This window comes from Cheilinus undulatus, linkage group 19 (genome assembly GCF_018320785.1).
Source record: "Cheilinus undulatus linkage group 19, ASM1832078v1, whole genome shotgun sequence".
Lineage (NCBI taxonomy): Eukaryota > Metazoa > Chordata > Actinopteri > Labriformes > Labridae > Cheilinus > Cheilinus undulatus.
This window is the reverse complement of record NC_054883.1, coordinates 35,279,458-35,351,546: the sequence shown is the minus strand read 5'-3', so window position 1 is coordinate 35,351,546 and position 72,089 is coordinate 35,279,458.

Here is a 72,089-nt window from a genome sequence, read left to right as displayed (position 1 = left end):
GTGGCAAAATAGGCTACTAACGTCAATAATGGGTTGAAATTGATTCAAACAGCCAAAAGAATAGTTCAAATGGGTAAAAGCAACAAACATTGGTTAAGAGTTGCAAAATGGGGTAAAAACAGCAACAATTGTTTAAAATTGGCAAAATGAAGAGGCAAAATACACCACAATTGAGAAAAATGTGGCAAAAGTGAGTTAAATGTGGCCAACAAGTTCCAAAAAGTGGCAAACATTGGTTGAAAGTAACCAAAGGAAGTAGCTGAAATGGGCCAAAAGCAGAAAAAATGTTTAAAAGTGGGTAAAAAATGGAAAACATGGGCAAAAAACAGCAAACATGGGTTAAAAGTGGCAAAATGAAGTAGCTAAAATGGACCATAACTGGTCAAAAAAAGTAGCAAAAATTGGTCAAATATGGCAGAGTTTCAAAAAGTCGCAAAATCAGTTAAACGTAGCAAAAATTGGTTAAAAGTAGATAATAGAAAGTGGCAAAAATGAGTCATAAAGGTTGAAAGGGAGATGAATGAGTAATTTCAACATCAGAACCCAATAATAGGTTGACACACTTTTCAGCTCAAAAATGAGGGAACTGTTAGCCAGGATGCTAGCACCATTGCTGCTGATCCAACACATATGTATTGATATCATCAATAAACCACACCTGGGGAGGGTCCATTCTTTGGGTTTTTCAGGGGTCCAGCCAATTCTGTGGGTGGACCTGCTAATTGATAGTGTTATTTGCTTTATATTTAAAGTGTAATCAGACAGGGACACATACTTCAGGCTATACCTGCATAAGTTACTGTGACATTTGGCCACCCCAGTCAAAACGTCTGTCATCCATTTAGTCTGTTTGTTAAGCAACAATAAAAATGGAACATGGCTCTCTTCTAGAAGCCTGTTGTACATGACTGCCACAATAGTAAACTCTGCAGAAAGGCAGTGATATTTGGGAAAAATAAACGTCTGTCTTTTCTTAAGAAAAGTTATGTTACAAAATTTAGAATCTTTGAGTGTTTCGGGGCAATGCTGACTCCTGGATTATTGGGAAAAAAGTGGCGATCCATAATTGCTGTCAACGTTCTCAGATGCGATGCCGGAGGACACTGGAGGGTGTGGAAAAGTGGCTGTGCAGCATATCAGAGAAGGAGATAAGGCCAGATTGTGGTGTATTGATTATAGATAGACATCTACTCTCCAACACAAGCTGCTGCTCTGCTCTCCAGCGCTGGAGAAGGCCTGATAGGTTTAGATGTGCATGTTCCCCGTTGATCAGATCTGTTATTAGAATGCCTGACTGGGCCACTTATAGTATTTTCTACACGGAGACTCAGATTCATTTACGGGCCAGGCAGGGTGTGCTTCGTGTGTCACCAAATAGAACAAATTAGAATGCCATGCTGTTTACTCACTGTGTGCTACCATTTCAGAGTGAACAGAGTAGTTTTGTCTAAAAATAACACCTACTGTCATCTGACAAAGTCTGAAGCATATAAATCCTATTGCTTGACTCACAGCTTGGGAACAAAATGAGATATTAACACAGTAATCTAGATAATGTGTTCCAATTCACCACTTCCTGTGATATCTTTAAAAGACATGCTGATTTGAGTTTGTGTAATCCCACAAATGTCCAACTGATCTTAAAGCATGTCCTCAAATGCAAAGACTTAGTCTCAGCTTTTCTCTGATATCTCTGCACATACATAGGGTTAGTGTCTGTCTTTAGGTACCCTTGGCTGCACATTGGGTTATATATTATTCAACAAATTGATGTCCTTTATGTCGGTGATTATTACATAAATGTCCAAAAGAGTAACATCCCAATGTCTTTTCAATACTGACACTTTGCAACAACCTTAATTTGGTGTCTTACATGGACAAACAAAAAAGCAAGTGTCCGCTTCCAGGTGCCCTTAGTGTCTGTTTCACCTCCTTAACCTGAAATCATTAATGATATTTCTTATCCTAAATGTCTGGGACTGGGTTTTTTGCTGTATATCATAGTGTCTGTTTCAATGTACCCTTTGTGTTGTTTCACTTTTCCTAGAATAATATGAACATATCTTTTTAGAAGTCCCCCTAATATCAAAAATGTTCTTCCACCTGTTTTTGAGTCACTGCAGCTTCTATTCTACAGTATATCATAGTGTCTGTTTCAAGGTACCCTTTGTGTCTATTTCTCCTACGTAACATGAAATCATGAACATTCATTCTTTAGCAGTTCTTTATCTATCAAAAAGCTTTTATATCCTGTTTTTAGGCATTGTGGCTTATATTGTATTTGAAAGTGTCTGTTTCAAGGTACCCTTAGTGTCTGATTCACTTATCTTACACAATGTAATGAACATTTTTTTCTTCAGCAATGCTGCTAATATCAAAAATGTTCCTATATGGTTGTTAGGCACTAGAGCTTATATTGTATATTACAGTGTCTGTTTCAAGGTACCCTTTGTGTCTGTTTGCCCCTCCAACATGGACTCATATCAACAGTATTTCTATCACACAGACCTGCTTACACAAAAATGTTCTAATATCCTGGGTTGTTTGGTACTGAGGCTTTCATTATATAATACAGTTTCTGTTTCATGGTATCCGTTGGCATAACTTTTTCTTTTTTCAGCACACAAAATACATTTTTTTCAATCCTACAAATATTCATGGCACTCTATTACCCCCTCATCTAATAAAATGGTATATCACAGTCACTCTTTGTTGTTTTAAATATTTATTCATCTATTTTGAAGAACCCTTAAACTTTAAAGTTTGTTGCTTACAGAAAAGCCATGCATCACTACAAATCACATAATATTTTGTTCTCATTGCCAGGTTCCAAACTCTGATGCTTTGTCCCAACCTCACTTTGGAATTGTCTAAGAACATTTCAGAAAACCTACATACAAGTGTCTGTTTCAGGGTACCCTTATTGTCTGTTTTACCTGACAAACAAATGTCATAAACATTTTTCTTGGGGAATCACACCAATATAGAATACACCTTTGCCTCCTTGTTGTTAGGTACTGTAGCCTATACTGTATATTATAGCATCTGTTTCTATGAAACCTTAAGCATATGTTTATTTTTTATGGAATGAATTACTTTCCACAACCCTGCATATCTGCATTGTATTCTGTTCAGTTGTAAACAATGCAAATGTCATCAGTCTCCTTTGGTGTTTTACATAGACAGAGAAACGTTTCAAAGTACCCTTAAACTGGACAGCACATTGCTGATGTCTAAATATTGCTAAAGCCATGCACATTTTTTTAACAACAAATCATGAAGATATCAGGAAGTTTCCAAATACATATGCTTTTTCACAACCTCATGTAAGCATCTTCTAGGGACACACAATAAAGCTAATATACAAGTGTCTGTTTCAAGTTACCCTTAGTGTCTATTTTGCCTCTAATACAAAAAGATAATCATTATTTTTATTGGGATGCCAACTAAACTCCAACCCAGTCTTATTTCTAATCATATTTGAAGAAGCTTTATCACAGCTGTGCTAATATACATAAGTATCTTTTTCAAGAAACCCTTTAGCTTTTGTTTTACTCTGTTTAGAATACACAACAATTTCAGGTGGAATCCCACATACCTGCATTAAACTCCATTTCCCTGTAATTAAATACCAGTGGTTTTGCAGAGATCCCCTTTGATGCCTCCTTTAGATGTTAACTATTTGAGGTATCCTAAACATGCATTGTGCATTGCTTGGTGAAATTTCACACAAATTCCCATTAGGAGCTCAGTGAACTCTAGCGTAGTACTGTGATTGGATGCCACCTATGCAACAAGTCCAGTGGTGAAATTTCCTCACTCCTAAATATTCCACAGTCAACTGTCAGTGGTATTAAAACAAAGTGGAAGTGTTTGGGAATGACAGCAACTCAGCCACAAAGTGGTAAGCCACGAAAAATGACGGAGCGGGTTCAGCGGATGCTGAGGCACAGTGTGTGCAGAGGTCGCTACCTTTCTGCAGAGTCAGTCGCTACTGACCTCCAAACTTCATGTGGCCTTCAGATTAGCTCAAGAACAGTGTGTAGCTAGCTTCATGGAATGGGTTTCCATGGCCGAGCAGCTGCACCCAAGCCATACATCACCAAGTGCAATGCAAAGCGTTGGATGCAGTGGTGTAAAGCACGCCACCACTGGACTCTAGAGCAGTGGAGATGCATTCTCTGGAGTGACAAATCACGCATCTGGCAATCTGATGGATGAGTCTCGGTTTGGTGGTTGCCAGGAGAACGGTACTTGTCTGACTGCATTGTGCCAAGTGTAAAGTTTAGTGGAGGGGGGGATTATGGTGTGGGGTTGTTTTTCCAGGAGTTGGGCTTGGCCCCTTTTTGGACAATTCCATGCTCCCAACTTTGTGGGAACAGTTTGTGGATGGCCCCTTCCTGTTCCAACATAACTGTGCACCAGTGATCAAAGCAAGACCCATAAAGACACGGATGAGAGAGTTTGGTGCGGATGAACTTGACTGGCCTACACAGAGTCCTGACCTCAACCTGATAGAACACCTTTGGGACAAACTAGAGCAGAGACTGATAGCCAGGCCTTCTTGTCCAATATCAGTGTGTGACTTCACAAATGCGCTTCTGGAAGAATGGTCAAAATTCCCATAAACACACTCCTAAACCTTGTGGAAAGCTTTCCCAGAAGAAATAAAGCTGTTAAAGCTGCAAAGGGTAGACCATCGTCATATTAAACCCTATGGATTAAGAATGGGATGTCACTTAGGTTCATATGCAAGTCAAGGCATGTGAGCAAATACTTTTGGCAATATAGTGTATCAAATAATGTGTTGGCTGCATGAGTTGTTTGTATAGGCAGTGAAAGATAACAGTCTAATCTAGTAGATTAAACTCTTCATTTATCTTGACTCTTTTTAAATCAAATGTCGTCAATGTGTCATGATGCTGGCATCATTGTTTAGCTCACAGTTCACAATAATTAAGTGTTCCAGAACAAAGTGTCAACCTCTGAGACTTGTCTTTATATAAATAAAGTTATAAATAAAGAGTGATAGAAACAGAAGTGGAGTTGGTGGATGTGACGTGAATCACTTGAACAGAAGAAAACATCTTTGTACCAATAACAGAGTTTGTAAAGGAGTCTTGGACAACAGAACTTATTTGAATTAAACCTCTGCCTGCACTCATCTTTCATAACTTCCTCTGTTTCATGATTTGTGTATTTTTTGTTCTTTCTCAGATGTCGTCTATGCTGAATGAAATGTACAAAACAGTTTTTGCTTCCATCCTGCTTTTCCATTAACAGCCATCACTCTTGGTCTGTGGTAAAGTGCACGACAGTAACCATCATATTAAAAGACACCCTGGTTTTCAGCTGCTGTCCTTGGTATGACCTTGTCCTTTACTGTGTTCATTCCAAAAAAATACTGCTGTCTTTGAGGGTACTCCAGTGCCAGGGTTCAGGAAACATTTTCAGTTCGGCATTAAAAACACATTTTATGTTTTCATGCTTTGGTGAAAAAGGTACGTGTTCAAATTTTTGCAGGGAAAAATACAAGCAATAATTTGTTAACCAAGGTCGCCTGTGACGACACAAACTGACCAGTTTGTCAGCTTGTTTTTGTGGAAAAACCTCAGAGATTAACATGAACATGCAAGCAGAAATAAGCAAGCAACCACTTTTGTTAGCAGCCATGGTTGAGTTTGAAGACAAACCCAGTTTAGTTAAGTTGCACCCCGTCACACAAGCAATAGGTCTGAATGGAGAAAAATGGTCAGCACACAAGGCCTACCAATGTTATGGCCAAATCCAGGCTGTGTTTTTAGATAGATAAATTATAGTTCATTGTCATTGCATAGTAAAAACACAATGCAATTTTGTTTGCCAGTCTCCTGTAGCAGCAAACAGTCGTCCAAGTGGTGGTTAGAAATCTGTAGCCTCATGTCGTCCATCCTGCTGGCGAGGGAGCAGGCACCCACGAGAAAGATGCTCGGTATGGAAGGTTTGTGTGGGTGATGCTGAACAGACATAAGAACATAAGAATCCTGGAGGCGTGCTTGTTGAGACGACTCTTACAGATGTCTTTAAGGGTAGGAAGGGGAGAGCCAACAACCCCCTCTAGACTTACCAGAGTCAGGTGTCTAGTCCGCTCTGTATATGGTGGAGCCTACTAGCTTCACGGCTAGGTTGGGGATGTTTTCGTGCAGCCAGGTCTCTGTAATCAAGACACAGTCATCCATCTGCAGCCTTATGTTGTCCATCTTGTTGGAGAGGGAGAGGTTTGCCCTGCTTCTGCCTACTCGCTTAACTCCGTCTCTGCCTCCTCCCCACCTGGCTGTAGATGTCGTGCTCCCTCCGCAATCTACTCCTTTCAGTCTCTGAGCGCCCCATTCTCTGGATAATCTCCGTCGAGAGAGATGCCAACTCCAGGCATGCTTCCTTTGCAGTGGTTAGACAGCGCAGTGAGGTTTTACCTCAATATAATCGAAACAATTTTGATAAAAAAAAAAAATTCACCCCCCGTACAGTGAGAGCACATGAAGATATTAGCTAATGAGACACGTTTGTTTTTTTTTTTAACCAGACTGTAAACAAGCTTATTTCTAGGGTAAAAATGGCTTTTTAACACGTGTTGTGTATGGGACATCCGGTGTTCCTGCAGCCAGCCTCAAGTAGGACACTCGCGGTATTGCCATTTTTTGCACTTCTGCATTGGCTTCATTTTTGATGACTGAAGGTTGCTGCTTGGTCATATATATATATATATATATATATATATATATATATATATATATATATATATATATATACACGTAAGTTCTACATATTACATTTTTTGGTACACAGTAAATACAACAAATGTCCTTAAAACCTTAGGCACAGATAAATTTCAAATTTGCTGTAGTAACTTAATGGAAAAATACTGTGAAAGGAGGAAAATCCAGTTAGAATAAGGCTGCTATATGCTGCTTGTTTATGTGATGGTGGTTCTCTTTATTCTTAGTAAAACCATTTAAAGGGCCTTTAAACACTGAGTTGTTTATCTCACTGCACTGTGAATAACATCAACTCTACAACACAGAGAAAATGGAGCTCATTCGTTAGGAGCTCCCTTTACTTCCCTTTGTGTGTTCGCGCTCCAACTGTACAGAAGCACACAGTCAATACTGCGCATTGAAACAGAGAACAGAGAGGACATTTTTCTCTCTATTGGTGAGAAATGGAGAGGACACTGTGGTTTTGTTGTTCTGTTGCCCTGTTTCTTTCTCCTCATTTATTCAAAGCTGTAAGGCAGCAGTCTGGTGCCATCAATCTCAATCCGTCTGCACTTCCTGCGCGGCTCTGATTGGATGTAATGATCTCCGGATGTCACTCCGCACACGGATATGTTTCTCTCTGTGACCCATCTGCTTCCCTGCTCTGCCATGAGCGGCCGGGTGTTTACCGTCCGTGGACACACAGGCAGGATCCTCCCACGCTCCATTCACTCCACACTACAGCACAATCCTGTGTTATCATCATCCCATTATGTATGGGTATCACTTACATATGTGGAGAGGGGAACATCAGAGTGAGTTATTTAGGAGGTTTGTTTGTGAAGAGGTTTGTCTCCTTTTTTGCAGACGGCTGATGAAAGCGGCGACCTTTACAGAAAAAAGATCTACAAATGTGCAGCAATGCACAATGCTGTCCATATTTTGTGGTAACAATAAACCAATTAGACGCACTGGATGAGTCAAACTTGTGTTTATTGGAGAGTTCTTGGAGTTTTCAGTATCTTTTTTCAATTAACCCTTTGGACCTTAGATAAAATGAGTCATCCAGGACTTGCATTGATATTTCTTTTCTCAATTTGATGGTGTTTATAGTAGCTCCTTCAAATGTTTTATAATCCAAGAAACTGTACAACCAAAGCTAGATAGTACATTATGTACCGTGCTGTTTTTATATTTCTCACACTTAAATGTGATATTCCATTTTTTAAGGGGAAAAAAGCCATCTACACCTACCTGACCCTATGTGGAAACAGAATTTACCCCCAAAATCTAATAACTGGTTGTGTCACCCTTGGCGGCCACAGTTGAAAGCAGCATGGTCGGCCTGTTTAAGGTCATGCAACAGTGTCTAAGTCCAGACTTTGACCAGGCCACTCCAAAAACTTCATTTTTTCCTTTTTAGCCATTCCGAGGTGAACTTGCTATTGTGGTTCAGGTCACTGCTTAACCCAGGTGGGCTTGAGGTTGAAGTCACAAACTGATAGCTGGATGTTCTACTTCAGGATTTTGTGGTAGAGAGCAGAATCCATGGTTCCATCAGGTCTTTAGATGATGTTCTGGGTTTTTGTGACCTCCTGGATGAGTTGTTGATGCAATCATGGAGTCATTTAATAGGTGCCTGGGAGCGCTACCATTCTCAGTTTTCTTAATTTGTGACAAATGGCTCTCACCATGGTTGACTTCAGTCCCAAAGCCTTAGAAATGGCTATTCAACTCTTTCCAAATTGTCAATGGCTTTGTTTCTCATTTGTTCTTGAAATTCTTCAGATTTTTGATGTCAGATGTAACAGGACGCATGCCTTCCAGATCTTTTTTCTCGTCATTTTACAGAATATCTTTCCAAAAGTCTTGGGGATAATCAAGATGTTATTTGGCATTAGGAGACAAGCCTATGGGTTTTTTGGCCAGCAATGGTTTTGGTCTAGGAACTCTCCCATGAATGCCATTTTAGCCCAGTGTCTTTCTTATTGTTGAATCATGAACACTGACCTTCATTGGATCAAATGAGGCTTGCAGATCTTTAGATATTTTTCTGGGTTATTTTGGGACCTCCTAGATGGGTCGTCGATGGAGCTGTTTTGGTAGGATGGCCACTCCAAGGAAGATTCACCACTGATCCAAGTTTTCTCCATTTGTGGATAATGGCTCTCACTGTGCTAATCTTAACCCTAAATGTCAGTGATGTTGTTTCTTTTCTGCTCTTGAATTTCTTTAGATGACTCCATGATGTGTTGCTTTTTAAGATCTTTGAGCCTACTTCACTTTGTCACACGTTATATTTAAGAGATTTCTTGATTCATCAAGTCTGGCAGTAACCAAGCCTAGGTGTGGCTAGTGAAACTGCACTCAGGTTTCAAAAAATGTGGTTAATCACAGTTGATTCATGATTTACAAGGTGGTACTTTTTCACATAGGGCATGGTAGATTTGGATGGCTTTGTTTTCTTAATAAAATAAATTATTTCAGACATCCCTCTACCCCGCAACATTTTCCAGCTCTTCCTGAGGGATTCCGAGGCATCCAGATATAATCCCTCCAGCAAGTCCTGAGTCTACCCCAGCGTCCTCCCAGTTAGTTGCACCAGGAAGAACTCCACAGGGAGGCAACCAGGAGGCATCCTGATCTTAGATCCCTCTGGATGTATGAGCTCCTCACCTTATCTCTAAGGCTGAGCCAAGACACCCCCCTGAGGAATCTATTTTTGAATTTTTTAACCCACAATCTTATTTTTTCTGTCATAATCCAGAGTTCATAACCATAGATGAGGGCTGGAATGAAAATCGACCGGTTAATTGAGAGCTGAAAGCTCAGCTCCTTCTTTACCAGCACAGTCCCATGCAATGTCTGCAACAATGCTGATGCTGCATCAGTCCGCCTTTCTACTCTCACTCATGAACAAGACCCCAAGGTACTTAAACTACTTCATTTGGGGCAAAGACTCTCCCCACCCAGAGGGAGCAATCCACTGTTTTCTGGCTGAGAACCATGACTTGGAGGTGCTGACACTCATCTTGACCTCTTTGCTCTCACCTGTAAATGGCCCCAGCGCACGCTTCATTGAACAGGTTTCTACAAACAATAGCTCCAGTTGCAGATCAGATCCACCCCTTGTTAACTGGTGTTTTCAGTAGGTGTCATACTCTTATGCGGTAATTTGTGAACTTCCAACATTATTACACCATAGATGGACATCTTTCACTTCAGCTGCAAAGAGAACAGAGACTCAAGCTGTTATAGTTCTCATTTAAAACCCTTTAAATGGGATCATGTTCAAATAGGAGGAAAGATCCATTTTCAAAGGGTTAAAAAAATCCCCGTTTCTGTTACATTGTATTGTAAAGATGTAATATGAGCAAACCTGGCGTTTCTTATTCATGTAGCCATTATTGCCGATACTGTATAGCTGGGTAATTATGGCCAATTTTCTTTGACCACTTCAGTGTTGCCCTCGAATTACTCAAATCTCATTCTCCCTCAAAATGACGGAGAAAAATGCTCAGCCGTTCGTTGTCTGCCAGCCAAAGCAGCTCCTGTGTAAGTCCGTCTAAGTGGCTTTTTGTGAGGATCAGATAGCAGTCATGTTTCAGAGATTAGGAGGGGAGAAACAGCACAGTTAGGAGGCTAAATCTGTGTAAACCAAACCCTCCAAGAGCACACATTAGCACCGAGAAAGCAGCGCCGGCGAGACCCAGCACGGAGAACGCATCAGCGAGGCATTAGAGGAACAACAGCATGAGGATCATGATAAGGACGCCGCTAAGTCAGATGATACCAATCTGTTTTGTCTGACTTTGTACTTGACATGGACCCTCAGCTTAGACACCCGAGGCAGTGATCTGATACCATGCTTTTATTGTCCGGCTCAAACATAAAATGCAGCTGTGAGCATCACCGGTAACATGTGAGGGAAAAATACATCAAGCAGCTCAGATTCCCCTTTTAGAAAAAGGTGCAGCTTGAAGGAGTTTCCTGGTCCTACTTTTAGAGAGGAGTCTCCCGAGAGAGCGTGATGTCACGGCTCTACAACACACAAAGAAAAACATGTAAATGTGGAGAGAAAATAACCCAGATAACTCAGGGAAAATATGACTCCAGGGTGAGTAAACAGGTAAATCATCCTGTGATTTTTATATAAATGTTCATTTAGATGGTGTTGGGAGGATTTAGCAGGACAAGACACACCTGATCCCCCTACTGGTTCAATCAGCAACATCATTCAGTCTGTGCTGCTTTTTCAGATTTGATTAGTAGCCATACTGTCATATCCATGTAAGGTAGAGTTAGCACAAGCTACCATGGTGTTAAATGATAGTTTGTGCTAATGTAGAAAACACAGAAAAATCCAGTCACAGCTTTAACACGACTGCCAGGGATCTCTATACAGCCTGCAAGTCAAATTGACCCAAAATCATTCACACCGGAGCTGTTTAGTCCGGTTTAAACAAACTGTGGTCCGCTTTCCTGGATAGTCTGGTTTGTTTGGAGTGGTGTGAAAGCTCACACAAACTCTGGTGCGGACGAAACAAGCGGACTGGTCCGCTTGAAAACAGGGGGTCTCGGTCTGCTTCCAAACAAACCCTGGTGCGGTTTGTTTGAGGTGTGAAAGCAGAGCAGACCAAGTTGTGAACCAAAGGCAGGAAGTGGCATGAACCATAATGACAGCGTAGATTTGGTGTTTTTTCATTGTTTATGTGGGGAAAAAAAAAACTGGCGGAATGAGACGGATTTCCGATTTTGTCTTCTTCTTCGCCTGCTTTTCTTAATGGGCAGAGATTGTAGGTGTGCAGAGAGTTTGGTCTGTTTGACCAAGAGCAGTGTGAAAACCACAGGAAAGTGCAATAATGTTGCAATTTCAGTTCCAAACCGGACCGAGTCCCCCAGAATTTCAGGTGTGAAAACGACCTCAGGAATGATCACACTTTCCTGAAACTTACCCGTCACTCAAGGCACTGAGCAAATCCATTGACTTCACTGTAATGAACATCTTTAATTCTCTCTTGTATCCATGTGGAAGGTTCTGATTGGGCAGTGTAGTAATGAAAAGAAGGTTTTTCATGGCAACACCTATACGGAGACGAATTCAAGCTTATACGCAAAAGTTTTTTGTCATATCGGCGTTTCATCCACACGGAAATGGTGTTTTGGGTGACTGTAAACGCTACTTTTTGAAAACAGGTCCCAGAGTGCATAAATCTGTAAACAACCACCGTTTCGTCTCTGTGTGGACGGCTAACCGCATCTTTCTTGAAACGATTACCTCACACACAGCGTAGCTCCCTTAAGGCACCTGCGCAGGTCCGGCCAAAGCAATAATAGCTGACTACACGGTTGTGTTCGTGTTGCAGAAGCAACATTTTCAGTCGTTTCCAGTGGTTTCATACTTACACGGATATTTCCTGAAACGATCCTGTCTTTACAGAAAACTTTTTCAAAATGAAACGGCAATATATTGTTTTCGTCTCCATGTGGACAGGGCCTTAGTCTCTTAGCTTTAAAGATCTTTTTGAATCTAAAGTCAAAAAGCCATTACACCTCCTTGCCGTGTGTAATAGTTGGCAGTTTCTTGTTTTCTGGCGACAGTGCTGGTTGCGGTACTTTTGAAACCCCAGACATAAAGCAATTAAAATATTTCTTAAGGGTAAACATTTGACACCAAAATTCATGCTCTTGTTTCTAAAATCAAAATCTTGTCTTGACTCCTTGACAACCACTGCATGTTTTATCCAAGTTTTGCCAAAGGTCACCAAATGTGCTTGAAGTTTCTGTGCCCTCCATGAAAAAAGACCACATTTTTATATTGATTTCTTTTTCCACAGTGGTGACCTATTACTTTAGGACCATACAGCATGTAACTTGGTAGTTAAGTGTTGAAAATCCGTGGTGATTTCACATACTTATCTCCATCCACTCAGTGGTTAGGAAAGACAACAAAACAATCAAAATGCCCCAACAGAAATCAGTGTTTTATTTGCTAACAATCTTCTCCCTGACGGACTGGAAACAACGCTGTCGTAAAGCTGAATTTCACCTGTTGCCAAGAGCAGCAGGCAAGAACAGACGTGGGTTTCTGCAGAAACACTGTGTGTTCTCATTATTGACAGAGCAACTGCATCCCACACAAGGTCAGCTCCAAAAATGATTCAATTATTTGTCAAGATGGCATTTTTTAATAAGCTGATTTTCATCGAGTGTTCCCAAAACATCTCCTCTCCCGTGGAATGTGCCCACATTTCTACACCTGACAGCAGTCTCATGGCAACTCTGCACAGGTGAGGACACCTCTGGAGATTATGGCAGAGGAATGACTCATTTCTCCCCTGTGAGGAAAGTTTATGAGAGGATTTTTCCCATGAGTCCAAGAATGATACCAAATGCTCGAGGTTTGAAGCTGTGAGTCCAGTTACGAACAATTTATTATCTGACATTTGTGATGACAACATAAGCCTCAAAGCGCAGAAGCTTTTTCTTTAAACTGCTACATTAATGCTTGACCTTCTCCTTGACTCTTCTCCTTATAATTCTAGATCTATAAAAACTCTGTATTATATACAAGTTAAGAGTCTGGACACTCATAAAATACTTAAAGGGAAAAAGTGTTATAACTATCGGAGAACCCAGCACAATATAATCTCAATCTACTATTGAAGCTGCTTCTCAAGATTGTTGTGCCTTACATACAAAAAAAGTTGGGACTCTGTGTAAAATGTGAATAGATAAACAAAAGTAGAATATAGTAATTTGCTAATACTTTTGTACTTTTAATTCATGGGTACATTGCAAAGGCAAGATATTTAGTGTTCAAATCTTAGTAGTTAAAACTAAGTTAACTGTTACAGGTGGCAGGGCCATAGTTGTACTCTTGAAAGGTTCAATCACTCCTAGTCATCAAAGATCCACTTTGTGAAAGACAATGTGGGCAAATAATCCAGCAATTTATGAATAATTTTCCTCAACATGTTCTTGTAAGAAATTTAGACATTTCACCATCTACAGTCCACAATATCATACAAAAATTCTGAGAATCGAGATGTACAGTGCAAGGCCGACAACCAACCCTGGCGGCACTGCATTTAAAACTGGCATCATTCTGATTGATTAATTGACGAACAATTAACAAAACCATCGTCAGTTAACACAGTATCTCACTGCATCTACAAATATCACTTCAGACTCTAGCATGCAAAGTGAAAGACATGTCAACAACATCCAGTGGCACTGCAAGCTCATCTGAGATAGACTTAGGCCGGCCACCAACTACAGGATTTTAAGCCTGATTCGGGGCAAGATTTGCCTCCCGCAACGGTCGAGGGGGCGTATCCCCGAGAGGAGCCTCGTAGCAAATGACTGTTTGTCTGAGTAGTCTGCATGTGTGTGGTGTCAACACGATTGTTTTACTGCTCCAAATCACGTCGTAGCCTCCAAAATCCTGAATCGTAAATATCAAACAGTGCCACTGACAGAGTACCCACAACAACCAATGAGAGCAAGCAGACGGGGTAGTGTCACAGCCAGATCATACGTACTTTCACCACTCACAACTATGAGCACAACTTAAACTTAATTTTAGCCATGATTTCATCCCGAGTCTTTGCCTTGTATTATGATTTCTGCTTCACCAGTAACACATGCCAGGACAGCTTGTTGTGGAGAGACAGCAAGATGGTATCGACAGACATCCGTGTTTTTTTTTTTTTGTTTGTTTTTTTTCCCTGAAGTCACGTGATCACACGAGGTTGTAGGCAGGTCGGCAGGTGTGTAGCCTCCAGTGATCTGACAATCTGGCTGAGTTGTCTAGTGTGTGTGTTCAAAGAATTAAAGATGAAAAATCTTTGGAAATTGTCCTGTAGTCTGTGGTCTCTCACAGTTTAAAAATCATCCCAGATTAAAAGAAATCATCTAGTGTGTGGCTGGCCTTACCTAAAGTGGGAAAGTGTGCAGTGGTCTGTTGAGTCCACAGTTCTGTTAATGGAAATAAAGACTGGTGAGTCCTCCAGACTAAAGATGAAAAGGACCGTCCTGATTGTTATTCATGCCATGTTGAAAAGCATTTGTTTAATAGAATTCAAATCTGGACTTTGACTTGGCCAGTCCATCAGTTCCAGTACTCCAGATTCCCTTTTCTTGGTCAGATAGTCTCTGCTGTCACAGCTTTAAAGCATGCTTGGGCTCATTGTGTTGTTATATGAACCCACGACCAATCACATTCAGTCCAGAAGGAATTTAACAAAGTTGTAGTAGATGTTCTTATTCATGGTACCGCTGATTTTCACTAATTTGCCCATGCTGTTTTCACAAATGGAACCCCATACCATAATGGAATCTGCACTGTGTATCCCTGTGGTTGCAATGCATCTGGCATCACAATGCTCTCCAGCATTTCTGCGAACATAAACACAACGATGCTGACACAAGAGTTCAAACTTGGACTCGTTCGTCCAAAGTAGCGTCCAGTCATCAGTGATCCAGTGTTTGTGCACCCTGGCAAATCTGAGGTGTTTCTGGATGTTTGCAGGCCTTGATAATGGCTCCTTACCAGCTATTCTTCACTTTTAGCCTTGTTCTGTTAGTTGTCTGCATACGGTCACTCTGGAGACTTTCTCAGACTCTGATCTAGAAGCATTCATCTCTGCCTGAAGATCAGCAGTGGTCTCCAATCTTGAATGTCTGACATCTGCTTCAGTTAACTTTCCTGCCTCTTCCTTGGCTCATTTTCTCAGAACCAATCCCAGCATCATTTCGGCTGAAGAGCTTCTACATACTGATATATCTACCGTTACAGAAACATACAAAATGATTTTGGTAATTACCAATGCTGTTAATTTAGGGCAGGGATGACTGTACTCCTTTATGACAACTTCTCTTCTGCACATCTTGGGGTATCGTTGACAACGCCATGTGTCTAATGCTAACGTGCAGGAGAGCGAGGATGGGAAGGGTCAGCGGCCTGATACAGGAACTTTGTGTACTTCTCTGAGCCTGATCCAGTTCACCACATACTGGGTGCCCAGGACCCGGTGGGCTTGTGCAGATGCTGGGGCTGTGGAGGGGGCAGTTAGGAGGATACCTGGAAAGATGTGGCATGAGGTTTGAGGATGAGCATCAGGAGGCCAGAGCAGAACCAAGGTTGACGCAGTGAAGTGCCAAACCGGGATATGCTCCCAAACCTGACCTGACCTGAAGCCACCTGTAGGGTTTAAGTGCAGCTAATACTACGTTAAAGGGCTAATATTTCACAGTTCATGCATTTGGTTTGTGATATCTACTCTGCACTTTCTTCTAACAATAATCAAACTTTGAACTTGCATTTTTCAATACCAGAAAGGATAACAAAAGCAAAATTGGATCTAAATTAACATTTTTGTTCAGTCGCTGCCGTCTGTTATGAACAAAGAACTCTGATTCTAACAGACGGCCTTCATTTTTTCTTTTTTTTTTTTTGTTTTCAATCTCTTTAACTAAAAAAAAAATACACTTGAAAATATAACAAGCAAAAGCAAGTACAGCTTATCACAGGGAGCATTGCAAACAGCATCAGAAGAAACACAAAGTAAGCTTTGCTTCTTTTGCAGGAAAGCTGAGAAGCTCCATGACGTCCTTCATGGGAGAAGAGATCGGTAAAAGAAGTCTCATTTGTTGGTTTATTTGACATTGCCTTAAGAGTATGAGACTTAATCTAAGAGTGAATTAATTATAAGAGATAATTGAGCAATTTCTGTGGTTAGAGGAGGCATGATGTCCAGAACATCAAGGATGCATGTGAAAAAGGTGCTGCTGTGTTAAAAGAAAAGCATCCCACGTGTTCCTGGTTGTATGCCGAGTTGCTGAAGGTGTAATAATTGCAAAACAAAAGCGTTTGGGGTATTTTCAAGCTGCACAACAGCCTGTAGAGTCTGTGTGTGGTAAGAAGCTTGTGCTTTATTTGTGCGCATGTTTGAGGGGGGTTTCCGATGATCAAAGCATTGAGAAGTCTGTGCTCAGCAGGTAGGGAATATGTTTGGTGAGCTTGAAGGAAGCACGTTCCCCTTAGTATACAAACACTGAAAATTTAGAATATCATCCCACCATATGGACACAAGACTGCAAGGGAATCTCTGACTAAAAGAGAGAAGAAATGCAAGAAATAAAAACACACAAGCCAAAGCAAACAACCTAGAGGCATGTTTCTGAACCCCATTCCTTTTTATGGTTTTATTAATATGAACAAACATTGTCCTGCGTGTATGAATAAAAAATACTCTTCGAGGGGATCTATTCAAAGACTCTGCTCCCTGGACGTCCCTCTCTTGTGATGTCGTGGCTTGACAGTGGACACGGGCCGGCACAAAGAGAGAATACGTTAGAGGCAACAAAGGACAGGCGCTGACACGACCGTCGTGTGTCACGCGCGGGGCAACGGGAGCTGACATGCAACTACGAGCGTTTCATAATTCATCACATCTCAGCCGAGAAATAAAACAGCAGCCCCCGTCAAGAGCGTTTAATCCAGGCACGCTGTGAGTGAAGACGTCAACAATCTGTCAGCTCCATTTGACGCTCAACTTGTCACGGCCTCTGCCAAACACCTACACAGTTAAGTGACACAGAACAAAGGGAGGTGGGGAAGCGAGGCGGGGCGAAGAGAAAAAAAAAAGGAGCCAGAGGTGAAGAGGCAGATGTGACAGTGGGTGTGAACATGTCACAAAACGATGGTCTATTTCAAACTCCTGTGCTCACAACTTCACTCGGCTTTCATTGTTACCCTTTGGATTCACCCCCATTTTCTCCAAATGAAATTCAGGTATCAGGTTTGGTCACTTCTCCACTCACGAGTGAAACATGAACTGTCTCCTAAAGAGCCCGGAGCACTCTGTCCACACAAAGATGGACTCAGCAGTGTTGGGTAATTTGCCTCTGGTCAATTTGCCTCTCTCGTCCCTTTGCTATCCTTTGGCATAAAGGGATCACAGACCGGCTGGGTGGGTAAACATTAGCCTGCTGTCTGCAGTTTACTCACATCATGTCACATGATCAGGAGGCCAGCATAAAGACTGGAAATTTGGCCAGAAATAGTAAAACTGCATCAAGGTTGAGAGTCATTAAACTAAAATAAAGAGAAAATGAACCCTCAAATCATTCAGAATTTCTATTAAAAGGGGGTGTGGCAGATCATGTTTTGATTGACATCTCCTTCTGTATAATCAGTGTAACTGAGTCAGATTCAAAGTAGGAGGTAGATGCCTGCCTGAAAATATGAATTCAGCTACTCGATAAAAGGTGAGAAGGTAGATGCTTTTCTATCCATTCTAGCTGCAATCTCCTCATTTGAATAATGAAGCCAGTGCAAAAAATGTTTCTTTAATGTACACTTCAGGCCAGTAACAAAGACCCCAATATCAATCATGGAAACCCTTGGAATTGTCCATTCTTATAAATGTTTGTATGCACAGTGTTAGGCAGCTTTATTATTGCATCAGTGCCTATAGAAAGTTTTAAAATTGTGCTTTTTTTTTTTTTTTTTTTTTTTTAACCATCACACAATATGCTATGTACAGCACATCACAGCAAACACACCACCCCCACTGTGAAGCACGGTGGTGGCAGCATCACGCTGTGGGGATGCTTCTTGGCAGCAGGCCCTGGAAGGCTTGTAAAGGTAGAGGGTAAAAGAAATGAAGCAAAGACAGAAAATTCCTGGAGAATAAGGAGAAGGTTTAGGGTTTGGGAGAAGATTCATTTTCCAGCAAGACAATGACCCAAGCATACAGCAAAAGCTAACAGAAATGGTTTAAAGACAGTAAGGGGAATGTTCTGGAGTGGCCAAGACATTAAACATCACATATTTTTATTCTTTTGACATTATCCTGGATAAATCAATAAAAAACATCAAGGGGGTGAGTACATTCTATAAGCACTGTAAATACACACTTGTAACCAGTGTTCTCTATTTCTGCATTTCCAAGCATTGCAAAAGAATTTGCATCATCTTCAAATTTCTGTTTTCTCATTCTGAGACTTTTTACAATCAGAGCAAAGAAGTTGTGGAAACAGAAAAGAAGCTGGTGTGGCTCATAGCTCAGCTGCTTTTCCTATTGAAGATAACTTCTTTTTCTTCTTTAGTTGTAGCACAAAAAATGCAAGCATTGCTGCCATCTAGATTTGTGTGAAAAAGGCTACCTTGTCATTGCAGTTATTATTCAATCACACGTATTTGTCGTTTGACTGCATGTGCTGAAACTTGGCATTTCAGGACAAATACCATTAAACCACTAATACTTTTAAGCATTTGTTTTTTCTTTGCTTAGTTTGATTTATTGATTTCATAATCAGTCCTGCAGTGCCGTTGACCTTAAGATGATTGTATGGACTGAGAAAGCTAATGTTCCTTTCAACTAGACAAATGAACAACAAACCGGTAAACCCATACCCTGACCCTTCACATATACATTGAATTTGTGATTAATTAAAAGTAAAGGTAACTAAAAGCATCAGGTGGAGACGAGAAACATGACAGCACATCATGGATCTATGTAAACACAGGGCTCTAATGAGGTAATTAATCAATTCTACATACATTTTTAAGGACTCTTCATCTTTAAATGGTGAATCTTCTCGACAACTGAAAGCACAGGTCGCTCACCTCTCAGTACATTTATTCTGTGTAGATGGAAGATGTGTGCTCTACACACATAACTGTCTTAAGAGCTTTGGAATGATTTTTTCAAAGCAGAGATTGAGTGGTATTACCCTTTAACCTTAACTGTCCATGTACTGTTTCTATGCCAACAGCAGAAGAGTCTTTTAGCTTTGGCTGGCCTCCAACTGAGCCTGTTTGTGTGGCCGTGTGCATATGTGTGTGTTTGTGTTGCTCTACTCTGCCCAACAATTTTCTATTAACAGAAAAAATATTTCCTATACATATCATGGCCAAAAGTAAGTGGACAGAAAACCTTACATCTGTATTTGATCATTTAAGATCAAATCATGTGCAATAATCTGATGATAGAATTGCCTAAGTTGCAACTTCCCTCAGATTTTGACTGTTGAGATGTTCTTATCCCTGGTTTAAACACTGGTTGGTACTCAGCATCCCCTAGAATAAGGACAGAATCAAGTGGCACTCTCAGGTGTTGAAAAGAGAAGGAAATGCTGAAGTGCAGTTTCTCACTAGTCTATTCAGGCCTGGTGCAGAAGACTTGGCCATGCTATACACGCCCAAAGCTACAGTTCATTTCTAGCAGATAGAAACATGTTAACGGAAAGATTTTTGTCTCATTTGTTTATGGCTCTGTTCGCACGCTGTACAGAAAGGTTAATATTTTTACAACTCTTCAGTCTGGCTTTGAAGAAGAGGAAGAGTAAAGTCCCAAACTCACCAACGCCAAACCATTGCATCCTGTCTTATGACATGCACCCCTAGCATGCGCCAACAGCAGTGCATCACCACTGCTGGGACAGCTGCTTGATACAAGGGCTTAGAGCCCGCCTAGGACTCGCCTCCCTGTCTCACCTGATAGTAACATAGGATAAGAGCAGTGGCGTTTCACCTGCAGCTGAAGCCTCCCACTTACTCTGCTCCTCAAACAGAAGATGGCGCTAAATCTTTTTTTTTGTGGTCCCAAACAGAGCTGCTACTACAGCAGCCGAGATTTACAGAACAGCTGTTCTCTCATGAAAAAACTCATCCACAGTCTGGCAGCTCCAGTAATAGAGCTGTGGTCGAAAGTGCTAAGGTGCATCCACACACATCTGGATACATGTGTTTTGGGCTTGATGCATAAAAAAGAGCGTGGCTGGATTGCAAGCAAGCAGGTTGTAGCTTGCACTGATATGGGTAAGGAACAAGGAAAGAGGTAGATGACTAGGTATCAGAAGTATCAGATATAGTGCTATCCTTGGTTTTCTTCTACTTTTCTTACTCAAACTAGATTCTTAGCACACTGAATTTAGCAGAGCTATTTGGTCATTGATGATCATCATATCAATGAAGTATGCTCTGGCTTGTGTCAACACAGAGACAAACTATTCAGCTAAAAGCTGCCAAAGGCTCATCAATACCAAACACCACATAAACTTTTGCCTGCCATCAAAATAAAAGTGCTCTATGTCATGCTATTTATGAAGAGGGCAAGCAATTCACAGGGCACTAAATTAAATCTTTCATAGACGGAGTGTGCTTAGAATGAAATGCTGTTCAATGTAATACAATGTCTGATGCTCATATACTGTAAGGACATGGTGTTGGTTATCTCATTTCAAAACCTTGTGTGAAATCTTCATGATGAGTCTGCAGATGTTTTTGTACTTCCATGCAAGCTAAAGCCAGGAGCTGGAGGAGCAGTGCTTTAGGGTTGTCAGTTCATATGCCTCTCCTGGGTCAGAGCTTAAAGGGATATTCCTCAAACTTTGCACAGATGTCCATTCTGACTCAAGGTCAAACTGATTAAGTTGGGGGTTGGGGTAGAGGTCACTGGACCTCATGCGCATCCACTGCTTGTGAATATGATGTATTCAAGAATGCTTTTAGGGATTTGCTTAAAACTTTCACAAATGCCCATTAGACTCTGGAGGTCAAAGGTTAAGGTTAATAAAGGTGAATAAAATCAGGCATTTTAAAATGAATAGATAGATGACAGACTATCAACTTTTACACTTTGCTTTCTACCAGTTAAATAATTTGCAATCCATTTGCATACTGTTGGGGAAAACCTTATAATCCAACATCTTAGTAGGGCAAAGTGGTACAGTATGGAAGACCTTTTATAAATCTAGAAAAAGTGCAAGACAAAAGGCCTGATGCTTTGCCCTTTGTTGATGTCTATCTGCATTTGTCAGGTATTTACTGTATATGGCTTGCATAAGTTGAAATTAGAAATTTTTGACAAGTATTCAGACCTCTGTGGTTTGTTTTTATCATGTAGTGCATCTGACATGCTATTGAGACAAGGCTGTTAAAGTTTCTGCATAGAAATGCAGGCATGTTTGCAGTGTGGGTAGTTTCTATCACCTAACTGTGACATGTAGATTCAAAAATGTGTGCTGTAATGTTTCTATTCCAACAGCCGTGCAGCCACCCCATTGAGCTGTACCGTATTACGCACAGCCTGTATGCAATACTGTATGTTAGCATAATAAAGAGGTGTAAAGGTTTTCTTTGATTCTGTTATTGAGTCATTACTGAACACTGCCTCCTGATCTATCAGTGCTGTATTTGCTACATGCACATTGTGTGACCTTTTTTCTAACTGTAAAAAAAATCAATAACACTGCAGAAAAATATAAATTTTTAATGTTTTCCAGAGGTGGATGCCCTACTGCAATGTGACTGGCTCAGGGCAGGACTTAACAAAGGGCTAATTGGAAGGAAAACAGGTCATTTAGAGTGAAGTAGAAAATTAGCAGTCTTCTGTAATCAAATCCTAGAACACGTCCTTAGTCATGTTAGGAAGAAAGAGCTTTAAATAATGTCCTCGAACAGGAATCTGGAGTCAAGAGCAGCTAATAATCTGCTCTTAGCCATTGTTTTTTCACCTCTGACTCCATTCTCACTTCTCTCTCTGCCACTTGGACTGTAAATAATGACAATAAATGGAAATGAAGTCTGGGCTGGAAGTCCTTTATCACTAACTGCTCTCTACACTGGAAGCCCCCAAAAATTTGGCCTCCCAGAGGCGATAGTGCTGCTGGGGTCCAAGACTGAATGTTACTTAAAGGTTAAGTTAGCTGAAGTTTGATTTGCCAGCTGCCCTGCTCTTAACCTTTACTGTGGTAAGCTGTCATATCTGCTACTGTTTTCACACTTTTTTAGGTCAGACACTTGACCAATGCCTCTGTCTCCTTTCATGCTCTTGTTCTGTCTCTCTGTTCTCTGGTGTTTCTTTTTCAGACTGTGATTTTTGGCAGGGCTTTTGGGCTTTGCTAGTCAGTTCACCAAACACTGGTTTAGCATGTGTGTTCTGCACATCCGACAGGCCAAGAGTTTGGACTGAACCCTTTTCACAGTCAAAGGGAACATTGGATTGTCAGGAGAAAAGTTGGAAAGGGATTTAAAGATGATGAATTGTTTCTGATGTAGTTAAAGAATATGACAACTACTTACAACTTCATGGGCAAAACAAGGCCAGAATCGAAGCCAGTTCTAACAACATGGCAGACCACAGACATAAGGAAAGTTTCAATGACTTTTCTCCATTATAATCCTCAAAATGCACAATGCCACACATGCAACATTCGTAATGATAAACTAAAAGTGGAGATTCCATAGACAAGTGATCTCACAGAAATGTACTTTGGATTAAAATCAAACATGAAACAGCTGGCTGTCCTGGCATTCACTGTATCTTGCAATGCTTTCACTGGCATTTCATAGCTTTCGAATGATATCACACACTCACAGAACCGCCCCCTCGCAGGCAAGAATGGCTTCCTGCTTCTATACCGTGAAAGGAAGTTCAGGGGCCGATGTTATAATATATTAATACGATTTATACCAAGTGATGCAACTAGCCCACTGCCAGTTGGCCCAAAAGGTGTAAAATGCTCCTCCTGCTGTTTTTATTAGAACTTCTTCCTTTCCAGTCTTTTGTTGTCCCTACTTTTTTGAGATGTGTTACTGCCATCAAATTCAAAATGAGCACATATTTTTCCATGAAATGGTAAAATGTCTCAGTTTCAATGTCTGATGTAGTGTTCATGTTCTATTGAGAGTAGAACATCGGTTAATGAGATGTACACATCCTTGCAGTGTTTTTATTTACATTTTACAGCGTTCCAACTTTTTTAGAATTAGGGTTGTAGTTAAGGTTCCCATTAACCCTTTGAGACCAGTGTTGTGGTATATGACAGACAGGGACACAAGTTATCAAAAATTAAATAACTTTTGACCAATAAGTCATTGTCACTTCTTTTTGTCTTGCAGCCCTGCATTGTGCCATTCTAATGACGCTATCCATGCTTTTGTAGCCCTTGCAGAAGCGTTTCTGGTGAGCCTGGAACTTTGGTGACTTTCTGGGACGTTTAAAGATTAAATCCATACCAGTAACTCTGATACTAAATGTCTTCTTTTAAATAATTTTGAAGCAGTTTTCAGTCCTGCTGCTAGCTTAGCATGCTAGTCACTATATTGTTTTCCATCAATGGTTGTCACATGGAGTGTGACAACCAATGGAAGGCTTTCCGTCATTGCATCATGCCTTGCCAAACTGCATGTCTTTACTCTCAAATCATGCAGAAGGCAGCCTGAATAGCTCATGATGGAGAGAAAGAAACTCAGGGAGGCTGTGATGTGGCCCTCTGTGTCACTGCAGACAGGAACTGATTTGAATAATGGCTTAAATAGAGCCAATACAAAAAAGTGCAAGGACCTTTGTAAATATGTAGATATTTTGAAGACTTGATTTGTCACAATGATTATTTTTAAACTTATTGGTCCTCAAGAGTTGGGAAAACAAGTCCGTGCAAAAAAAACCTGTTATTTTGGTTTACAGTGTAGCACATACAAATATTTGAGTTTTTTCTTTTGTTTTCATAGTTCCATAACTTTTTGAGAAATTCAAATGACATTACTGCAGCAGACATTTTCTTAAAGCCCAGGTTGCCTTGAAAAAAATGGATGCTTACAGCTTGACTGTGCACCACAGGGTTGATGTTTTACAAGATTTTTAAGGCAAAAAGCCCAGGTGAGATAACTGGTTAAAAAATAACTTATGACTCAGAGGGTTAAGATTAAGATGATCGCAGTATCGTTAATTGCTTTATAGTTGTAGTACTATCATGTGGTTGTACGAGTTTCATTGGCACAGCCAAGGCTGCCCATGGGGATAAGTGGGAGAGCTTTCTAGGGCCCAGCCAAATTGGGGGCCCATGGAGGTCAGCAGGATCAAGGTCCACTGTAAAATTAAGCTGTGATGACCATTTTTTTACTTTTAACCTGAATAATAACCACTCTTATCAAAGCAACAAAATAGGAATTCTCTTTATTTATGCTGTAGTACATTATAGGCTCTTTCGAAATATAAACCTCTTTTCTTAAAACAGAATCATCTTTTTATCAGTATAGTTAACAACGTGGACAAGATAAAACGAATAAACAAACAAACAAACAAACAAAAACTGACACAAAATTCATGGTAGACAATTACAGAATTGGAAAAGATGCAAAAATAAGGCCAAAATGGCAAAAAAGCAGCAAAGGTAGGTTAGACCTGGTAACAAAGTGGCCAACATGGGCTAAAAGTAAAGAAGCTGCAAAAATGGATCAAAAGTGGAAAAATTAGACAAACATGGCAAAAAAAATGACAAAGTGCAGCAACAAATGGGTTTAAAATGGCAAAAAATGGTAAAAATCAGTAAAAGCAATTAGAATGGGAAGCAACTGCCAAAAGAGTTGGCAAAACAGTGGCAAAAATATGCTAAAAAGTTGCAAAAATGGGCAATGAGTGTTAAAAGTGGCCAAAAAAGTGGTAAAAATGTACTAAGAGCCACAATAATTGGTTTCAGATTGTAAACTTGGGCCAAAAGTGGCAGAAATGGCTTAACCCTTTACCTACAGAGGCGATTTGGATATATTTTGTGATTATGGTTGTAAAATAATCAGGAAATGCCCTAAGTCTGAGAGCTTTGGTCCCTGTTCCCAGGAGTACTTGAACTAGACTTTTCAACATTTGGTTGATGATTATTGCACATTATATGGAATTGTCAGCAGTTTAGAAGAAGAAAAACAACAAAAACGGGTTTGTTTTTCATAGCTTTTATTAGAAGAAATTTTGTTATTGCTCAGGAAGTTTTGATTGGACATTTGAAATGTGCACCTAGACATGTTTAGAACAATCACCAGTCATTTTTTGAGTCTAGGACTCCGGGTGTGCAAAAGAGAACTATATATATGCTCTTCATATACTGTACCTCAGTTCAGAAGATGCATCCTCCAAATTGCTGTCCTCCTCTATGAACCGTAGCGACTGTTTTACCATTCTTGATGGGCTTCCAGACATTATAACTGTGTGTAATAAAACACAGACATGCACAAATGCCACTAATGCTATTTAAAAAAAAAAAAAAAAACACTCTCTCTCGTTATCCTATACTCTCTTCCTTCACTCTCCTTTCTCACTCGTTTTCTGCCAAAGCTGCCGTTTTCGCTGTGCTGTTCGACATTAGTGTAATATATATAACCACACATCATATATTGCTGGAAAGCACAGATTCTTAGCTCTCTGTCAGTGTTGGATTTTTTTAAACTGAGCAAACTTTTGAGGAGTTATGGTGTTGAGAATCCATGTAGCGGTCTCTCCAAACTTCTGGTGTATTGTTATGAATGCCCACGTTATATGGTTACAAGTACCATAATGAACCATATATGTGCGCATGCCCACAATTCTCAGCTTTCCAACACAATTGGAATTTTTCAAATCGGACAAACTTTGACAGAGTTATGGTAATAATACTCCAGACATATAAAACACAGCATCGCCGCTGGCTCCGTAGGTAAAGGGTTAAAAGCCAGAAACATGGGTTGGGAGTGGGAAAAAGTGTCAGAAATGGATGGAAAGTGTCAAAAAATTGTTAAAATTTGCAAAAAAAAAGTAGCAACAATAAGCAGTGTTGAAAGGGGGTAAAAAGTAGCACCAATAAATAATTCCAATATCAGAACCCAGTAATAGTTTGACACTTTTTAGGTCCAAAAGGAAACAGCTGTTAGCCCATATGCTAGCACTAATGCTACTGATCCAACACACATGCATTGACATCATCAATAAATCACAATTGGAGGCCCATTCTCTGTGTTTATTCTGTGGGAAGACCTGGGCACAGCTGGACTTGCCTCAAGCCGCCGCAGTGCAGCCTGAGACCCCCTTGCTGGGTGGGATTACTGGCTTTGTAGTGTACATGGCCATAAAACTGGGAAAAATGACAACCCAAGGCTGTTTTAGACATCATAGACTTAAATCTGATTACAAGCTAAAACATAAGGTTTTCATTAATTGAAATTGAGGGTCTAAACTTCTAAAAAAAAACACTGATTAAACGCTTTGCAAGAACTGTTATAACCCTCTACCCATGCCAAACTGGTCAAAATCTGCAGTAGACTGGCCAGCATTCCAGTGAAATCAGCTAATTTAGCAGCAGTTCTGCTTTTCTGTGAGACCCTTTGGGCTGACAGTTTAGTTTTATTTGAATTGATACAGAAAATTTTTCACTTTGTAATGACCACATGAGGCAAAGCTACAACCGAGGCCATACTTCTTTAGAGACTGAGTTAACAGCTCAGTGTTATGTTTCTGCATGGCTATAAAGCTCTGTGTAACTTAATGGTCACCCAGAACAAGTGTGTCACTTAACAAATGGGCTGCTTTGCTCAATATGCAATTAACCTATATCGTGGGATGGAAGTTTTCAGTCCAGAGAGGAGAGTTTTCACACAGTGAATATCTAAAAATGGCAGTATACTGTGCAGAAATCAATGCCCTTTCTCTCCATTGATTCCATTAAAAGCCTTTTTGGAGATTGATTACACTGAAAGCCTCCCTCCGCTTTGGATTACAGTTGCACAGTTCCAATCTCATTTTTTACAGTCCAAAGATATGGGCATTTATTCTATTACACTGCAAGGTGCAAAGCCTGGAGCCTGAACATCAGAGACCACCCTTTTTCTAAGAATAATACTTTGTATAGATAGTAGAACATCCGCTGGAGTATTGGGTATTGCCCTGCTTTCTCAGATAAGCGTTATCACTCTTGTCGTTTCCCTTTCAAGATCAGTTTTCTCCCATCAAGATGAAAATGAATGTTTCATGCAATCTGAAAACAACTCTGCAAAGTGAAGTGATTCAACCTGTTTTCAGCTCCCTGTTGTGCCGCCGCTCTACAAGAACTGACGATAATGCACGTAATTATTGCAGTGCAGTGGGCGATTTGTGAGGTTGCATTGTTTTATGGGAAACCTGAGAGTAAGTGCAGGAGCTCAAAGGTCTAAAAACACAAGGAAAAACAAAATAAATTGCATATAGATTTCTTTGTATTCTGTAGCTTTCAATTCAGCGGTCTTATCTCTGTAATGGAATATTTATCAGTAAAGAGTACAGCAGAAAGAATGTCGCCCCTGGCAACTGAATGTATAAAACATTGATATTTTTTTCTATTCCTACTGTTTGCCTATGGAGCAGATAAATGATCAAGAATATTGCGGTTTGTGCGGGAAATCCTTACTCAGCGGCTTATGGAATCCACCAAACACACGGTACACTGCAAAACAGGAAATCCATGTTAGATGAAAGATCTCAAATCAAGTCATTGTATGCATGTGTTACATCAGGCAAGGTCATTTATCTCTGCAAGCAGCTTTCAGTAGGGATCTGTACTGGTTAAAGGATGTATTGTCCTTCTTTCAGAATATGTTGTTACCAAAGAAGGACTGTGAAAAAGTTAACTGTTAAAATTTTGATTAAACAATGTTAATTAAAATGAAAGATGTTTAGTTGCATGTTTGAAAGTCACTTCTTTTGCATTTCAAAACCTTTTTCAAAGTCCAAATAAGGAATGTAAAGCATTTTTTGTAGGATACAGTTTCAGCGTTTATTTCAGTCAAATATGCTGTTTAACACTGTCATTGACTGAGGGAGTGTTTTGGTCTTTCTGAAGTTTGGTTATATGAGGCACCTGGCGGTAGCCATTAGCCATTAGCCTCCAGAGATTTCAGTGAATGTTGCCCCTTTAAACAGGATACACTTGGAGAGCCAGGCTATACAGAGTAGCAGATGACAGGCCTGCCCAGTGCCCACAGAATTGTCTGGACCCCTGATAAACCCAGAATGAGCCCCTACCCAGGAAATATTTCTTGATGAGATCAATGCATGTGTGTTGGATCAGTAGCGCTGGTGCTAGCGTCCTGGCTAACAGTTAGCTCATTTAGGACTGGAAAAATGTTTTAAACTGGGTTCTAATGTTGAAATTATTTATTCATGTTACTTTTTAACCCCTTTTCTGCCCATTTGTGCCACTTCTTTTTGCCTCTTTAACCAAATTTTGTGGTCTAACATTCTTTTTTCCTGTTTTTTGCTTGTTCTAACCCATTTTGCCACTTTTTCCACTGTTTTGCTACTTTATGCCTTTTTTCCACATCTATTTTCCACTTTCCGCCCATTTTACCACTTTGATCTGCTGTCCACCCATTTTTGCCACTTTTCCCACTGTTTTGCCACTTTACCCCCTTATTTGCCACTTCTGTTTGTCTCTTTAACCAGTTTTTGTGTTTGTCAACCTTTTTATTGCCACTTTGTCGTTACTTCCAACCCTCTTTTCCACTTTTTCCACTGTATTTCATGTGAAATCTTACCACTTTTTCCCCTTTTCACCTATTTTTGCCCATGCTTGCCTCTTCGTCTTGCCAGTTGAACCCCATTTTGCCACTTATTCTATTGATTTACCACTTTCCAACTTTTTTAACCACTTGTTCCCCTCTTTTCATCCATGTCTCTTCTTTTTTGTGGTTTTAACAATTTTTGTTGTTTGTTGTCCTTTTTTGGCCACTTTATTGGTACTTCTAACCCATTTTTTTCCCACTTTGTCTACTGTTTTGCTACTTTAAGCACTTTATTGCTTTTCTTGTTGCCTCTTTAGCCAATCCTTGTGGTTTGTTGTTGTTTTGCCACTTTATTGCTACTGTTTGGCCACTTTATTCTCTGTTTTGCCACTTCTTTTACCACTTTCTGCCCATTTTAACACTTTTTTTCCCCATTTTGACCCATGTTTGCATTTGCTGTTTGCCTCTTAAATCAACATTTGTGGGTCTACATCCTTTTTTGCCACTTTATTGCTACTTCTAACCCATTTTTGTCACTTTTTCCACTGTTTTACCACTTTCCACACATTTTTTACCACTTTTTTCCCCCTTTCACCCATTCTTGTCACTTATTCTTGCTAGGTTAAACTTATTTTGCCACCTTATTTACTAGTCTTCACCAATTTTGCCTATATTTTGCTTTTAATCACAATTATATAGTTATTTTCCATCATAGTTATCTCAGTTTTGTCTGACATTTGTAGACACCATGGCTTTAATATAAGGTCTGACATTTCTTTAGAAATGTTTTAGTTCACTGACTCTATCCACATTGATAACATCACCATTTAAAAGGTAATTTTGTTTTGAGAAAAGCGGTTTACAATTTAAAAAAAAAGAAGGCTATATGGTACGACAGCATAAATATTTTTTGGGGTAGCTTTGATAAGAGAGGTTATTATTCAGTTTAGAAATAAAATATGGTTAATACAGCTTAACTTTACAGTGGAGCAGGATTTCTTCGACCGCCATGGGCCCCCAGTTTGACTGGGCCCCAGAAAGCTATACCCTTTAACCCCCCCTATGGGCGGCCCTGGCATAGGATAGTTCGAAATTTGGTGAGTTTAAGGTAAAAATGGGGAAGCATTGTATTTTTCAGCCACACAGCTTCTGTGTTTGGCACTTTTTTGCAACAGTGTGTGCTGTAAATATCAGTAAATATTGTAAATAAGTTTGATACCTCCAGGCTAAGCAGATAATATCTGGATGATGGATGTTAGATCAGCACTGAGAACTAAAACTGCTTCATCAGAGTAAGAATTTCTTAGTTTAAGGCATCGTTTGTGTTCCTGATGATTCACAGAACAAAAGCAGTAGAGTTTTCATAGGGGAAAAACACAACATGAGTCATTTCAACTGTTGTGAAATCCTGTTTTAACCCAAAGATGGTATCAAACGTGTGAACATTTGGAGAAAAAAATGTACTTTAATGCCTTTTTCTTTCAAGCCTATTTGGTCAGAATTACTTTATTCAAGGCACCAAATGTTATTTTTCCTCTGTATTCAAGTTATCAAACACTTCAGGAGCAAGATTTAAGCATGTCAGAACCATAATAATAAAATAAATACATCCTGTGGCCCTTTAAATATGATGAATGCATGCTATAATGTTAGAATCATTTTAAAAATAGTAAAAATGCGAAGATGGAAAAGTCTGTGCTGACAAAGGTAAGAGGTCACAAGACCTGGAGCTTCTCAAACAAAATAAAATAATAATGAATAAAGTGAATTTATAAAGAAAAGCCCTGACACTGAATAACCAAATCTCCATCCTTACATAAAATAAATAACAGACCTGAACAAAGAGCTCCTTCATCTTTGTCAGAGAGCTTTTTTTCTCCTCCAGCCTTCCTTTGATATGTGGGTAGGGCCACCCACAACACCTGACCAAGAGCACCTGAGAGAGAAAGACAGAGAGGAGGAGGAGAGAGGAAAATAATGTAAAAACACACCTACGTGCCATGTGCCAACACAGTGTGTCACGGCCACATGGAAGCAACAACATTTACCTGCAGATTGAGAGAAAATCTTGTATATTTGTCTTGTTTCTAGGCAGATTTAGCTGCTTTTAGGTGCTTTTGTTTACATGAACCCTCGCGGTATTCATCAGGACAGTCGATCACACTTTGATGGTATTGTGTTGGTCGTTTACCACCCCTTTTATAAAAGATCTTTGCAGCATTGTCTGCTCCTGGCAGATGATTTTGTTTATTCACAGGGATATTTCCCCCATTAGAATGCTTTGTTTTCTTGTTTCTGAGCGCTGGCTTTTTGCAGAGTAAACTCAGGGACATTGTCCTTGCCGGCCCCGCTCTATGATTCATTTATCTGTCACGTATTTCTGCTGAGCATACCACTATCTGCTGCTGCGATGTTTATGAATACATCCACAAAATGATATGAAAGCAATAACACTTCACAAGATCTGGCTTATTTCACTGAAAAATCGATCCGACGTGTCTCTTGAAATTGCATTTCTCTCACTCGCGGGTTGTTTAATATCGTGTGCATTTCACTGGGGTGCAGCGGCGTGTGCTATAGGGAGAAGGACAGCTTGGTGTTTGCATATGGCTGTGCGTGACCTTTCCCTGGTCCGCTGCGCTGCTTAGCGCCGTATTTTGGCAGACTTAGGTGTCGTTGCTGAATAGATAAGCGCTCATCCTGAAACCTGTCCCTGTGAGGTCTGGCTTCTCACTACCACGCTCGCATTTTAAAAGGTTACTCCAGGATGCCAACTTGAGCCTCCACATCGCCCAAGGCTTCCACAACACCCCTTCCCCCCATCACCCCCACCACGGCCCTCCTCCTTCTCCTCTGGCATCCACCAATGGGATGCAGATTAGAAGAATGATGGGGAATGAGGACAGGATGTGGGCGCAGAGTTTATGAGTCTTGAATGGACTGCCAAGCTGATCCAGAGGACAGGAAAATAAAAAAAGAGGGCCAACAGTCAGTGGATGTCTGCCCAAACTAATTTATGACTCTAGTATGGCCTTAAAACATCATTCCCTTTTATTGCAAGTGTCCAAACAAAGTCTTATGTTTATTTTATTTGTGTTTGTGCCTCTTTCTCATTCATTTCACAAACAGTGCTCAAAGATAAATAAAGTCACATACTCCACAGCAAGGACACTGTATTTGTAAACCTTACAACAGAGTAGACTTCTCTGACTTTAAAGGTGCAGTGTGTCAAATTTAGCCTGGTAGCATTTAGCAGAATAGACTTGGCAAAAATTAGATATATTTATAAGAAAGCCTTCTAAATTAGTGCTTAATCACCCCAAATAAAAATTGTTTTATTTTTAAGCCTTAGAATAAAACTTTTATTCAAACATTCAACCCTCCATGAACTCTGCCATCTTGGATTTTTGCAACTTGAATGTTTCTACAGATCTACAGAAGGGACCAAATAACAGACACATGTTTTTTATTTTCAGACCTGACCCAAAACCAAGACAGAAGAAACCAAGCGGACAGTAAACCTGAGTAATTATTAACCCTGTTATTACAGACTGGTAGACATGTACACATGATTAGACCCTTTAAATGACTGCACAAAGACTTTGTCTTATTTTTCTTTGTGTAAGTGGTTTAAAGTATCAAAATGAAAGCTGCAGACTTTTCCTTACACACGCAGTCAGTTACACAATATACGCCCACGTTAAACTCATAAACAACAACGGTTAGCTTCACATTAGTCATAAATAACACCAGTATGGTGATTAAAATATACGGTTCTATCAGATTTTTTTTATAAAATTGTAGAAAGGATAAAATCATTATAAAGTGAAATTTAGTACACTGTTTTATTTTAAAAAGGACTTCATTCAGTCTTTTACTAATAAATCAAAAATACATAAATCATTAAGTACTCAGTCTTAAGTCTCAGTCGCAACTAAAATTATTATTATTTTTTTTTTTTAGATTTATTTTTGGGCATTTTTGTGCCTTTATTAGATAGGGGAGGACAGTGGATAGAGTCGGAAACAGGGTCAAGAGTGGGGGAGAGACATGCGGTGAAGGGCCTCAGGCCAGATTTGAACCCGGGCCGCCCGCGTACATGGGGAGCGCCTTTAACCACCAGGCCACCTACTCCCCCCTGCGACAAAAATTTAAATAAATAATTAAAGTAATGCCACGTCATAAAAAATCAACTACATATAAGGACCACGGCGCCATAAAACAACCATACTTAACCAATGACTCCCACATAAGTCAGCTTTGGCCAATAAAAACTCAGATATGATTGTGATTTATCACATAAATCTATCACTCGTCAGACATCAGTCACTTTGGTCATTAAAGTAATTTTTCCCAAAGTACCTTCTAACACAAAGACAGGAGACTAAATGTAGTTTACTGTCTTGGTGCTGTATAGTTTCCAGTTTTTGGAGCACTTTATTTCTCTCTTTTTGTACATTTTGATGAATTAGCTGGCAGTAAGAGCTCCATTTTTACATCCCCTCTCAGTGCGTTTAAGCCTCTACCTCAGTATTTAACCGTAAAGCTCTGGCTGTGCTTTTTCATTGTAATGTGCTTGTACTCAGAGCTCTGTGTTTCCTTTGTTACCTACAAGGCAAGGCTCTCTCTCTTATTTTCCTCTCAGTCCTTGTGTTGTCACTTGTTTGGTTGCTGTTCACTTCCTTAATTGGAATTTCTGCCACACAGCAGACTGAGGACTTGACAGTGTGTCCACATTTTTTAGCTTTGCCTGAGTCCATCTTGTCACTAACTACATCTGCACACAGTGCTGTTGGATGCTGGGATCGCTCCAAAGTCTTCAAAGGATGCAAGAAGAAGGGAAAAAAAGGCACTTTTGTTGCTTCGAGAGCAGCTGAAATCACAAAAATTCGCATTTGAAAGGCTTGTTATATTTAGTACTCAATTTTCAGATCAAGTTTCCTGTGGATTTTGAATGATTTTGTAACACAAAATGAAAAGATTCCAAGGATTGGTGCCCGTCTTGTCCATCTGTGTGCAGTGTGTCCAAGATATGCTGAAGATAACGGTGCACATGATGTCTCCAAACAGCAATTATTTCAATCAGATTTTCTTGCATCATGCCCAAGTTTTACTACGAGCTGATATGTATGTTAAAGGAGTTTGGGGTAAAAGACATTGTTTTCCTTCCCTGTATGCCAATGAGAAATCCTTCCCTGATGCAATTCCACTGTAAGTGACTCTGGGACAAAATCCACAGTCTTTAGTCCGTGCAAAAATGCTTTTTTAAAGCTCAGCCGGAGCCGATCTAAGGCTTCAGCAGTCTGTGTTAGAGAAAATCAAGTGGGTATTTTCCAAACTTCGAGTCTTTTTAGTGCAACATTTGGTCTTTGTGCTTCCGTGGACAGTGTTTACTCGCTGAGCCGTGGCAGAAGGACAAGCTTGAGCTGAACTGTATGATGCTTTTTACAGAGAACACTGGCTGTGGAATTTGTCCTTCGTCTCTTGCATTGAAATCACTTCTGGACAGATCCTCTTACAGCCACGATGTCAGGGAGAAAAACACTACGAACCAGTAAGCCATAACCAATTTAATGCACACACAATTTGAACATGTAAGTGTAAAATTGCCTTGAAAGTTTTAAACAATCCTTTGATACTATTCATATCTAAAAAGATGGTGGTAAATTTTATTTCCACATGTCTTTTTTGTGGGGTGCCAGAGAGTCACGATTCCAAGTGATGCTACGACACATCTACAGAGGCATAGCTGGAGATATACTGTTTCAGCTTGTATGCTTGTGTTTGAGTATTTGCCAAGCCTCATCATGAATGTGTTTGTATTTTACGGGACTTATGTTACTGGAGGACACCGCTAGAGGGCACATCAGTGAGCTCAATCCATATACAGCTATCTGATGTGTAAGATGTAAACTACAAATGTGGCAACCATGATCACAGTGATTTATTTTAAGCTGAAAGCTAATAAGATTAACGTTAACAACCAATAGAAACAACAGGTGAGCTCAAACGGATGACCGGTGGCCAGAGCACACTGCCTACACTCTGTTTCCCCAGACGGTTTCCCTGGTGCACAGGCACAATGGTCTGGTGCAGTGATGCTCCACCCGTGGCTCTGGAGCCACATGTGGCTCTTTAGTGCAGCTGCGGCTCTTTTAAGGCTTACTTTTAAAAAATCCTCCGGAAATCCTTTATAAAGGTGAAAACTGTCAGCCGTAAAGACTCATTGCAATAAGTCATATCAATTAATCTAATTCCCCACAAAGAAGACAGACTTAAACTTCCAAATTCAAATGAAAACTTGTATATTATTACTGTCAGATACACGCTTTACGGAGGAACGAACAAAAGAAAACAGCATTTAACTATTAACTTTCAAGAAAGGCAGTGACATCAGCTAATAACAAACTGTACTGAGATGAACTGCTCTGGGTTTTAATATTGTAGTGTTAGAGGGGCAGGGTCATTCCCCACTGTGGGCTTGTGACTTCATGAGCCCTCATATTTGCCCTGCCCACATGAAACCAAGCCAGAGAAGAGGTAAAAAAAAGTTCTAACAATCTAAATCCAAAATTCAGTCACATGTAGATCTCAGTGTTTTCACATGTTTACAGCAGTCATATTCCAACATATGTGTTAAGACAAAAACTTTGGATTTCACTTTACAGGGTCTTTAATCAGCACACTGTTCAAAAACCTTCATCTCTGATGTTATGGGGTTGCATTCGTGCCAAGGCACAGTCAGCTGAAAGAACTGGAAAGGCCCTTTCAATGCTGAAAAGTTTAGAGTGGTTTTAGTGCAATTTATCCTCCAATCCAGACAATGTCTCTTTCAGGGAAGGCCTTGACTGTTTCAGCAAAACAATGCCAAACCACATACCACATCTATCACAACAACATGGCTTCACAGTAGAAGAGTCCAGGTGGCCTGTCTGCAGTCCAGCATGGGACAACATTCCTCCAATACCACAGCAATTTGATTTGGGATTTTAATACAGAAGCAAATCCAGCCAAAGACAAAGCTGACTGAATGTCACCAGTAAACGTGGTCACTCAATGTACCAGTACACTGATCATACAGTATCTCTATCAGCTACAGGTTTAAAGTTTGACTTAAAAGGATTTATCCATCCCAGGTAGTTGGTATGTCAGCACTGTCACTACCTGGAGCATGCATACACAGAGCCTGGGTCTGTTGAGGGTGGGGATGCTATTTGGGCTGTGATGGTCATGTGGGAGTATAGGATTAAAATGTCTCTGTGTTGGCATGATGGGTGGTGTGATCTAGCCTTTCAGCTCCATTTGACAGCCCTCTTTTACTGGAACTCAAAAGCTTGATTGCTGGTAAAACCCTACAAGATTCACATAATTAAGAGTTTGTGGTAAGAATTCTAAATATGTGAAGGATTAGACATGAGGTGAGGGGATGCGTGGCCTATAATCTGAGGCCACAGGAAGAAGGAACACACACAATGTCCCACTCACACATGTGGACTCCTCCCCACCACAGCCATGACTAAGCCAGCTAGATTACTCCGTCCCTGTTGGCATGGCTCTGCTGTGGGGAACATCGGGCCCTGTCCTGTGTGGTTGGCTGGCCAGAGTGCTGCGTGTCCTGGGGGGGGGGGGGGGGGGGCTCAAGTCACAGGGCTTAGCTGCTGCTGCCACTGACCACAGCCATCTGAACCTGATTCCCATTCTGACCCCAGGCAGCACACAGTCTGCTGCTTCATTAGGTCACTCCACCACCTCTAGCTCAGGGGGAATTTTAAGGCAGGTCCAGTCTGGATTACCATATGGCTCCTCTTGGTTATACTGTCATGAAATATGAATCCAACACAAAGACTGCTGCTCCTAACGCTCTCAGAAGTGTCACATGCCCGGTCGGGGACTACGCAAGAGCTCTAGGGGCAGCGATGTTGCAAAGATTTCATCATGTTTGAAAGTCGCGGGTGCATATTGTTTACTATAGCTCAGTGTCAATCCTTATTGTTTTCACCTCCTTAAATGCACAAAAGATTTTGCTCGAGAAAAAAAAAAAAGAAGTTGTTGGAGAGATCTGCTCTGCTGGAAAAATGGATGTAATTCTTGTAGAGAAACTAACATCCAGGAGAGAAAACGATTCTTCAACACCCTAATTGTCTTGTCTCTTTCTACACCCACACCCTCAATTAGTGCAAATAAAATCCTCCCTTTGTGAAAAAGAGCTCTGCAAAAGTGCAATAGCTCTTCAACATGGCATAAAGGAAAAAAAATAGGCTTTAAAACCACAGAGGCACAGCCGGGGTGTCAGGTAAGGAAGCTGTAAGGGTTGGTTTTTTATTCCTTAAGGCCCAGAGGTGGCTGAAGTGACAGAGGCCAGATGGTGGAGTGTGCATGCCTGGGAGGTGAACACAGACTGACAAGACAGCCCAGGGTCTCCCATAATGAAGTGTGTACAGTGGCTTGAAAAAAATCCTACAGCAATCATCTCTCCTTCAAACTAGGTTGTTTTCTCTATTTCTCATATATTAAAAATTAGAACATTTGCCCGAGAGGTTGCTTTTGCACGCTGTCTTAATGCATTCTCTTGTCCGGTCCTTGTGTTAAAGTGCTGTCATGAGGGGGCTTCTTTTGTCATGCAAGGAAAATCCATGCCACGGCAAGAACTGGGAGGTAAACGAGGACAGTGCATTTGTCTGTGCACTTAAATAGAGTTTCCTTGTAATGGCATGTTACCCAACTCTTTTTCAGATTCATCTCCATTTTTACCTCATAGTGCAGGGGTGTCAAACTCGATCCAAGCAGGGGCCGTATTCTGGATTTATGTTTAACCTGAGAGCCTAACAGGGTCAGCATGTAACCATAACTGTCAACCTCATTTCACCAGTGATAAATATAAAAAAACAGCACTTGTGATAAATCATTTGGAAATTCAAAAAGTTAAAATAATAAGTTTAAAAGCTCAAATCTGAGATAAAAAAAAAATTAATTCATTAGTTCAAAAGATCAGAACACAATATTAAAAACAGAAAAAAGAATGTTTTACAGACAAAACATATAAGGAGAATGTTGAAATCATAAGTTTGAAAGGTCACATTAGGAGATCAAATTTAAAATCATGACTTTAACGTCAAAATATGTGTTAAGATTTTAAATTGTGAGTCTGATAGTTCAAAATATGGGATTAAAAAGCCAAAATTAGGAGTTGAAAAGTTCAAAATATGAGCTAGAATTCAAAATGATGACTTAAAAAGTTAAAAATATGACTTTAATTCAAAGTTGGGAGTGTAAAAGGTCAAAATATGATATAAAAAGTAAAAATTAATAATTTAAAATGTCAAATATGAGAAAAAAAATTGGAAACATATGTTTAAAGGTCAAAATATGGGATTAAAATGCCAAAGTAAGGAGTTGAAAAGGTCAAAATATGACTTAAAGTTTAAAATTGGGAATCTAAAAGATAAAAGTGTAACATATAAAATCCAAATTAGGAGTTGAAAAGGTCAAAATATGACTTAAAGTTTAAAATTGGGAATCTAAAAGATAAAAGTGTAACATATAAAATCCAAATTAGGAGTTGAAAAGGTCAAGGTATAAAATGAAAAGTCAAATTCACAAGTTTGAGTCGTAATCTTGAGATGCAAAATTGAAAATATGAAACAAAACACAAATTAATTTTTTTTTTATGAAATATTTCCTACTCTTTACCTTTTTCAGGTTTTTATGAATTAACAAGGATATTTTAAATAATCAAGTTGAAGTTTACATTATTATACTGGAGGAAATCTGCAGACCTCATACTGGTGGGCCAGTTATAATACAAATATGACAAGATCTTGTGGGCCTGATATAAACGTTCTACAGGCTGGATTTGGCCCCCAGGCCTTGAGTTTGACATTTGTGTCATAGTGTAATAAAAACATCAGTGCCTTTATAATGTGGAGAGAACAATATAACAGTCTCCAATTCCACATAGACTATAGTGACAAAAGTATTTGGCCCCTCCTGTTAATTTTGAATTTAGGTGTTTCAATCAGACCCGTTACCACAGGTGTATATAATCAAGCACCTAGCCATGCAGTCACCATTAGCAAACATTTGCAATACTAAATGGCTCTGGAGAGCTCAGTGGCTTCAAGCATGGCACTGTGGTGGATGCCTGTTTTGCAAATTTCATATCCATCCACAGTCAACTGTAAGCGATATTATAAGAAAATGGAAGCATGTAGGAACAACAGATACTCAACCACAACGCAGAAGACCACGGGTTCAACAACTGCTACAGCATGTGTGCATATAAGTCGCCAATCCTCTATCTGAGGGGTTCTGAGCTTCCACTGGCATTCATGTAAACACAAAAAACTGTGGTGGGAGCTTCATGGAATGGGTTTCCATGGCCAAGCAGCAGCATGCAAGCCTCACATCACCAAGTCAAATGCCAAGCATCAGATGGGGTGGTGTTTGGCAGTCAGGTTGGAAAGTCTGACGTTACCTGTCTGACAGCAACTGTGAAAGTTGGTACATAGGATTATGGTACACAGCTGTTTTTCAGGGTTTGGGCTTAATCTTAGTGCTTCAGCATACCGAGCCATTTTGGACAATGCTATACTTCTGACTTTGTGGCAACAGTTTGGGGGCGGTCCTTTTCAAACATGACTGCGCCTCAGTGTGAAAAGCAAGGACTATAAAGACATGGTTTGATGGGTTCAGTTTGGAAGAATTTGACTGAGCCCTGACCTCAACCCCATCTAGCACCTCTGGGATGAACTGGAACAGAGATTGCAAGCCAGACCTTCTTGTCCAACATGATCCCTGACCTCATGAATGGTCTACAGAATGAATGGCCACAAATTCCCACAGAAACACACCAAAATGATGTGAATAGCGTTCGAGGAGGACGCTTTCCACATCATTTATTTATCATTTATTCACATATTAAGAGACATGTATTTGAATATACATACAGTTCCTGTTGGTATAATGGTCAGATGGCCTTATACTTTTGTGTTTAGAGAGTACTTTACCTTCCTGAAGATAGCCTCCAAGTCTATTTTCAGTTCTGGTCATTGCCAAAACGAGCCACCCACAGAGAGTAAATTGATCCAAATAGCCAGTAAAGACAGGAAGATAGATCTTTACAGTGCATGAATACAGAACAATGATACTGGATGTATACTCTGGCTAGACAGCATAGAACACAGACATGAGAACTAATGCTGAGTGAAAAAAGAAGAATACTGAAACAGATAGAAGGTATTGCTAATCCACCAACATTGCATATTGCACAGGACCCATGTCACAGTTTCCTTGTTGTGTTTGTGATGATTTCAGCTGTGACGCTAGCTTAAAAATCGGTCACTCTGCCTGTTCATCTGTACTTTAATAGCCCCAAAACGCCTTCCAGAGGGCAACAGTTCAAACGGGGGTGTCCAGTGTGGAATGGATCGTTAACCCTCTGAACCCCAGCTGGATCGCGTTCCTAAGCAGCACCACATGCGTTGCTTGCCATATCTTAGGAAATACAAGACAGATCTCTGTGTAGTAAACTGTGATTGGAAGCATCCTTTTTTGCAGATCTATGTACAGCTCCCGATGTTTACATCCCTTTTGAGAACATTTTTAATCCAGGTGTTTATTCAGAGCTTTGGTACTATAAATCCACATAGATAAATCCATGATAATAACTTCTTATTACGTTTACAGACCACATTCGAAGCATTACTTTAGCATGTCTTTTATATTCATATAAATTGCTAAAATATAAGTTTTTGTTAGTTTTGCAGTAACTTATCTGTAGAAACGCTCTTCAATTTTTTACTTTCATACCATCAGTACATTCAAGATATTGATTTTACCTGAGTAGAGAAATTGAATGAGTCTTCCTGAACCATTATTCTGATAAGAGCATTTGTACCCCTCTATGAGACAGAAATAAGGGAGAAGTGCATTTTTGTAGGTCACTGCTGTATGATGAAAAATGAATGCACAAAAACAAATTATTAAACTATACTTGAAGAACAACTAAAGTCATCCATCTGGCAGATTGTCTCACTCCTCTGGCAGCTTGTTTCACCCAACTGGCAGCCTTTGTCTGCACGATGTAGAACTGGAACTGCTCCTGATTCACACTGATAAACTTCTTCAGCCCCCATTTGCCATTTCTGACAGGTGTTGGCCCTACGTTGGAAAAACAATATCTGAAACTGCCGGCCTAAGCTGTGGGACAACCTTTGGGGTGTTGAATGTCACCATCTGTTGAAGACCTGCTTAGTTGAAGTCATTACAGCTCGTGGAGGGAGAGCACAGCTCCAGCTCTCACCCATGAGGGCCACGCTTTATTGCACAGAAACTCAGGTGGGCCCTGATCTGATTTCTGAGGCGCAGTTGGTGATCGTAGGGAGCATTTGGGTTGACATTATACACATCTAATTGTGGTGCATGCAAGGAATTAAGCTCGCTCAAATGCTGAGATTTATAATGGTAATAGAGACACAAAATTAGCCTTTTATAAATATTCTTGTTGTTGAAAACACTGCCTTTTATTTTCACCTTAAAGAAGTTCTGCTCATGGTCACACCTCATGCATGCAGCCTTTATGATCATTTACTGTCACTATACACTGGCCCTTGCATCCCTTAAGCTACCCAGGCCAACCAAGAATACTAGCATGAATCTAAACATGAGGGTGCAACAAGCTTTATGCTATAAAGCAGGGGTTCTCAACCTTTTCAGCCCGCGACCCCAAAAATAAAGGTGCCAGAGACCAGGGACCTCACTGTACTTGAGGGTGGTCGAACACGGCCATATACAATTACAAATAGTCATGTGCACACATGGCCGTCCATAAAGAGGGATAAATGGGACAGCTTTCTGGGGCCCAGCCAAACTGGGGTCCCATGGAGGTCAATAAAAGCATGGTCCATTGTAAAGTTGAGCAGAAATATAAATAGTTTATGTTTAACCTTAAAAAAAATATATTATCAAAGAAAAAATATCTTTTTTAAATTATTTGTGTTATAAATAGCCTTCTAAAGAATGGAAATCCCCTTTGTCAAAAAAAAAAAAAAAAAAAAAAAAGAATTAAAATTGGTTTAAAAAATTGTTACAATGTGTTATTAATGGCCAAACATGCTGGAAAAGGTGGTAAAATTGGATTTTAAAAGAAGCAGAAATGGGTTAGAAGTGGTAAAAATGGGCATAAAGAGTGTAAAAGGGGACTTAAAAAGTGGCTGAAATGGCTTTAAATTGGCAAAAACGGATGGAAATTTGGTGAAATAGCATGAAAATAGTTAACAATCTGGCAAAAAGGCTTAACCGAGAAACAAAAAGGCAGATATTGGCAGGAATTGGTTGAACTGGCAAAAATTGGCATATCAAAGGGGTTAAAATGGGAAAAAATGGTTGTAAAAAGTGGTTAAAAGTAGCAATAATGGGTCAACAGAGGCAACATTAAGCTTAAGTGGCATGAATGGAAAAAAGTAGTGGAAAAGTTTAAAACTGACAAAAAAAAAGGTGTTGAATGGTAAAAATGTTTTAAATTGGTGGGGGAAAAGGAGTTAAAACTGACTGACTGAAGTGGCAACAGTGTAATTTAACCCTTTAAGCACCAACATTGCAAAATTGTGACAAGCAACATTGCTGGATTAAACAGGCTTTAGCTGCAAATATGGTGCCTAATGTTGTTACTTTACACCAGGAGATGGCAGACACAAGTTACGTCAATCCCGACAGCATTTGTGGGTGTGTTTCTATTCGAAGTTTTGGAGAGAGAGAGTTTTGAAAAATCCACCCTGGTAGAGGAGACGAGGAAGCGGTGGTTGTGGTCAGAGCGTAACGTAGAGAAAGAGAGTGAATTGTAGCGAGAATACTCACAATGCCGGGAGGAATAGAGGAATATTCACCCTCTGACATGACGTTCAGTCGTCTGGTGAAACCACAAGTGAGACTGATGGTGTGTCTGTGACCACCGACAGAACGCTCGTGCGCCATGATAGTCCACAAGCAGCACATACTGAGGCCAATGCTTTGCCTCGCCGTGGCCGGGGAGGGAGGGGACATGGTGGGGGTATCGGGGAGGTCAAAACACAGCAAATAGTGATGAAGGTAGGGAATGCAAAACAATTCAGAGGTAGGGGCAGCCATGTTAGAAGCTGTGGGAGAAAACGCACAGCCAATGGCAGTGAAGGCTGCCTGGTGATGTCAGAATACGCAAATTAGATTAGTGAATTTACTCCCATCACAAACTTTGGGTCATACTGAAGATTTTTCTCATCTACAGTATACCTTTATCTCTAACCACTTTCAAACTACAGCCTTTTGAAATCTTGATATAACAATTGAATATTTTCTTGAAAAAACTCTGGCGCTCAAAGAGCAAAAAAAAATCTCTCTCTCTCTATATATATATAGAGAGAGAGATTATTTTTTTTTTAAGGCATCTGGGGACCCCCTCTCAGTGTCTCATGACCCCAAAGGGGGTCCCGACCTTTAGGTTGAGAACCACTGCTATAAAAGAGGAAGCTGGAGTGGAGGAGGTTAAGCTTTGCCATCAGCAGCAGCATGGTGCACCAGCATTAATGCAGCAAGGGATTAGTGTGAAGTACATCATATTTAAATTGACCATTGTGTTAAAGGAAAGAGCTGTGATTGGCTGTGGAAACTGGGAGGCAGTATGTCAGGTAGTATGTTTGCATTACAGACGGTGCTAATGCTAACCTCACAGCTAAGGAGCCTGACACCTCCTGCTGCATCTGTGCACAAGAGAAGGTGGAGACATTACACTGAGAAAATACCATCAGTAGGTTTACTGTGCTCAAACTGTTGAGAAAGATATCAACTTTTGAACATTTTGTGTCCAATCAGAATAGTAGAAATTAATATATGTGATCCTAATGTGAATGGATTTCCCTGTGGTTGAACATAACAGTGTCTGCCACTGTCTGTGGTTATTACACAGAGTTTATTCAAGCTGTTTAAAAGAGAGGTGGTTTTCCTTTGAAACAAAAGCTAAAATTGTCCGAGTAGAGCCGCAGACTGATGAGAAGTCTTTGTAGCTTCACAGCTCTGAAAAGCCTTTTATATAACAGGTACTGTTGCAATTGATTTTTTATATCAATTTATAGATAAGTAGGCTTTTAGTGTGAATAAAATGCACAGTTGAGTTCATTGAAGCTCCCTGCAGCAATAAGAACCCAGCTGTGTTCAGTCACCAGCTGTAATTATTTCCCTCTGTTTTTAAATAGGCACCGAGCGTGTACAGTAGTCTGAACAAACCGCCTTTAAAGATGCTCACAGATGACTCAGGTCCACGGCTTTGAGATACTGCACAATTAGTTCCGGCAGTTTTCCATCCTCGACAGAGTCTGATTAAGTTTCCTGGTGTTGATGTACACACCGCAGGGCGCTCCATCTTTCATCCCCGCCTCAGGTTCCTGTCACACACCAGCCAGAGAGGAGACTGAGATGCACCGATCCACCATAGCCAAACTTATCTCCGAGCAGATAATTCCGCCGAGAGGAAGGTATTATGTCTCTCAAAACCAACTCACATCCATGGAATCCTGCTTGATGCGCTTCTCAGGTGGCCGTCATATTGCTTGAATGGATTTCAAGCACTGATGTGGAACGATTCCTTTGAGAAAGGTACCCATTCAAATAAAGATAAAGTCATTAAACTGCCACAGCTGTCCTTGGATCTTTGCTTTTTTTTCAATTGCGCGCTATGAGAATGTGCGGCATATGTTTCAAGGATAAGAAACTCTTGAGAATGATGTTCTTTCTCAGCACTGAGAGCTGGTTTTCTCTATTATTGCTCCGGTACTGTCTGCCTTTGTATGCCTCCTGAAATTATCAATCAATTTTAAGTCATAGACTTCAGTGCCATGCAAAGACATTTACATTGCATTGAAGCACACAGAAACACACATTTGTGAACTCATTTCAAAAGGCAGTCTGCATCGCACAAGTTATCCAACCTCCCATTGAGTGGATGTATTTACACCCACCTCGTCTCGTTTCGGGGATGTCTGCCTGCTGGCCTGGCATTCTAGCGATTTGTTACCACCTGGCATATTTCCCGTCTGCTATGAAAAAGAAAAAAAAAAAAAAAAAACAGCTCGGCTTCATACCTGCCTGTGTCTGCTCCATCTCTCCACGCAGGATGGGGGGATTGGCTGTCCCACAGGCCTGCAACATGCTAGCTTCTAAAGGTGTAGCATCCTGAGGGGAGAAGAGAACCAAAATATTTCACTCAGTATCAAACAGTTATTCTGTAACAGTCTCCTGTGGAAATGCCAGCACTGATCTTTTCTTTTGGTTCTAACTATGTTAGGAGCTGGACACATGCCTGCTAATTCATTAATGTTGAGCTACTAATATGTCTTTTTAACCTTTATGTTCTCCTTGGGTTAATTTTGACTAATTAACAAAAGTTATGTGATTATAAATATGCATTTTTTTCAGTTGCCTAAAAGCACACATGATTTCTATCCCTCCCTTTACAAACAGCCTTCATCATCAATTATTACAGTGCATTATGGGCGTTTTATAGAATTGGATAGTGTTGTTGTCTTGATGAGTCAAAAAATGACCCAGAGGTGTTGTCATCAAACATACATCCAACACAACTTCTGCTAAATCTGACTTTAAAACAGGGTTAAGGTTCACTTAAATAAAGCACATTGATTATAATTCACAAAAAGAAGGACAAAAATGGTATTGATGGCAAAATGAAGGTGGCTAAGAAGCTCTAACAGAGAAGAGGGTAATAAAATATATGTGGTTTGTAGAGGAAAACTATACAAAGACAGTCAGTTATTTGGATTGATTATGATCATCCAGCATTACATGCCTACCTTACCATAGCTGCAGTCAAAATTATTTCAAAATGGTTTAAATCTCTTAAAAGCATGAACAATCGTATGTAAATAAGACATACTGACCATGCACTTAAACCAAAAGTGTAAAACTTTTACAGAAAAGGTGAAATGAAACAGAATTTTCTAACACCTCATTCTATCACTTTTTAAAACCAGTAAAACCAGGATGGGTCAGATTTGACCCATCAGGGCAACAAATAAAACAGTGAAAACACAAGTATAGATAAATTTCAATTCTGACATTAAATCGATAAACTGAAACCTTTTACTTTCATTACAATCAGTGTCTGTTAACATTGTGTTTAGAGTAAGAGCATACTTCCTTCTATACTTGATAAAGCATAAAGACCCTCTAAAGTGAAATCCAAAATTTGTGTCTTAACAGACTAGATATACGGTATTGCCAAAAGTATTCACTCACCCATCCAAATAATTGAAATCAGGTGTTCCAATCACTTCCATGGCCACAGGTGTATAAAATCAAGCACCTAGGCATGCAGACTGTTTCTACAAACATTTGTGAAAGAACAGGTTGCCCTCAGGAGCTCAGTGAATTCCAGCGTGGTACCGATCCTAAATATTCCACAGTGGCCTGTCAGTGGTATTATAACAAAGTAGAAGCGATTGAGAACGATGGCAACTCAGGCAGTTGAGCAAATACTTTTGGCAATATAGTGTATGTCGGAATTCAGTTGCAGTAAACATGTGAAACCACTGAGATCTACATGTGACTGAATTTTGTATTTAGACCGTTGGAAAATTTTTCACCTTTTTGCTGGCTGGGTTTAATTTGGGCCAATATGGGGCTTGGGATGTCACCAAGAATGACCCCGACCCTCTATCATGACAATATGCATTCACAGTTTGCCAAATCTATCAGCCACAGTCGCCTATGGACAGGGGTGGAAAGTAACTAATTATATTTACTCAAGCTACTGTAATTGAGTAGCTTTTTTTGTGAACTTGTCCTTTTTTTCCAACATCACTACTTTTGGTTGTACTTGAGTTTGAGGGAAGTATTGTATTTCACTATATTACATTAAAAAGCATCAAATACTGAGTAAAAAATTTTTAACATGGAGGTTCTAGCTTTCTGCCAAGAAGAAAATGGCCAAAAGTTTGACTTTCACTGCACATGATTGTCAGTAGTGAGAGACTGATTCCACATTTTGTCCTAAAATAGTGATGCAATTGACTTTAGGTTAAATCTCACCTTATAAAAATGGCCTGGCTATGTACTCTTGTAGTTATTTTACAACAAGAAAAGATCATATTTTACTTTATAACCTCGTCAGGTATCAAAATTAGCAACTCAGTACTCTGTACTTTTAAGTAAATTTTAAATGACTTAATTTATAGATTGTTACTTTTACTTCTACTTAAGTAAATTTTATCTAAAGTTACTTTACTTTGAGTACAATAGTCTAGTACTTTTTCCACCTCTGCCCACAAATAATTTAAAGTATAATTTAACAGAGATTTGAGAAAACAGACTCTTCTCTAGCACAGAGCCAGGCAGCTCTGCTCGGATCATAAAGTCAACGTAAGGTCAAGGGGCAGGCTAATGGTGTGAGGACTTTTCTCCATTCAGATTGTAGCATATTTTTATGTTTGAAAGAATCGTATTTCTCCTGAGTGGGCGTGGCTTCAGCTCATTCAACTGGCATGCCCACACCATCCTGGGGCATATAGTACTGCCTCATTTTTCACAATTTGCAAGCTTAAGCTTATAAACCTAAAGATGTTTTATTTGACTGAAATTTTACCGGGGGTTCATAACACAGTGACCTGTCATACAACAAACCTAAATACAGATTCATTTTCACTTTACAGGGTCTTTAACCATACCCACTTCAGTTTAGTTCAATTCAGCTGCCATCACTCATGGACGGTCACAGCTGCAGCTCGTTAGCAGCCCCAGCCGCAGCGAATCCTTGCTAATCAAGATCTCCTTACCTGGTGAAGAACTTTCAGACTCCTGTGTACCACAGGTTCTTATCCAGTAACTTGGCTCCTCTTTTGTGCCAGTTGTACTGTTGTAGAATTATCAGGAAGCAGAGACTTTCTTTTGCTTACTTTATCAAACAACTTGACTGACAGAAGCACATAACAGACAAACTTGACTGCAGACTAACTTTTCCTGGAACATATATAATCAAATAATTGTGATAACAAAGAGGAAATGCACTGACAGCTCAGATGAGGATCTTTTAATTTTCAAAAGGTTTTAACACTAACATTAACTTCAGTGCATTTTCAGCAGAACTACAGAGTTGTCATCAGTGTTAATGTCTTTGTTAAAGGATTAATGGAGTTATATTTTTGATTAACCATGCCCACCTCAGTAGATGTTCTGGTGACTATTTTTATAAACAGAATTATTATGTAATCCCATATGAAATGGACCAACCATTTGGCATAATATGAAAATTTTAATGCACAAAGTCCATTCGAAGGTCCTGAATTTAGATATTGGCAAACAGACTTCATGCCTGTGAAGTTTATCCAATTTCATCCCCTTGTGCATTCTGAAATTTATCTGTTTTGTAACTTTCCACTTATCTTCATTGCAGATGTAAAACACTTTCCCAGAAGGCACCAGGGAGGTTATTAGAGTCATTGAGTTTAAAATTGTCTCAGTATTTTCTTGAAGGATAAAAGAGAGCTACAGGGAACAAGAGCAAGAGGTTGCATTGGTGAGACTGTTGCTGCGTTGCCACAGGGTAACAGCGTGAACATGAAATACAAACCAGCAAGTCCTGTTTAAGACAGCGAGAGGTTACAGCTTCCTGCTTTGAGGGATTGTACAACTAAAGTTACCATGGTAGCCATGTTTTTCTTTTGTCTTGAGCACAATGCTACATTCTCATACCAGATCTCCCAGTCCACTTTTGTTCTGAGGCATTTCTCTCACTTCAAATTAAAACACAAGATAATATCTTATTTTTCAAAAAATAGAGGGCTCCCATTTGGTAACACTTGGAGGAAGACGCTTCTGTTTTCCAGCATGACTGGCCCCCATGAATAGTGCTGGCAGAGAGTGAGCGTATTTCGTATCGATTCCTTTTATGTACCGTATGTATCAGCTGTTCTCTACAATGTACCGTTTTGGGAAATAGCCACAGCAAAGCTTCTTTTTCGCCTACTCGGCTTTTATTTTTGTAGCCGTAACAAGCTTATAAGTTCCTTGAGGAGTTTTTTGCCGGTAAAAGTGCCCTGGAGCTGTTTTTCTAAAAGTAGGTCTGTTTCGATTGTCTTACGCATTTGCACTCCAGAGATACAAAATTTGCTTTTTCCAACACTTTAACAGTCAGCCACTGACCTACAGGGGGCAATAATGCCTCAAGGAACAAAGGAATGAAGACAGCAAAGAATGTAGTACAAAATTTAAAAAAATTTAAAAAATTAAAAGTGCATGTTTTACAATAATATATATTCTTCTCTATTTATGGTTTTATGCTTGGACCCCCAAAAAATTAAAAAATCCATCCCTAAGCCAAATTTAACTTTAACTTGTGGTTTGTCTTTTACATGTCTATTATATTTCGTGACCCGTGTCACGTGTTGTGCCAAGTTCAGTATGTCAAGAATCAAATGACCTTGCAAGAGTGCAAAGTCAGTTATGGAAGCAAAATAATCCATACAGGCTCAGCCCCAATACACCCCTTACCTCTGTCCCTTTGTCCTAACCCTACCTTGTTCATGCTCACATCCAGAGGTAGGGTATCACGATTTTTCATAGAATGGAGGAGGACTATATGGCCCTTTAAATGGAGATTTTAAGCAGCACACCAAAACTAACCTAGCACACCAGATGGATGTTTTTCCCACATCCATCTGGTAAACCACTCATAGACAGCGTTTGGGAAAAAGCAAAGCCTTTGAAAGAAAAACCCAGAGGGTGATTGGATGAATGTTCTGTCACATCTTTATGGACCAATCAGAGCAACAAAACATGTGACGTAGCCACTACTGAGGAGCATGTGCGCAGCTACCGAGGAATAGACTCCATATAGAACTGCATAACGCAACTGTAGACATGTCAGTACATGACTTTTGTTGTTTTTGAAAAGAAAACAACTCAATGCTGTTCGTTGTTCTTCTTTTAATGAAGAAATGTCGTCAAGTTCTGATAAACTGGCGCTTTAGCAGCACCCACGCTAATGTCTTCCACCATAATTGCACCTGCCTCTTCTCGCTGCTTGCTTACGTCAGGACCCCGCCGTGCCCAAAAGTACTGCCCCTCTTCGCTGATTGGTCCTGTCACTCTCGAACCGGGCCCAAACAGTTCAGACGGGAGATTTGCAAGATGGATTCGCAAGTGAGAAACACAGAAACCGGCAAATCCATCTGCTTACCAAGGTTTCTCTAAGCCAAGTGTTGTAGGAAATCCCCCATAATGCCTTGTCAATCATGAGCAAGATAGCTACTCGGGCTTCAAAAGAAGTGGACCAATATTAGCAAGTTACTCTGTTAATATGAACAGAGAATTACAGTATGTCAACCATCTGACATCTAATTTAATGTTGTTTTATGGTCTCTCTAGTTTGAACAAGCATTTAGAAATGCCTATAAATCTGAAAAATATCTCATAGCCAAAATGTCCGTTATTTTTAATGCATCTATACATGCAAAAGCCTCCAAGAACTACCAGTGATACAACAGGAAGTTAAAGGGTCGTCCCATTTTGTCAGGATTTTGTCAGGACGTGATTTCATTACTGCCACTCATAACTCTATTCCACGTGGCAAGAGGGTACTCACTGATGAGTGGTACAGGAGGGATGAAAGTCAAAACAGAGCTAATCCAGAGTGCACATGGCCCTAGTAGTTAGGTTGCGCCCCATGTACTGTATGTAGGGGCCCTGGTTCGGGTCCAGTCTGTGGGCCCATTCCCTCTGTAATTCCAAACTCACTCTATCCGTCCCTCCATCCATCCATCCAGCCATTCATTCAGCAACTATCCATTCATTTATAAACCATCTATTATTCATCAGCATCTATCATCCACCCATCCATCCATCCACCCATCCATCCATCCATCCATCTGTAGCTATTCATCCATATATGATCCATCTGGCCATAACACCATCCATTTATAATCCATCTATCCATCCACCTAGGGGCCCTGGTCTGGGTCCAGCCTGTCTCCCCTCCCACTGTAATTCCCCACTCACTACCTACAGACTCAAAGAGGGCAGCACATGCATATCCATCAATCCATCTGTCCGTCCATCCACTTCTGTAGATCCAGCATCCAGTGAGTTCTGCGTCTGCCAAGTGGTCTCTTATCAGTTGGCTGTGCCCAGAAGACAGAAGAACTCCACAATGAGATGACCAGGAGTCATCCTGATCAGATGCCCGAACCATCTTAACTGGCTTCTTTCAATGTGAGAAGCAATGGCTCTACCCCAAGTTTCTTCTGGATGTCTGAGCTCATCTCCCTGTGTCTAACCCCAACTAAATCTAGGACTGAGCCTGATCCTTTGTCTTCTGGTTCAGCTCTGTCCGTACAATCACCTTGTGTGGTGATGTTGTGGCACATGCTGGCTGTAAACAAAGGATAGTATGGAGCTCAGACATACAGTCTGAAGCACTGGCCCCATGGAAAGTCGCATTGTAACAATACTAGAACTAGCCATTTGAATCTGGACAGGACTGGTTTCCAATACTCTAGCCCATTTCTGATCTGAACTAAAATATTGAGCTACCAAGAAACTTTTAACACCATCTAGAAACAAAGTCATCTCCTTGGATATGTTTCCAATCTTCTTGGTGCTGATGATGTTGACCAGCCTTGATAGGACTTTACCTCAAATCCACCCAACACCTCTGGGCCAAACTAGAAAGCTAGCTGTAAGCTGTTGATTCAAAGTCTGCTGTCTATCAACTTTGAACCTCACTGATTCTCTCATGCTTGAATGGATGTCTGGTAGAAATTACTGCCAAGAAATTGGAGGCTCTCAAAGCAGCAGATAGTTTTGTAAAGCCATATTTCAAAAGTCATGTCCAGGTATCCATGTACTTTTGTGTATTTGATTTACCAAAGCTGTACGCTGCTGGAGGATGTTGTATAACTCTAGTAAAAGTTGAATCAGGGTCAACACTTTCTTTCCCCACAGTTTCTCTCACTTGCCCTCTCGTTCTTTCACTGAATATATTTATTTCAGGGTGCTGAAGGATTTTGGCTCTCAGTGTAGATATATCAGTGAATTGATCAAGAGCTTTGTGTTTACACCTTCAACAAAAAAATGAAGAAAAACAAAACATTGGAGGATGGGATGACACCGGTGCAGAATGTAACACGGGGCAAAATGAAAGCTTTTCTCTACAGATTTAGACAGCAGGATGACTAAAAATGAAGGTGAGTCACATCCAGAGGAGACAACACAACATCGTAACATTGAACAGGTGGATTTTAGGGGGGGGGGGGGGTTGGAGGGGTGCGAGGTTGGTGGGCATCACATTGTAGCAGCAGAGTGTTGAAGCTGAAATAATTTGGTTTCCTCTGCAGCTTCTTCTTGAAAACAAGTCATAAAGGAGTTTATGAGCTTTATGTCACAATAGTTTGTTGTATATGACTTTTTCAGGGACAGGGATTTCTATGTTTAAAAAAACTTTGTTTAAAAAGTCAAATAGAGAAAAAAATGTTATTGCAAAACCACAGCCAAAAGGCAAATCTAATAATACCTCATCTTTACCATATGGTCGTCAGTTTTTAAAAGATTTGCAGTCTTCTGAGTTGAATTTTTCTGATTGGTTGCAGTAAATAAGTTGCTTGACAGTGATCATGAATTCTTATTTTAGCCACTTGCTGGGCACAGAGGATCTATGGCAAGTGCTAATCTAGCTTGTCACCTTTGTCACCTTGTCTCTTTTTCCTCCTCATGGCATTTACAGTCATGGATGAAAGTATTTGCACCCCTGGAATTTTTCCAGAAAATGCACCATTTCTCCCAGAAATTGTTGCAATTACAAATGTTTTTGGTATACACATGTTTATTTCATTTATGTGCATTGGAACAACACAAAAAAAAAAACTGAAATTGATGTAATTTTACACAAAACTCAAAAATGGGTTGCACAAAATGATTGTCATCCTTTTAAAACTGTGGCTAAATCATTTTATTTCAAGCATGTGATGCTCATTTAAACTCACCTGTGGCAGTAACAGGTGCTGACAATCTAGAAATCACACCTGAAGGCAGTTAGAATGTCTAAAAGTTGACTCAACCTTTGTGTTGTGTGCCTGTGTGTGTCACACCAAGCATACAGAAGAGAAGCAAAATTGTGGAAAAATATGAACAATCTCAAGGTTTCAAGACCATCTCCAGAGATCTTGATGTTCTTTTCTTTTCTTCCATTGTGCATAATATAATCAAGAATTTTATAACCCATGGAACTGTGGCTAATCTCCCTGGACGTGGACAGAACAGAAAAATGGACAAAAGAATGAATGCAGGATAGTTGGAATGGTGGATAAACATCCTCAGTCAACTTCCAAACAAATTCAGGCTGTCCTGCAGAGTCAGGGTGCAAAAGTGTCAGCTCGGACCATACATCGTCATCTGAATGAGATGAAGCGCTATGGCAGGATACTGAGGAGAACCCCTCTGCTGACAAAGAGACATAAAAAAGCCAAACTGGAGTTTGCAAAAAATGTACCTGAGTAAGCCTCAATCCTTCTGGGGGAACATTTTGTGGACAGATGAAACTAGGGTAGAGATTTTTGGAAAAGCAGGTCATTCTACTGTTTACAGAAAACGAAATGAGGCCTACAAAGAAAGGAACACAGTACCTACAGTCAAACATGGTGGAGGTGCAAAGATGTTTTGGGGTTATTTTTATGCCTCTGGCACTGGGTGCCTTGACTGTGTGCAAGGAATCATGAAATCTGGAGTCTTTTAAAGATTTTGGTCTTAAATATAGGGTGCAAAGAAGAGTGGTCCAAAATTCCAGTTAAGAGGTATAAGAAGCTTGTTGATGGTTACAGGAAGTGATTGGTTTCAGTTTTTTTTTCCCAAGTATGTGCAATCAAATATTAAGTTGAGGGTGCCAACAATTTTGTCCGGCCCATTTTTTGAGTTTTGTGTAAAATTATGTCAATTTTGACTTTTTTCTTCTGCTTTTTTGTGTTGTTTGTTTTCTGAAAAAAAAATCCAGGGGCCAATACTTTCGACCATGACTGTGATGTAATATTAGCTTTCCCATACAGAAAGCCAGAAAGAGAAGGTTTGGGTGTTCATGTTGCCATAACAACATGGACACCAAAAAGTACTGCGGTTTTCCTGTTATTATTGTTTTAATGCCAAGCATTTCCTGTATGTTTCTTCATAACCTAACTTCACAATGCAGATGCACTATGTGTACAAAAATATTTGGCCACACCTGTTCATTATCGAACTCAGGTGTTTCAACCAGCCCCTTTGCCGCAGGTGTATAAAATCAAGCACCTAGCCATGCAGGCACAAACATTTCCTAATTGGGTTATTCTGAAGAGCTCGCTGACTTCAAGCGTGGTACTGTGATGGATGCCACCTTGGCAACAAAATGGTTTGTGAAATGTCATCCCTGCTGGATAACTGTAACAACTGTAAGTGATGTTATTAGGATGTGGAAGAGTTTAGGAACATCAGCAACAAAGTGGAAGACCACATAAAATCCCAGAGGTCAATGATGTTAAGGTGAATTGTGCATAAAAGTTACCAATGCTCTGATGATTTCATAGCTGAAGAGTTCTGAACAAATATAAACACATAAACTGTGCTGTTGAAGCCTTATGAATAGGCTTCTATGGCTGAGCAGCTGCATGCAAGCTTCACATCACCAAGTCCAGAGCCAAACGTTGGATGGAGTGGTGTGAAGCACATCGACACTGGACTGTGGAGAAGTGGAAGTGTGTTGTGTGGAGTGAAAACACACGCTTCTCTGTTTGGCAGTCAAAGGAACTAGGTTGGCAGATGCCTGGAGAAAGTTTGGACAATGCAATGGATGGCAACAGTTCTATTCCAACATGACTGTGCACCAGTGCACAAAGCACGGACTATAGAGACATGGTTTGATGAGTTCACTTTGGAAGACTTTGACTGCCCGCACAGTCCTGGCCTCAACCCCATCAAGCACCTTTGGGATGAACTGAAACGGAGATTGTCAACAAGACCTTCTCATTCAACATCACTGCCTGGCCTCATAGATACTTTACAGAATGAATGGACACAAATTCCCACAGGGATACTATTTTAGTAAAATTCTAATTCTTTATTGATGCATCAGTAAATCACTAGTGAAAAGGTAAAGTTAGGGGTTTGTTTTGAAGCATAAATCAACCTCAGACTGACAGCACCATACGCCACTCTATTCCCATTGACTCTCTCTCTCTCTCGCTCTCTTTTCACAACCAATAAACAAATAATATTTCATGCTTACTATCAAAGAGAGAATTTTCCTACACACAATTAAAGAACAGTCTTCTGATGACTATCGGACTGTAGTATGAGCACATAAATCTTGAATTTTTGTCAAGTGTCATCAACATTAACTCGCACAGTGAATGTCCGGAGATAAAATCTCAACATCAGAAGGTGAGATATCAGAAGCAAAAGGGGGGACATCTCCATCATCCCCCTGGCATGCAACCTGGGTGAATCTTAACTTAAGTTTCTGACGCCATAGACTTTTTAGCCTCACCTTTTTTTCCAGGCACACATTCAAGACCCACTTTTGGGTCCTGACACACCAGTTTAGAATCAGATGGTCCTACAGTCAGATAAAAACATGCCAGCTTTGCTCCTAACCTCCTGACTCTCTCCCCCGATGGCAGCAAGGACACAAGACACTTTGCACTGGCAGTACCGTAGACTCATGGAGTTTTATTGGTGAAATAACTGGAGGATTATTCTAACATTTTTCAACACATGAAAATATTTTTCATTACCCAACATGTTCTTCACAATGCAGCACTTTTTAAAGGATTATTGGTTAGGGAACCTCTTTTCAAGAATGTAACCTTGCAAAATTTGGACGCCTTTGTCCAAATTGTTATATTGATATGTTGAAAATGCTCTTTCAACAAGTGAAGTCATGTAAATGGCTTGAAACACCACTTTAAGATAACCTTGCTTTATTTCTTTCATGTTCTTTATAGACAAAATTTGCAAAATTCTTACCTTAACATTCAGACATCTTTACACCTCTGAATCACAGCTTTTATAGTGCTACAGTAGCAAACTGCAAGAACTCACAATAGTTCAAGTTGGGGTGTTGGTCCTAAGCGACCACTTTTAATACAAGTGCAGGGCTTTAAATCCAGTGTGACTCAGCCTGTGTCTCTAATCTGAGCACACCGAGTGATCCAAACAAAAAGGTCACATGAGTTCCTTTAAAAGCGTGGATGTGGAGATTTCACAGCAAGTGAAACCCCTCAGCTCGATCTGTTAATTGATTGAATTAAAAAAAGCATTAGTGAGTCCTCTCACAAAGAGAAATCCATGCAACATTCATGATGAAATCCTTTTGATTCGGTTTTATATAAGTGCATAACTTCCAATGATTGCTTCCCTTACAGAGGATGCATGGCACAAATATTTTAAATAAGATACACTCTGAGTCCTGTGTTGTTATCTCCCCTTGCTTATAAATTAACTTTGCTGCTACCCAGAGCCTTTTCTGGCTTCATGTAACCTTGTTATACCAACCCGGCTCTAAAGCAGCACACTTAAGCATTCAGCCCACTGAAACGTTGGATCTAATCTTAAAAACTTGAACTAGAGTGAGTCATTATTGATTGCGAGCCTGGAGAGCAACAATGGGCGCTCTACCCTCTAATGGGATTGTGTTCTTTGTTCGAACACAAAAGTACACCTCTGACATGACTTTTTTCATTTGCAATCAAACAAACCGTGTCCGCCTGCATCATGGGAAGTTAGCCCTCTAATGTTAGCGAAGCCTGAAGCGCTCCTTGATTGTTACTGTGCCGCCAAAATTAAATCTTTTCTAATTTCACCCAGCACTTGTCGAGATTGTTGTGTGTGATTTTTCAGATTGCTTTCTTTGATTGTTTTGTCTCTGAGAGGCTCAGATTGCCTTCAGTAATAATGTGTCACTTTTCATGTATCGTTTTATTGAAGCTTGATGAAATGCGCTGTGAGAGACAGTAGCTGGATTACATTAAAAGGCCGTTGGCTGTACCGAGTTGATTATTCATTTTTTTTCCCCACCATTATAAGTCTCGTCCTGGGGAAGCTTCTGAGATTTGTACGCTTGATTGTATCCTTGGTGACAAAAAAAGGAGTCTCTGAGGCTTTCAGGAGGATTATCACTCCACTGTTCGTCTTTTATTCGGGCCGAATTGTGTGTTAGGTTGAACTGGTAATCAATTGAGAAGTCTCTGTCCTTTGGTTAAAGTGGAGTAATCACAGTTACTCCCTCTTGTGTATCACACATTGTACCTTTTTACCTCTCTCACGCTGTCTGATGCATTTCTCTGAGTTTCTCTTTGAGTGGGAACAACAAGTGATGCTCTAAAGATGCCCCTCAGTTTGAGGGATTTATCCTCAGGTGATACCTCCAACTCTTCACTTATTTCCATTAGGGATGCCCTTATCGTACTTTTTTAGATGCCAATAGCAATAACAGTCATGCATAAGTAAGATCAGCTAACACCAACATGTTTTACAAATAACAGTCCGGACATATATTTATGAGCAATTTAGTGCAGTTCCCCACTAGTTTTTAAAAACTGCTGCTATAGCTGCATCCCAGCTAATCCCTATAATGGTCACCATTGTTCCCTGCTCATTCTTAAACCAAACTCCACCCATAGCCACTGCCACTTTCAGAGCATGTTGGATGTTTCAGCCGAAAGCTTTGCAAGATGAATCCACTTGATGATAGACAGGAAACCTGGCCAGTTCATCGGCTTTGCAAGCATAAGTCAAGGGTGATGCATTTTGGTTTTATTGATTCACAATGCTGATGTGCTTAATAATAATAAGATAGCAGTTCAACTGTGTGATGACACAACACCCTACCTAGGCTGCCTAGGATAAAGGCGAGAATGATCTGGGGCCCATGGAGGTCTGCAAAATCATGGACCATTGTAAAGTGTGTTAATTTTCTTTTTTTAACCTGAATAATAATCACTCTTATCATAGCAACAAAAGTGTGTTTTTTAATTTAATCTGTAGCACAATATAGCCTTTTCAAAATGTAAGCCACTTCTCATAAAACACATTACCTTCTTGTTAGCTATGTTATAATGTGTGTATATATTGAACTAAACACGTAGGAAAGTAGTCAGGTTTAATAACTAGCCAATAATGTGCACAAATGTCAGTAAAATTAACTGGGACAACTTTTGTGGAAAAAGAAATAGAATGTGAGAAGAGTTTCAATTGGAGGAAAAGTGGCAAGAATGGATCAAAGCATTAAAAAATTGCATAAATAGGTTAAAAGTGGCAAAACAAGGGCAAAAAGTGGAAAAAAATGAGGGGAAAGCAGCATAAAAAGGATTAGAAGTGGCAAAAAGTGTTAAAAAGAAGTTGCAGGAAAAGGGTAAGAACTGGCAGAAATGAAAAAAAAGCAAAGAAGTTGCATCAGTCTTCAAATACAGGTACAAAGTGACAAAAAATGGTCAAAGTTGGCAAAAAAGTAGTAAAAAATTCACAAGAATTATGCTTGAAGTGGCAAAAATGGGCAAAAATGGGGGAAAAGCAACAAAAATGGGTAAAATGGGCAAAAGGGTCTTAAAATGAGCAATATTGGCAAAAATAGGCTTTTTTTTAAAGTTGCAGAAAAGGGTGAAAAAGAGCAACATTTGGATTAAATTTGTTTTTACAAATGGCAACAAATTGGCAAAAGTGGCAAAAATTGACATGAAATGCACTTACAGTGGAAAAAAAAAGGTCGAAAGCAGCAAAAATAAGCAAAAAGTAGCAAAAAGTGGAAAAAAAAAGGCAGAAAAGGGGGAAAAGTCTGGATAAAACTGGAAGAAATGTTCCAAAAGGGAAAGAAAATGGGCAAAAGTGACAAAATTGACAAAATATATGTTCAAAGTGGCAAAAATCGGTGAAAAGCAACAAAATTGGTTAAAAGCATAAAAAAGGCAAAAAGAAGCAAAACATTGCAAATATCGACAACAAGTGGGAAATAGGTTAATAAAAGTTGCAGAAATGGTTGGAAAAGGGCAACCATTGGTTAAAATTGGAAAAAGGTAAAAAATAAAAGTGGAAAACAATTTACAAAAAATGGCAATTAGTTACATAAGCAGCCCAAATTGGTTAAAAATGGCAAAAAGATTCGGTAATAATGGACGGACAGTGTTTTCAAAGTAGCACAAAAAAATTCCAACACCAGAATCCAATAAAAATTGACACTTTCAGCTCTAACATGAAGTAACTGTTAGCCAGGATGCTATCAACAAAGCCACTAATCTAATACACATACATGGTCATCATCAATAAATGACAGGGAGGGGCCATTCTCTCAGTTTTTCATGGGCCCAGCCAAATCTATGGGTGGGCCTGCATCCCGCACACGGTGCTTATCACGGTGTTCAAATTTTTTATGAAAACTAGCAGATAATGATCAATACATGATTATTTAGAGAAATTTTGAGACCACAAAAATACATTTTGGTTACTCTTACATCTGAAAAAATTCCTCTGTAACTTTGTTCCTTGCAATTTGCATATTGCATCCAAAGCAATGGTTGCAGTCCGTCAATAAAAACTGGAATAAGAATGGAGCCAACACGTGTGCCCTCTCTACCAAAAACTCTTAAAATAAGCAAGATGTGATGGAAGCTAATAAAGAACAACAGGTGGGTTGTTTTTATTTAGCTTTCCAGCCTCACTGCTTTATTTTTCATAGCATTTTAAATCTGTATATCAGCCCCCTATTTTGTGTTTCCTTTAACAAGAAAAAAATACATTACCAGAATAAAATAATGTAGAAATACACAGATTTGAGCACAGACTCACCAGAATGCAGGAAAGTGTGTTTTACTATTCAGTTGGGAATATAGATATATTATTACTTCAGATTTATTTTTACCCGTCTAACGGTTCTGATTTTATTGTGCTCATCAAAGCCTTTGCTGAGAACTGCGAGTATGGCATCAGAGCAACATCAAAGTCAGACAGTGCAGGAAACACAGGATCAGACAGGTTGTAAACAGCCAATTTACCACTTTACTAGGAGGTTAAACCAGGACTGAGTTCATGTGTGATGTTGGTGAGAAGGAAGTCTGTCTGGAAACATTAGGGATGTTTCAAATGAACAGTCACTGCATTTTTTTTTTCCTCTTCAACTTAGGATTAGTATTTGATAAAACACTTTTAAAAGACCAAAGTCTGACACCAACTTAGATCTACACACAGAGAAGAAGATTTTACTGAGATTATTATTTACAAGGTCACAACTAGCATCTCCTGTTGTAAATTCACAAGAATAACAAATAACACAGCAGACACAGGGGGAGATTTAGCAACTGTTTACCTGGGTCCCTCAGCAGGGTTAGGCTTGGGGTTGAGGTTAGGGTTAAGGTTTAACTACCTAATGTACTCACCCAGTGGCCCAATGGACTCATACTGGAAAAGATGATGAATTAAGCCCAAAAAGTAAAATCGTCTGCTGTTGACATACTATTCCTTCAGGAATTTGCAGTTCTCCCATGATCTCTGCCAGCTGATCAGAGCTGAGCACTGTGGTGCAGCACTCTAGACACGCTTTCAGTAGGCAAGGTCGCTTGCCTTGAGTTGGAGCAAACCTGCGGAGCTTCGGTGTGCAGCGCAGTCGTCCCATGTGGAAATGGAGGGTTAGGGTTAAGGTTAGGCTTTGGGTTGAGGTTAGGTTTAGGTTTTAAAGGGTGGGGGAAAGGGTGAGCTTAGGGTTAAGGTTATTCTTGGGGTTAAGGTTAGGTTCAGGTTTTAAAGGGTGGGGGAAAGGGCAGTAGAGTAGGTGCCAGTAGATGTCTTTTTGTTTTGAAGACATATCTCTTGGCTCCATAGCCTCCATTTGAGAGATAGTACACTTGACAGAATGAGAAACTTGGGCAAGAGAGATCAGGGAACAATGCATGGAAAAGGAGCCACAAGTTGGACCTGACCTGGGATGCCTGCAGCCTCCAAAAATGGGGTGCACAGTTACAACCTCCAGGCTATTGGCGGCCTAAAGCATGGGCATATCTGATGGATCTTCAGAGACAATTTAAGTGGATGAGCAGGTCACAGTTTAGGAGGATTAACGTGCACCTTCTCCTGAACTGTCCTGATAAGTGCTTTCACTGACTCTGGTCTTTGTTCTCAGTGTGTAATCCAAGGAGTACAGATATGGACAAACTGAAACAAAAAGCTTCGTTTTTGCCCGTATCATATTAAGAGATTATTCTGTGTAAATACATCTTAATTTTAAAGTCAATCACGGTAACAGTGATATCTTATTTAACCAAAATTAAATATTCTGATTGATACCACTGAAAGCTTCAATCATGATTTGGTTCAGGTGGTGCAGTTTAAATCAGCTTATAAGTAAAACTGAATTTCAAAGGTTGCTCAAAGCCGTCATAATCCTCAAGGTTAAATAAACAGTGCCGTAGCTTATTTTTAATCATGCATGTGCTTTTGAAGATTCCCTCTGAATATAATGAAGATACTCTATCTGACAACTGTGAACAAATTCAGCAAAGATCCTTGAACTTAACTTGAGCTGTGTTTTTAATGGTCCCGGACTTGAGTTTCTCTGATGTCAGCTGGAAGCGCCTCGCTAAAGAGCCTGAATTCTTCTTCCACTGAATTTCTTGGATGGGTCGATCTCAGTGGCACACTCTAATGTAATATTTTCTCCCCCATTCTTTTATCTGCTATTTCAAAAAAAAGAGCTTTTGATCTGAATCTACAAGGGGGAGTCTGTGAGTGTTATCATTATGAGCACAATTTCAACTGGAATATTATTTTTCAAGGAAGCTGCACAATAAGTGAAACTGACAATTTTAAGATGAGATAGAAAGCAGATGGGGACAGGGACTAAATGAATATTTTCCAATGTAAGAGAGGACTGTAGTTTGTGAAGATAGTCAAGCTGTCTGCTTTAAATTATATTTTCTTGGAGCCCGTGTTCTGTTTCACTGTCTTCATCAGCGACTGGATGGGAAATGGACTCAGTTTTTGTTTATTTGTTTCATGTGGTGTGTAGTCTGTATCTAGAGATGTACAAAGCACATAAGCTTTTAATTAAAATGTTCACTGTGGCCAAGAGGAGCCATTGTTTTTTCAGCTTAAGTAGTGATTAAGCAAAGACAGCTCTTATAGAACAACATGCATACACAGTGAAATAACAGTGGAGTTTAACATTCGAAATAAACCAACAAAGCCTTGTGTTCAACTCGTGGCAATGAGGCTGCTTTCTAAGAAGAAAAATTGTTGATTGTATTTGTGTACTTGACCTTTAAGTAATAACAGCAGGCCTGCTGAGATCGAAAACTCATTTAAGAGAGCGTCCCGGCCAAACAAGAACCATCAGAACCAACACTAAAGGACAGAAAAGAAAACCAAAATCATTAAAGGCTTTTAAAGGCCAGTTACTCATGTACAAATCTAGAAACCGTTAATGAAAGAGAGGTTTTCCTTTCTTTGATCATCGAGAAACAGAACAGAAATGATGGGTCAGCTGTGACACAGTAGGTAGTCTCTAAACCAGAGGGTCAGGGGTTTGATCCCCAGATGAGTTGTTGTGTATACAGTAAGTTTTTGTTAAAATCTTCAATTTCACATAAAAGCAAGTCTGTATCAAAACAGGAAGTCAGTTACCCTTAGTTTAAGAAAGTAGAAACATGAAACATCATGACAGCAAAACACTGAAATGCAAAAATTAAGGAATTTCAGAATGGGTGTGATTCAGGCTTCATGAACATAGTCGTTTTTTTTTTTTTTTTTTTTTTTTTGGCTGCTAGCACCCAAAATCATGTAAATTTTTCCTAATCTCTGTTAAAGAATCTTCCCCTGATGCAATCAGTGGCTGCAGACCTGAAAACCAGCCTCGAATAAAGATGGAGAAAGGCTACGTTTACACTACAGGCATTAATGCACAATTCTGATCTTTTCTCAGATCTGATTTTTTGTCTGGCTGCTCACACTGCCGTCAACTTCCAAAAGATCAGATGTTTATCTAATTTAGAACTAATTATAAAGGTTACATTCACACTGCAGTTAAAAGTGACCTGAATCTGATTTTTCCGCTTATATGTGACTCATATCTGATTTTTTTCTGGCAACGTGAACAGCAGAAGTCTTATCGAATCTGACCTTTCTGAATCAGATACATATCTAATCTTTTGAAATTTGACTGCAGTTTGAACAGCCAAACAAAACAAAATTAGATCTGAGAGGAAATCAGAATCAAGGCCTGTGGTGTGAACGTAGTCAAAGTGGCCTGAATCTGATTTGGAAAGATCAGATTCAGTGTGACCTGTGTTGTTCACACTGTCACAAAAAACAAACCGAAAAAAACAAACAAACAAACAAACAAACAAAAATCGGATTCAGGTCACTTTTAACTGTAGTGGGAACATAGCCAAAGACAAGTCGGATAGGTTTCTCTTACTCTTTTGTCATAAGTCCCGCCCCCTTCTTGTTTTTGATTGGCAAGCTAGGGACAGGTGACATTGTTGAGTGTGGTGCTGTTCCAAAAGTTGAACAGTTTTCAACCGAGAGCAGTTTTAACGCAGCAACAAACCCCTGACGATGATTGTGTGGGTTTCTTTTGAATTAAAAATAGCACTAAAGCTAATCACAATTAACTACAGAAATCCTGAGATTAATTGTGATTAAAATGCTTGTTTATACATACATATATATTCTGATCGGACAGCACTTTTTAGTGATTGGTAATTCATGCCGTGTTGCATATCAAATTGTCATAACAAGCTGACAAATATATAACTGGTTGTAGACTGTTGCAGCTTGTTTGCTGAGCTAGCATACGGCCATATACTACTGATCCTGGTGGCTTCACTCATTTGCAGTTTTTTTAGATCTTTCAGTGGATTCAGGGCTGAGTTTGAGTAGTTGAACTCAACAGTTAACAAAATAAATCATGTTAAGATGTATACAGACACTTCAGTGCAAAAACACAACACCTTTTAGAAATAGTCAATTGAGAACCACCAATGTCAACAGTGACAGTGCACTTGCCAACATCTAACTGAACGTATGTCCAATATTGCACATAAACTAGCATAAATTAACTGTGTTGTGAATGCTTGGATTATTATCCTTTCTATCTACAGCATTACATATGTTCAAGTATTGCATTTAAATTCTAAGATGCCAAAGAAAAAGAGACTGCCAGTGAAAAGTGGCCTTTTGGCAAACTCAGGCAAATCAACATTTGCCTGCATGCTGGTTACTTTAGACTGTCCCTTATCAAATGAATGAATAAACAGATAAATAGAAGCTCATGTCTGCTGACTATTTACCATGGTGTATTTCATGATGAATGTTCAAACATATTCTGTTTTCCTCGGTAGATACAGTAAGTGCCTTTGCATCCCTTTCACAGTAAGAAGTCCAGCAGCTGGTCTGGTCTTTGTAGAGCAGCCCAGTCGTGTGGACCGGCTCTACAATGCTGTGAGGAAGTGATAACTTCAGACACTGTGTGGCTAAACAACTTTTGTTTTATGTCTCTGAAGAAAAAAAAAACCCATAAAGAAACTTCAGTAGCATCAGAGCGCCTTCAGAGTGGCAGAAAGAATGAGAAAGGCCTTCATTTTCATTTCTTCCTTCACCTCACTGTCTTTCCTCAGCCGTAAAAAGTAACACAAGTCAACTGGGTCACGTCTCTGTCGGGTTATCTGTCTAACCTCTCCTCAGACTGACTTTAAAATAGCAGTATCCACTGACTTTGAGTTTGTGCAGGTGTGAGTACACGTCTTTGAGTGAGCTGGAGACGACAAGAGGTGAAGGGTGGGCATGAGGATGGGAAAAAGCCTATGATTTACTGGTATGCCGTGCATGTTTTTACATTTACATTTCAGCTAAGTGCCGTTGTTGCTCTTTCCTTTTCACTTCGTTAGTTGGTCTGACATTGTTGACTTTTTCAGGGGCGCTGGGGTCAGGTTGCCCCGACCAACTTGTTGTGACTCATTCTGTCTTTTTCTGTCAATAGCAGCTGCAGGTGTCGGTGGAGTGGTCAATCTTTTTAAAAAGAAATATCCCACAAATAGGAGGCATATCTGCCAGTCAGTTCTCTTTAGACATGTCCCTGAATAAGAATTCACCATGTCTAACCCGATTTTGTCTGAAGTCAAATGATCCTTCCAGGCATTGAATGTCTTTTTAAAATTTTTGCCCTCATTGATCCATATTCCCATTTGCAACATAGAGAAAAACCCATTATATATTCAAATGTATAATACCAAATGCTCATAGCTTAATGATACACTTTATAAGCCTATACTAGCAGATATTTGCAGATACATGACCACTATTGCATGTCATACTACAATGACATGCAATAGTGGTGAACTATGTCCAAGGTGACATCTGGCTACTGTGCATTTAAGTTTAAATTACATTCAAGGTTTATTTGGGAGCCAAAAAAGTAACAGGAGGTAAAAAATCAGAGTGTTTTTTACTCAACACTAGCAGTGATTCTCAGGGACCAAAATGTGAAAAATAATCATTCTGTGACCAAAAAAAAAAACAAAAAAAACAAAAAAAAAAACAAACAAACAAACAAACAAAAAACTTCAAAATGCCGACATATTTAGAAAAAATGTCCTTGCACTTCTGACTCTATTTGTGAAATTATTCAAAGCCCTTCCTGTCTTTAGAGACACAGAGGGCCACGCCAGCCTCTCTGTCTCTCTTTGTTTTGCATAATCTCAGCATTTTGATAAAGTATGACACATCAACAGAACTGTCATTACAAAGCATTGTGGGATACAATATGGTGGCTAGCATTAGCTGTTAGTAGTAGAAACTATCTAAAGAACCTGAAAAGTCACCCAAATTTCAGGCTTACTAGAAAAGCTTCTGTAAGAGCGACAAAGGCATGGATAGCATCTCTGGAAGGGCACAACGGGTAGCTTTATTTGGAAGCCATTTAAGTAACAGGAAGTAATAAATCAGAATTTTCAACATCAGTGTTTGACAAATGAGGCAGCTTCTGTTTTAAATATGTAGTTTAAAAAAATACTTCATTTTATGCTGAATATATGGGTTGCAGGCATCTTATACTGACATTTCAAGCTTTCGCAACTTCACATGTACCAAATGTGCACTACACAGAGAAGTGCAGAGACGAGAATATGAATATAGCACCATCTTGCAGTTACAAATGTGTCCCTTTTGTGACAGTGGGACATCACACAAAAGATCAATAGAAGTGCCCCCCCTTGCTTATTTGGTCCCCTGTTAGATTATAAAATGTGAGAAGAAAAATATGTTGCAGAAAAGCAAAAACATTTTTCTGTCATGAAAAGCTTCCAGTGATGTTTGTTGCTCTTTATTCCATACAGATACATGGTCCAGTTCAGATTAAAGTTGTACTATAGCTTTAATCAGAACTCGACTGTGGCTGGCTATAGATGCACTAGTAGCAGCCTTTGTGGTCTACTTTTAGTACAGTTAAATCCCACCTGTAGCTACTGCCTTGTTCTCCTCAAATGTGATTCATCTGAACTGTTTTGGGTAAGTTTTGCTTGCTGCTGTAACACATATTTTGTAAACATGACAAGCAATTCAGACCTTATTTTTTTGCCATCTTAAAATGGGCTGTTTATCTGGACCTGGCCTGCAAGCAGCTAATGATAACTGCATATATTTGATGAATACACCTTCAAGGATTTCAGCTTTTGCACTGAACAAAACTGTTACTGGTTAGCAAATGATTCCAGCAGCCACAGAGCTGTTTAAATCTTGTTTTAACGGCAGATGTGAGCTACAATCTGATATGATATAAGATCAGTGCCACGCAACGATCTCCCACATTTTCATCATCACAAATACAGATTTAGGTGTGACTATCTGTTCGAGGTCACAGCTCATGATGAACACATTTCTAGTGAATGATAAATCGCCTTATGTTTAAATGTTATCTGTTGAAGATAATGCATTTGTTTCCTGATGTTTAAGTATGGAGAATGAGATTAAAAGTGATTTTTCAGTAGGAAATTTCCCATTATTTGGAGGTGGCTGAGTTCAGGGTCATGTTCCCCTGACCTACCTCTAATGACTCATTCTGTAATCTCCTCTTTTAGTCGACACACAAGCTGCGTTTGAGTTTAGCAGTCCTTGGTTTGAAGTCACACCACCCTGATACAAGATTAAGTCCCTCCACAAACTTAGGACATTTTTGGTCATATTTTGATGCAAATTTTCTGTGTATTGGGGAACCGCCAGAGCTATTTACGTGTTGGACAAAACAACCCAAAGCTCGGCCAAACTTGGATTGATGAGGGGCATTATAGATAGGGTGAAAACTATATCCAAAGCTGACTTCATTAGAAGAGATATTTGTTTATCTACCATGCTTACAGCACTTACAGTAGGTAGTGTAACTAGCGGACATTTAAATCCAAACCCTGTCCTTCCTCCTCATTAAACCAGGAAGAGTTAAAGCCACAAGCTATGTGACTCACAATGTAGTTTTATGACTTAACCATGGACTGTATACTCAGATGGACATAGCAGCAGATATCTGAAAGTGAAGCCAGAATATTCAGAACTCCCCATGCTGCCTTATCTAGGTCACAAACACCACTTTCTCCATGAGACATTGGCTTAACAGTGAAGTTGAATTGCATGCTGATAGACTGGATGTTTTCACATGAGCCGTTGTTTCAAACCATGCCCAAGCATGATTGTTCCCCTCTTTCCTCTCCCAATGGTCTGCTTTCACAATAGTAACACTGTTCTGAGCACTTACATAGTACACAGGCCTAAACAGCTGGTGGCAGGGAGGGCATTGTTGGTTTGCAAATTGGCAAAGTTGCACTCACAGGAGGTGAGCGACGACATCCAAAGACTGACTCATCTCTGGTAGGATTAAGGGTCAATCCCATTTCCACCCCTTAGTCCCTATCTTAGCCTTTCCCCTTGGTTTTGCGCATTCACGTCAGGTGTCTTTTGTCTTTTGTTGTCTTTTGAATCAAAGGCTAGAGCTAAGGACCGAGCGCTACACAGCCCTTGAAACGAACATTTTCAGGACCCCACTTGAAACCGAGGGGTTTGATGATTTTCCCACCATGCACTGCGTTCACTTGGCACAATGGACTTCGAAAGGGGCGTGTAAATGTAAATACTTTGAGCATTTAGAAATAATTATAGAAAATAAAACAGTTGTTTTTTTCTCATATACTCAATCTTTAGCTACTAAGGATGGGGGTTTATGCAAACCAGGGCTATTAACCATATAAATAAATGGAGAAGATCAACACAAAGCTCCACGGTATGAACGAGATGGTCGATGTGTTATTGTCACACTGTTTATCGGCAATGTGTGATGATGAACAGAATTCAAGTGGTGTATCGCTTCTTAAGTGAAGGCTTTCACCCCTACCCCTTACCACTCAGTTTCAAGTAACAAGGGGAAGAGGTAGACGAAAGGGAAGGGATAAGGGGTAGAAATGGGTCTGGCCCTAAATCCACTCTGATCTTTGAGGTCTTTCTAGGGACACTGGGGTCTAGTGTACTCCTAGAGCTATAATCTGACAATACACTTTGCAAACCCAGAATTTGTTGTGATAGTTATTATCTTACTTGTTTGAATGCAATCGTTTATACAGTGCTGAACAAATTTATTAGACCACCTGTCATAGTTGTCTCAGAGACCATCCAGCACCATGAAGTGCTTTAATGCCGACTCTCATTTTCAGTGAGCTCTCCATGTTTTACCGTTTTGAACAGGAATGAGGAATTTCAAACTAAATTCACCTTTTTATACCCAAATTTGAGCTCACTGGGCTTCTCTGAGAAGTCAGAATTTAATCAAGCATAACATTCAACCACTAAAACTCATTTTCTGTTCAGGAATGCAAGTAAATAACTATAATTTGACATATTAATCAAGAAATGATAATGAGCTTTACTATTTTTTCTTTTTTTTTTTTTGTAAATCAGTAAATTTGAAAATTCATGCATAACAATAATAATTATATTTTAGCATTAAAAATATCATCTGGGTTAAAGAGCTTCTACATATTGCTGTATTAATCATTGCAGAAACATACAAAATAATTCTGGTAATTACCAATGCTGTTAATTTAGGGTAGCTGTGGCATAAACCTTACTTTGGGTGGTGGTCTTATACATTTTTTAAGCGCTGTATATGGGAAATGTAGTTCAAACAAAGGCAATCAAACAATTAAATAATGCAATCATGATTAATCTCATAATTTCTCATAATTTCAGTCTCAATCTAAGTGTAATTAACTTCCTGTTTGGAAAAAATCCTGCTTTTAGTTTGAAAGACTATAAGGAATTATGCATACATCAAGGATTATTACATGAATTCATGAATTAAACCATGGAAAAAGGAACCTGTTATGGATTGTAAAGTCAACAAAGGGGCATTACAAAGGTAAATGTTTAAAAAAACAAGGTGCAGATGTCTTTTGATTTGTCATCTTGGCTGTCTGAAAGTTTTTAAAGGGAAATGAGACATTGAGAAGCAGTGGTGGACCTATTTTCCATCACTGCTTGAGCCAATGAAATATCTCCCCGCAGCCACAAAGTGCGAAACAATATGGAACACAATTAATTCTAATTTAAAACCATCCCACTAATAATGGACCATAATTAAGATTAATGCTCTGAGCCCTGGTCTATTTTTAACCATTTAGTCTCACCTGGACTTATTGTGTTGTAAATCTTGTAAAATAACCCTATGGTGCACAGTCAAGCTCTAAACACCCTTATGTCCAAGAAAACCCAGACTTTAAGAATATGTGCACTGCAGTAATTCCACTTGAATTACTGCCTGACATTTTATCTGACAGTTAAATATTTCTGATTTGCAGAATTGACACATACCACTTCAACCAGCCAGTTCCTGTTCAGCATGTGTCAGCTCCAAATTACATCACCATTAAATGGGGCCATTTTTGGCTTAACTGTTGTACAATAGAAGGAGACAGAGATGCTTTATCTGAATAAATATGAAGTCAATTGGCTTAACTTAACCAGACCACATTATGTAAAGGCTTACATCAACATTTGATCTGTTTGGGTGATGTTTTCCCAAATGGGGAAACAGCTGTTGATTTGAACCACCCAGACCTATTTAGAATTTAAATCCTGTCACTGCCACGTAACAGCCTTCCACATTTTATTTTAGCACACGCACAGGCTTTGTGTTACCCACAGGTCATGTTCAGAGCCAACTGTGAAAATCCATGATGTCAATAGGCATTTATTTGCAATGTATGCATTTGTGTGCGGGTTAAAAATGAAAATGATCGCACAGAGTAAATAAACGTTCTTCTTCTCAATCACAGGATTAAAGTTGAGTTGAGTATTCGTTGCATCAGGGCTGCATGGGGAAGCAAAGTGAATGGATCTTTGTATTGGCTGGGCCAGCTCGTTTCTCAGTGGACGCCATTACTTCTGACGGCTGACAGTGACAGCCAATCAATGGTCACTAACTGCATCAATTGAGCCCATTGCACTAAATACTCTAAATCGACAGAATTTGTAAAATACATAGGGCTAAGAGGGCATCTGTCAGTAGCGTAGACAAGGTAAATGGGTAATAGCTCTTTTAGCATTTACCACATTTGTTTTTGCAGTCTCTTGGAGGAGTGATTACTTCCTGTTGTAGGTGATTACACGTTCATATAGAGCCCTCGTGCTGCTTCATTTCTTCAGTCTTTTTAAGATGTGAAATTTTTTTTAACCTTTATAATTTAAATGCTAAAATAATGCAAGGCTTTGGGGATTTAAGGGGACATTTCTTTCTTAATTTTCAGCCTGCAATGAAACAAATCTGAACTGTTTTGCATAATATTCAGTTTCAGGCTGGGAATACATCCACTAAATGACAAATATTAGAGTGACAAGGATTTTATAGCGACAGCACTAATTACTGACACATAAACAGGGATTCTGTAACCAAAGGAACATTAAACCCTGCATTTACATAAAGTAAATAAAGCATTACCTTGAGCTTGACAAATTAGGAGGATACACACTGACAAAATGTCAAGTGTTATTTCAGGCTAATGATATTCCTTATATTCGTTTCTCTCTGCAATAAATCAATTAATTTGAATAGGTGTCAGCCCTTCTAAGACACTGTATATCTAATTTTGGAACAAAGCTGTTCATATACAAATACCGTCTTCTAACAAACAGAGAGTCTTATTCACTCTGCAGCAGCAGACTTGTGTCGCATATGGCAGCGTGCAGATGGCCAATCTTTTTGGGGCTTCAAAGTTAGGAGGCAAAGTTCATTAACACGTCACGAGCTTTGAGCCCGCGATCAGAAAATAATTTCATCATCCTTCTAATTATATTCACACGTCTCCAAAGTTCCTCTCTGTGTGCCAATCATGGCAACTTGAAATAAATAGCAGGCGCTTGGAGATTGCTTTCACATCAGAGTCACTTTATTTGTTGCACAAATAAATGTACATTAGTTTGTCTTGCTGGGAGGGCATGGAAGCAGGCAGGGGAACAGGAGAGCATGCTGGGAAAGTTATTCTGAAATAACAAGCAAACAGATCTACTCACAGATTTGGTTGGCCCCCCGACAAACACAGAGAATGGGCCCTCATCAGCTGTGATTAATTGATGTTATAAATACATCTGTGTTTCATCAGTAGCATAGGTGCTAGTGTCCTGAATAAAGGTACCCTCATTTTGGAGCTGAAAAGTGTTCAAAACTGTTATTGGGTAATAATGCTGAAAGTATTTATTTTTCACTTTCAACCCCCTTTCCCCACCCAGTTGTGCCACTATGATTTGCCACTTTTCATCAATTTTTGCACATTTCAGTTCCATTTTTGTCTCTTCTTGCCCATTATTGCTACTTAACACCAATTTAGCCAAACTGTAACTCATTTTCATCACTTTTTCCCACCAATTTTAACACATTTTACCACCACTTTAAATCCATTTTTGTCAATTTTAAACTATATCCACTACTTTAACTGCCTTTTTTCTACTTCAAAACCAATTCTTGCCCCCTATGGGTTCCCCAGTAT